The following is a 72089-nucleotide window of genomic DNA, read 5'->3' as shown; positions in this document are numbered from 1 at the left end:
CAGTGCAGGAAGGAATTTGTTCTTCAAAACATTTTCGTAGGATGCACCTGTTACCGTAGTGCCCTTTGGAACGCAATGGGTAAGGATTACGCCCTCGCTGTCCCAGAACATGGACACCATCATTTTTTCAGCACTGGCGGTTACCCGAAATTTTTTTGATGGCGGTGAATCTGTGTGCTTCCATTGAGCTGACTGGTGCTTTGTTTCTGGATTGAAAAATGGCATCCACGTCTCATCCATTGTCACAACCGACGAAAAGAAAGTCCCATTCATGCTGTCGTTGCGCGTCAACATTGCTTGGCAACATACCACACGGGCAGCCATGTGGTCGTCCGTCAGCATTCGTGGCACCCACCTGGATGACACTTTTCGCATTTTCAGGTCGTCATGCAGGACTGTGTGCACAGAACCCACAGAAATGCCAACTCTGGAGGCGATCTGTTCAACAGTCATTCGGCAATCCCCCAAAACAATTCTCTCCACTTTCTCGATCATGTCGTCAGATGGGCTTGTGCGAGCCCGAGGTTGTTTCGGTTTGTTGTCACACAATGTTTTGCTTTCATTAAACTGTCGCACACACAAACGCACTTTCGACACATCCATAACTCCATCACCACATGTCTCCTTCAACTGTCGATGAATTTTAATTGGTTTCACACCACGCAAATTCAGAAAACGAACGATTGCACGCTGTTCAAGTAAGGAAAACATCGCCATTTTAGGTATTTAAAACAGTTCTCATTCTCGCCGCTGGCGGTAAAATTCCATCTGCCGTACGGTGCTGCCATCTATGGGTCGTATTGACAATGAACGCGGCCTCATTTTAAAACAATGCGCATGTTTCTATCTCTTTCCAGTCCAGAGAAAAAAATCGGAGGCCTTAGAACTTGAATGCACCTTGTAGGTTAGATTTTAACCTCCGTGGGTGGGATAGACATAACGAAGTGCTGCAATGCGGCATTTCCTGTCAAAAAGATGCTGACAGCTGTATCTGTCTCGAAAGAACGTTTCGAGTAATGTACACTCTGCCCTCAATTAATGGAATTGCCAGGCAAGGTTTCCGAAATACCCATTTATCACGAAAGTATATGGTCTCAGTGATACACCGCACTAAGGATCTCTCCAAAACACGTCATTCAGAGTACGGTTTATAATGCTACAGTGGCAATTTCGGTGTATAAAGGCTTTGCAAATGAAGCTATGAGCACATAATGGTTAATTTATGTGGCGAAAGTAGATGTTTGATGAAAGGATAAAATTTGTGTGTGAGTGAGCGAGTATTATTTAATTAATGAAAAGTAGATTTGCTCTTTCGCAGTAGCTAACTTTATTTTAAGAACGATGTATATTAATGCAGTACTGGCAGTTGGTATATTTATATTCTAGTGCTGGAAACTTCACTGCTCTTTGAACATTTGCCAAGTGGATTTGAGACTAGATGTAACAAGATTTCTGCTTTCAGTATTATTTCAGATTCAGTGCAGCTTTTAATATAGAAAGTCGACCATATTTCGGTGTCTTTTAGGGCACTTGCACGAAGCAAAGCTCCAAAATTCGATATGGAATAAATCAAAAATTTTGTGGTATTAGCCGCGCGGGATTAGCCGAGCGGTCTGGGGCGCTGCAGTCACGGACTGTGCGACTAGTCGCGGAGGAGGTTCGAGTCCTCCCTCGGGCATGGTTGTGTGTGTTTGTCCTTAGGATAATTTAGGTTATGGAGTGTGTAAGCTTAGGGACTGATGACCTTAGCAGTTAAGTCCCATAAAATTTCACACACATTTGAACATTTGTGGTATTAAGGGTAGAAGAGTGAAAACATTAGCTTTTAAATTAGTATTTAGGGCATGGTAAATGACATCTAACGTATCACAAAAAACTTTGAATCTGAATTTTTCAGAACGCGATAGAGGTCCAATCATTGGAAATATGTAATCGCCAGATGTCAAATATCAAAGTTTCACTTCTAGTTTTACTTGAGCCAAAATTGCACCTTTAACGTGAGTATCGAATTTTTTAATAGAGCTCAAATCACACCTCTAGGCAAGCACTAGAAATGTGTTTTGCTGAATTTATTTGAAGTTTTGCAGACATATGTCAGTTGACCTTCATTGATTGTCATTCAGCACACGTGCGAAAGACAAACACGAAGACTGAAATAAGATACTCTCAACACTTAAAGCACTGTAAAGTGGAAAAACATACCTAGACCACATTTGCAAACCACTTCATGCACCAGAACAACCAGCCTACCGGTATAAAAATGCCAATAAACAGTAACAATAATTTGTAGACAGTTAATGTCCACCTACCACAACCCAAAAAGATCGACTACAGTAACTTGTCACTCGAACAAATTATTTTTCGATGCTATTATCTACACCTAAAATTTACTATAATGATTTTGGCCACTTGTGGTTTCCAATAAACCTGCAATTTCAGTCCATAGATTCCGAGCTGTATCCCGGTTATGTTATTTTTCATTCTCAGAATACCACAAACTATTCCTTTGACTAAACTTTCCAACAGTGTATGTTTCGTGTCGTGTCGGCCATTGTGACCGAAATAAAAGAAACAAACTGATTTGAATTTCACCTATTGTCGGTCGAAATCTCTACGTTCGAGGTATGAGATCGTCTACATTGTGACCGCACACGTAGTGGCGTATTGATTTGAAAAGACCGGCCGTCTTTGACGATGTCGCATTCGGTGGAATCCACCGATATCGGTGCCGCTGTGACCGCAGCCATACTGCTGGCCGATCGGTGACTCGTTGCTTGCAGATCACTAAACTGATTTCACACGCAGGCATGCATTTCCTAACGAATCAGCTCACTGACAACTAATCGCCGACCTGACTCCCCGTATGCAACGTTGTGGAATAACTTGAGGAAATGTAAAACAGTAATGAATGTTCACACTGCTCTTCTTCATGATTCCTATCGGATAAATAATTGTCTAATGATGAAATTAATCACTGTTGTTTCTACCAAAGATCGACTCGTAAGCTCCACAGGCATGTGCTCGAATAAAAGCGAGAAAAGGCGCTGTCCTTAGGGCATCCTTGTGTCGTTCGATTTCGAATTGTTGGCTGCGTCGCTGTCGAGGGGTCAGCCAATGCATCCGTTGCATTAACCCTAAATTAAATCAGGCACACGTTTTGTATATGGAAGCAGGAACTTGCGGTGAAAAAATATTCGGTTCACACGAAGTTTTAAATTAAAAAAAAATAATTTATAGCAGAAAACTAAAATGTTCCTTCACACTATTCACAGTCGTTTAATGTTAAGAAAAAGCTCTCAGAGCAAGGGCCTAAGTGGGCTGAGAAGCATCATATGTTTCCCGTAACTTTCGAAAATGCGAAAAAATTCTGAAAGTTCCTTCAGCAGAATTCTAAATTGAAGTTCTGTGAAACTACCAATATTCGAAGTATTGAGCACTTTCAAAGTTAACTCCAGAACAGTTTTTTAATGTCTAGACCAAGTCGCCTAACCGGAAATTATTCAGAGCCCTCACACTGAAAATGTTTAAAACACTTCGCGGCTGTCACACGCGAAATGCTACAAATCCCAGAAAACCAGTTCGCCGGACCAAATACTTAGAAAATATTTCTGATACACACAGAAGACGACTTCCAGCCGCAAATACGTCCTGTTTATTTGCAAACTCCTCTCCAACTGATTGCCGAATGCTAAGTCTCCTACACGAAAATGGCCGCTATTACTTGTATGTTCGCACTTCTAACCCCGAATGAATATGCCGTGAGGCGTCGGCCTTGTCTTGGCCTTTTCCTCACATTTTTTAATCAACAATGATAAACAATTCAATCTTGCACTCCAACTTTAGTAAGAACAAGAAGCTTGTGTCGTTATGAGATTCAGTAGGTGCTGTAGTTATTTTTATCCTGATTACAACCTCCTTTACCCTGTTTTCAGAACTATTTTTTTCTATCCAACATTTCTACATGTGGGAGCGGTTGCTGGAGTTACGAGTGGAGGCATCTGAACTCGCGGTTGTCATGGGTCTGACACAGGCGGGCCTCCATAACATCCTTTCAGGAGGCAACCTCCGGGCGAGACACGAACTGTCTGGCGCTCACCGGACCGTGGATACGCCGCTTATAAAGTGACCTCTGGTCCCAGTTAACGCGGACGCGGTCCGCGCAATAATGCGTCCGGACAGCACGGCAATGCGAGGCGACACATCCCTGTGAGCCCGAGCGAACCTGGACTGGATGACTGCTGTCAAACATTCTGCTGGAAGTGAGCAGGCACCAGTCGCTAGTCTAAATCATATCATCTCAAGAATACTTCGCCGAGTACAGACTCAGAGCCTATCGTGCGGACGTAGACCGTTAAAATATTCCGATCCTATTTGCAGAAATCGTACAAGCAATGCGAACGGCCACCACACCGTGCGAATCGGGCCAGCCAGCCAGTACTTTATGCAGAAGGTGCTGATTGGTTGCTCCAAAACTAACACTCTGGTGGGAGGAGTAGGTTCACTACAATTTGTCATAACCGGAGGAGCTTATCTGACGGCCCCAACGGTTGCCCGCGAGGGAGAGTCGTGAGCACTGTTCCAAGTTTAGATGGAAAGCCAGAGAGGCGAGGACTAGACCGTCTTATTCTGGGACAACGAGTGACTTGGTTATTCGTGTTTCGAGTCTTGAAATTTTTCTTTCGGAATGGCTTCCACATCTACATCTACATTTATACTCCGCAAGCCACCCAACGGTGTGTGGCGGAGGGCACTTTACGTGCCACTGTCATTACCTCCCTTTCCTGTTCCAGTCGCGTATGGTTCGCGGGAAGAACGAATGCCGGAAAGCCTCTGTGCGCGCCCGAATCTCTCTAATTTTACATTCGTGATCTCCTCGGGAGGTATAAGTAGGGGGAAGCAATATATCCGATACCTCATCCAGAAACGCACCCTCTCAAAAGCTGGACAGAAAGCTACACCGCAATGCAGAGCGCCTCTCTTGCACAGTCTGCCACTTGAGTTTGTTAAACATCTCCGTAACGCTATCACGCTTACCAAATTACCCTGTGACGAAACGCGCCGCTCTTCTTTGGATCTTTTCTATCTCCTCCGTCAACCCGATCTGGTACGGATCCCACACTGATGAGCAATACTCAAGTATAGGTCGAACGAGTATTTTGTAAGCCACCTCCTTCGTTGATGGACTACATTTACGAAGGACTGTCCCAATGAATCTCAACCTGGTACCCGCCTTACCAGCAATTAATTTTATATGATCATTCCACTTCAAATCGTTCCGCACGCATACTCCCAGATATTTTACAGCAGTAACTGCGACCAGTGTTTGTTCCGCTATCATATAATCATACAATAAAGGATCCTTCTTTCTATGTATTCGCAATACATTACATTTGTCTATGTTAAGGGTCAGTTGCCACTCCCTGCACCAAGTGCCTATCCGCTGCAGATCTTCCTGCATTTCGCTACAATTTTCTAATGCTGCAACTTCTCTGTATACTACAGCATGATCCGCGAAAAGCCGCATGGAACTTCCGACACTATCTACTAGATCATTTATATATATTGTGAAAAGCAATGGTCCCATAACACTCCCCTGTGGCACGCCAGAGGTTACTTTAACGTCTGTAGACGTCTCTCCATTGAGAACAACATGCTGTGTTCTGTAAGACCTTAACTTTTCCCGGCGAATCGAATGTTGAAATAACTTACGGGTTTGCTGCCGGGTGACGACGTCGAACACCGCCGATATTTCGACAGGAGCACACCCTGCCATTCTCTAGGCACAAATGCAGTTGTGGCATGTCATATATTGGTCAGACAATCAGAACTGTTGAAGACCGGTATATTGAATATAAGCGTCACACACGCTTACAACAGCCGAGCAAATCCGGTATTGCAGAACATTGCCTTGACACCGGTCATCCTATGGAATACAACAACACGGAGATTCTGGCTTGCACGTCCAGCTATTGGGATAGTGTTATTAAGGAAGCTGTTGAAATCAGACTATCAAGTAACCTTATTAACAGAGATGGTGGATTTTGTTTAAATGCTGCTTGGAATCCGGCTCTGTCTCTCATCAAAAAACAGAGGGACAGAATTACCTGTTGTTGATTAATAGTAACCATCGATATTTCTGATGTTGGTTATCTTTGGTTGTGTTGACACTTGTTCTGTGTGGGGTGTCTTCCTTGTTTCTCCTCTGTGAACCGAGGTATTGAATTTGCTTGCACATTTCTTTTTCCTTGCATTTGTGCCTTGAGAATGGCAGGGTGTGCTCCTGTCGAAATATCGGCGGTGTTCGACGACGTCACCCGGCAGCAAACCCGTAAGTTATTTTAACATGCTGTGTTCTGTTTGCTAAAAACTCTTCAATCCAGCGACACAGCTGGTCTGATATTCCGTAGGCTATTACTTTGTTTATCAGGTGACAGTGCGGAACTGTATCGAACGCCTTCCGGAAGTCAAGGAAAATAGCATCTACCTGGGAGCCTGTGTCTAATATTTTCTGCGTCTCGCTGTTTCCGGAATCCATGTTGATTCCTACAGAGCAGATTCTGGGTTTCCAGAAACGACATGATACGCGAGCAAAAAACATGTTCTAAAATTCTACAACAGATCGACGTCAGAGATACAGGTCTATAGTTTTGCGCATCTGCTCGACGACCCTTCTTGAAGACTGAGACTACCTGTGCTCTTTTCCAATCATTTGGAACCTTCCGTTCCTCTAGAGAGCTGCGGTACACTGCTGTTAGACCTATGTGTAGAATCGAACTGGTATCCCGTCAGGTTCAGTGGACTTTCCTCTGTTGAGTGATTCCAGTTTCTTTTCTGTTCCGTGGACACTTATTTCGATGTCAGCCATTTTTTCGTTTGTGCGAGGGTTTAGAGAAGGAACTGCAGTGCGGTCTTCCTTTGTGGAACTGCTTTCGAAAAAGGTGTTTAATATTTCAGCGTTACACGTGTCATCCTCTGTTTCAATGCCATCATCATCCCGGAGTGTCTGAATATGCTGTTTCGAGCCACTTACTGATTTAACGTAAGACCAGAACTTCCTAGGGTTTTCTGTCAAGTCGGTACATGGAAGTTTACTTTCGAATTCACTGAACGCTTCACGCATAGCCTTCCTTACGCTAACTTTGACATCGTTTAGCTTCTGTTTGTCTGAGAGGTTTTGGCTGCGTTTAAACTTGCAGTGAAGCTCTCTTTGCTTTCGCAGTAGTTTCCTAACATTGTTGTTGAACCACGGTGGGTTTTTCCCGTCCCTCACAGTTTTACTCAACACATACCTGTCTAAAACGCATTTTAAGACTACCTTGAACTTTTTCCATAAACACTCAACATTGTCAGTATCGGAACAGAAATTTTCGGTTTGATCTGTTAGGTAGTCTGAAATCTGCCTTCTATTACTCTTGCTAAACAGATAAACCTTCCTCCCTTTTTTTATATTCCTGTTTACTCCCATATTCAGGGATGCTGCAACGGCCTTATGATCACTGTTTCCCTGTTCTGCGCTTACAGAGTCGAAAAGTTCGGGTCTGTTTGTTATCAGTAGGTCCAAGATGTTATCTCCACGGGACGGTTCTCTGTTTAATTTCTCGAGGTAATTTTCGGATAGTGCACTCAGTATAATGTCACTCGATGCTCTGTCCCTACCACCCGTCCTAAACATCTGAGTGTCCCAGTCTATATCTGGTAAATTGAAATCTCCACCTAAGACTATAACATGCTGAGAAAATGTATGTGAAATGTATTCCAGATTTTCTCTCAGTTGTTCTGCCACTAATGCTGCTGAGTCGGGAGGTTGGTAAAAGGAACCAATTATTAACCTAGCTCGGTTGTTGAGTGTAACCTCCGCCCATAATAATTCACAGGAACTATCCACTTCTACTTCACTACAGGATAAACTACTACTAACAGCGACAAACACGCCACCAACGGTTGCATGCAATCCATCCTTTCTAAACACTGTCTGTGCCTTTGTAAAAATTTCGGCAGAATTTATCTCTGGCTTCAGCCAGATTTCCTTACCTATAACGATTTCAGCTTCGGTGCTTTCTATCAACGCTTGAAGTTACGGTACTTTACCAATGCAGCTACGACAGTTTACAATTACAATACCGATTGCCGCTTGGTCCCCGCAGGTCCTGACTTTGCCCCGCACCCTTCGAGGCTGTTGCCCTTTCTGTACTTGCCCGAGGCCATCTAACCTAAAAAAACCGCCCAGTCCACGCCACACAACCCCTGCTACCCGTGTAGCCGCCTGCTGTAGTGGACTCCTGACCTATCCAGCGGAACCCGAAACCCCACCACCCTATGGCGCAAGTCGAGGAATCTGCAGCCCACCCGGTCGCAGAACCGTCTCAGCCTCTGATTCAGACCCTCCACTCGGCTCTGTACCAAAGGTCCGCAGTCAGTCCTGTCGATGGTGAGCTCTGTTTTCTCATAGGATAGAGCACGGATTCTGCAAGCACTTGCGCTGTAAAGACAATGCTGTTCACACTTACTGCTACACCCCGGCGGAGCTCAGAGCTGCACCATCGGCCATTCCTCAGGGAGTCCAACGGTGGTAAGACGGCATCGCAGTGCGATGGATAGTCAGAAGTGTGCAATAATTAGGAGACGTATCTTTCTGTCAGAACGGTCACATTCATGGGGTTTCCTAGTATCTATGCAGCGTGAAATTTCAGAGTCGCTACACGAGCTTTCTTGTCCTATTTATCTTCTTGTGACAGTAACAGGTCGAATAGTCACTCATGTTATAAATTAATGATGAAGATAGCTGCGAAATCACTGATGCTAAATGTAGGTGTCCCTCTTTCCCATAAAATCCCAATTGTGGGTTCTGTCCTCCGTTTCCTTTTTTACTCAACTGCGAATTTATAAATTTTAATGTTGTGTCATTTTTTAATGACCGACATTTGGATATTAATTGTCCAGTGACTTCCACTTTTGGAAAGCCTGTATTAATCTGTATTAATTTATTTTGTTTCGCTGACAAATCATTAATTTCATTTAGTGTCTTATTGAAGACATTATGTCTTGCCAGATCTATGAATTTCATTTTGTAGTTGTAAAAAGTACCTTTTTACTTGGATTGCAATGGGTTCTTTCACCACAAGGTAGCGTTTACGGCCACGACTAAATCTAGTAGGATAACAGGCGTTTCGCTCATTCGCACTGTTGGTTCCCCAAGATGATCGCTAGCTTCATGGGGGCTCCCTGCAGCAGTATTTTTGTTCTGAACCTCAGTGGTGTAAGTAATAATTACAAAATGACAAGGCCCGCTGTAGCTTTAAACGGGATCGGAGGAAATGAATCATTCCTCTCCTACATAATATATTTTGTCCTATTAAAACGCATAGCGTGAGCATAGCTGTGTAGTACCATACGTTTCTTATTTTTGGGTATCTAATTTTCAAGCTCTGTGTATGAACAATACGATGCCGATGCCATCCTCTGAAGGAAGTTGACTGCGTTGATGTACTTGACACTTACTATTCAGATGTAAAGGATGCTCAGCGTATGAGAGATGAGACCTGTAATGTTCGGATACAGTATTACTAGTGTCCTGCTGGACACAGTCAAGTCGTTTAGATATCTGGCCACAACACAGCAAAGCGTTATGAAATGGAACGAGCAGGTGAGAACTGTGGTAGGGAAGACGAATGGTCGACTTCGGTTTATTGGGGGAATTTTAGGAAAGAGTGGTTCGCCTGTTAAGGAGACCGCATATAGGACGCTGGTGCGACCTATTCTTGGGTTCCGCTCGAGCGTTTGGGATCAGTACCAGATCGGATTGAAGGAAGAGGAAGCAATTCAGAGGCAGGCTCCTAGATTTGTTACTGGTAGGTTCGAACAACACGCAATTGTTGTGGGGGTGCTACGGGAACTCAAATCGGAATCCCTGGAGGGAAGACGATGTACTTTTCGGGAAAGACTATTGAGAAAATTTAGAGAACCGCCATTTAAAGCTGACTGCCGAACGATTCCACTGCCTCCAACATACATAGCGCGTAAGGATCACGTAGATAAGATACGAGAAACTGGGGCTCATACGGAGGCGTATGGACAGTCGTTTTTCCCTCGCTCTGTTTGCGAGTGGAACAGGAAGAGAAATAACAAGTAGTGATACAGGGTACCCTCTGCCACGTATCGTACGGTGGCTTGCGGATTATCTATGTAGTTGTAGATGTTGATGTAGATGAAGAGAGGATTCTAATGCTTAATCGCTACCACGGTGACGAAACACATGAGACAGTCAATAAGCAAGCTGTTGTGCTAGCAGGTCACAATGCAAGTGCTAGCAATGAGGTTACTGAGGCATGAAGGGAGGAACTTAATGGTATGACTTTGGAATCATAAAGTGCAGGAGAAGACGAGAGTATTGGTTATCACTAGGTGTGAATGTTTAGTAGAGGCAGCCAGCCACAACTGCTGCACCCATAGCAAGGGAAGAAAAGAAGCCTGATGAGGATAAGGCTCTAGTCAAATAGTTCAAATGGCTCTGAGCACTATGGGACTTAACATCTGAGGTCATCAGTCGCCTAGAACTTAGAACTACTTAAGCCTAACTAACCTAAGGACATCACACACATCCATGCCCGAGGCAGGATTCGGACCTGCGACCGTAGCGTTGGCGCGGTTCCAGACTGAAGCGCCTAGAGCCGCTCGGCCACTGTGGCCGGCTAAGGCTCTAATCTTGCTACTTATTAACCAAAGTAAGGAAAGGGGTAAGAAGATATAGGAACGATTCATGAAACAGGATAAGAAAGATGAGGTAGATGATGAAAGGTAACAGAGTTTAGAGGAACGATTCTCGAAACAGGTGAAGGAATCGGAGGAAAAGGACAAAAAATTTGAGAAACAGCTAGAGAAAATTGTCAAGGAGGTAAAAGCGACGTTAGGGAAGTGTGATGATAGGAAGATAACAGAGAATATTGTTGTGAGGATAAGCCGCATTAAAGCGAGTGTAGCAGGAGCCCTGGGAGCAGAAGCTAGCATAACGGAAGCTGAATATGGGGTGCCATCAGTACTGGAAGTCACTGCAGGATCGGGACAGGTTCGTTCTGTGAACATCCAGGGAACAGTAGAGCCCCAGAGGCCAAGCGGATCTTGCTTTCAACATCGGCTTGTATTTGGCCACATGAACCAGCCGTCGGACTACAAATTTTTCTTGCAGGTACATAAGTTACGACCCTTTATGGAAGATAACAGTACTCTAACTCCCAAACGTTGTAGTCAACAATTCAAGCGTTGCTTTTCACCCACGTGGTCAGCACGACATGGCTGGTTTTTGCGTACAACTACTTCGACACAGAACAATTAAACAGGCTCCGTCCTATTAATCGGCAATGTTCGTTGTCTGCGGAATTTAGAGATATGCTTCTAGTGATATACTGGTCAATAGGGCACAAGTCGGCATAAAACATGAGCGTATGTTCGGCCGAAACTTGGTAAACTCTGTGATGCGCAGTACGATGAAATTATTCGAGCGTATGTTTCAGAAAAATCAGTTCTTAGACGCGCTGTTCAGCGTCACAGAGTTGGTACAGGTCTGCTACAAGAAACTGCCTTTGAACTACCAACAGACACTTGTGGGCAGATTGTTGTAACTGCGACCAGGACGGTCGCGGGGTAGCAATGACAGGAAGCGCGGCAGGACCCGCGGAGAGGCCCGCGAACAATAACACAACGGAAGAGGACGGACACGGCCAACGAAGGACAGAACGAACACAACAAGACCAAGCAACAGAGTCACAAGGAAACAATCACGTCCACTCGTACACGAACCAGGAAGTAAGCACTCTAGCGCAAAGCGAGGTGTAAACCGACGTAAGCGAGATTAGACTGACTGGCTGAGCTTTTTTTTTTCCTTTATTGATATTTTAAACCTGTTTACTGGCAGACCAGCAGCAGCATACTACACCGCTCTTTGGCCATAGAGAAACACAAAAGAGACAAATGAAGACAATTAGAGAAAAACATGGTGGACAGATAAACGGAGACAAACACTTTTAAAAAGACATGGAGCCGTCTCACGGGCGTAGAGTCCAAGAGAAAATATGTTCAGACACTTGGACACATACATAGACGAAAATTATCACACGCAAACGTAGGTACACAAAACGAATAACACTGAGCCACTTAAGCACAAACGACGGCACACACAGAAACACGAGGCGTTGATCTCTGGCGCGCGAATGTTCACTATAAGCGTGTACGAGTCCGGGGACCTGCTAAGAGAGGAGGAGGGGAGGTGGGAGAGGGAGCGGGGAGAGCAGAGATGCCGCGGGCAGGGGAGATAGGGGGGAGGGAGGAAGGGGGAGAGAAAGTCCAGGGGAAGAGGGGTGGAGGAAGGGGGATGGGAGGAAAAGGAGATAGAAGGGAGGGAGGGTGCCCAAAGGAAAAGACACAGGATGTGGGAGAGGAGGATCAAAGTTGGTAGGAGGAGTAGATGGAGAGGTGGAGGACATCATCAGGGAGGGGGAGCTGGCGGAAGCCACCTTGGGAGAGGGTAAGGAGGGTGGAGAGATGGAGACCGGGTGGGACGTGGGAATACAGGTGCGGCAGCGGGTGGGGGTGGGAGAGGATGGGCGAGACAAGCGGGTGAGGAGGATCGAGTCTACGGGAGGTGTACAGGATCTGTATCCTTTCAAGGAAAAGGAGGAGGTGGGGGAACGGAATGAGATCGTACAGGATCCGCATGGGGGAGGGGAGAAGGATGCGATAGGCGAGGTGGAGAGCATGGCGTTCAAGGATTTGAAGGGATTTATAAAAGGTAGGGGGAGCGGAGATCCAGGTGGGATGGGCGTAACAAAGGATAGGGCGGATGAGGGATTTATAGGTGTGGAGTATGGTGGAAGGGTCCAGACCCCACGAACGGCCGGAAAGGAGCTTGAGGAGACGGAGGTGGGAGCGTGCCTTGGCTTGGATTGTCCGGAGATGGGGGGTCCAGGAGAGGCGATGGTCGAGGGTGACGCCAAGGTACTTAAGGGTGGGGGTGAGGGCGATAGGACGGCCATAGATGGTGAGATAGAAATCAAGGAGGCGGAAGGAAGGGGTGGTTTTGCCTACAATGATCGCCTGGGTTTTGGGGGGATTGACCTTGAGCAACCACTGGTTGCATCAGGCGGTGAACCGGTCAAGATGGGATTGGAGAAGGTGTTGGGCTGGCTGAGCTTTTATTGATTTTCAATTCCCCCGAAGGGGGCGGGCTGGCAGCAGCTTACTACGCTGCTCTACAGCCTACAGACTTTTTTTAAATAAAGGAAGAAGAAAGAAACAGGCGATAAAATGGTGATTTAAAGTGTAAAATGGCGTAAAAATGCGGAAAGTTAAAACAGAAAGCAAAAGGGGTTGGCAATGTAGATAAAATACACAGGAATCAGACAAGTAACATAGTGGACACACAATTAAAAAACATGGCGACAGTCTGGTTTCTGTTCGCAAGAGATAAAAGGCACACCCAGCGACAGTATGATGGCCGTTCGCAACAAGTCCCAAAAAACACAACACGGAACACTCACTGTAAAACACGCACTGTAGAACACTCACTGTAGAACACTGCACGAAAGTGGCAGCACAAAGATGACACTCCCGAGCCAAAGGCAGATGGGGGGGGGGGACCTGTAGGAGGGGGAAAAACAAGGGGGGAGGAGAGGAAAAAACGAAAAGGGGGGGGACCAAGGAGGGAGAGGACTAATAAAGGGGGAGAAGGGCAGACGCGAGAGGGAATGAGAGGAGGCAGAGGAGGGAAATGTAAAAGGACGCGGGGGAGAGAAGGGGACGAAGAGAGGGGAGGTGGCTGGCTGAGCGAGAGGCTGGCGCTTAAGTACGCTATCGGGGGCGCCGCTATTGGCCGCTGGGACCACGTGTTCCACTGTGGCGCCCTCACACTAAAGCGGGCCAGGAGGCGCGCGCCGCCACAGCTTTCGGCGCGATGGTGCAGAGACCTCTAGGGGTCTTTGACGTCCATGACGTCTGGCGCGGATTCAAATTCCGCGGCGCGCGTAACCAAACAGATGTTCTGGCAGTGAGGAAACTTTTACAACCCTGCTACAAGCCCTGTAATATATCTACAGCGATAATGACGTAGGAAACTGGGGAAGGGAAAACGAGCGCCCTGTAGGCGAGCCTCAGAGAAACTATTGTAAGTGGCCGAGCGGTTCTAGGCGCTTCAATCTGGAACCGCGCGACCGCAACGGTCGCAGGTTCGAATTCTGCCTCGGGCATGGATGTGTGTGATGTCCTTAGCTTAGTTAGGTTAAAGTAGTTCTAGGGGACTGATGACCTCAGATGTTAAATCCAATAGTGCTCAGAGCCATTTTTTTTGAGCTTAACTATTGAAGAGAAGAAATGAGCGGTTCTGTTGTCATGATCGAAAAATAACCACAATGATAATCACCCTCTCAGAAGGAATGAAAGCAGAGGCAAAAGAAAAGCAAGAACGGTAGCAGTGGTGGAGCAGCAAGAGACAGGCTTCATACTTATCGATATGGGCCACGGCACTGGGAAAATAAGAAGTTTGTTGACAAAAAAATGAATAGGATGACCACCATTGGAGATATTGTGAAGAGATGGTAGGGGAAGTTCAAGTAGTAGGAATGCAAGTGTTGTTTAGCTTCAGACAATAACAGTCGGCTAAGACACAGAGTTACTAACATGATGAGTGCTGGTGGAGATGGGTGAATAGCATGAAATGTATTTTTATGATTACAAACAGTAGTTATGTCCTAGGGATGGTGTGTTACTGATTATTGGAGTTGGACGTCATATACACTGAAACGAACTTGTGTCGCCCCAAAATGAGAGATGCTTAAAAACTAAACTGTTTCAAGAAATAGTGAGATGGCAATGTCCAGTGTTAAATAAAATATTAGGTTAATTATGGCTATGATTTTTGTATTTGTTTTCCTTCTTCCTTTGTTCCTGGGAACCCTTTCTTCATCTGGTATCTTGTTCAATTTGCGACGGAACCTAGCAGTTTCTGCTAGTGTAGTTGGTTTTCTAAACAGCATTCCATACGAGCAAACCAGATGCGTCAACAGTTAGTTGCGTCTACAACTACTTGTACTTCAATACTTGGGCTATGCTCAACTCTGTTTATAAAGAATAACTTGATGTAGTCATAGGATCTAGCCGCGCACATATGCTTTCATGCAGCACAGTTAATTCGCTGTAAATAATAACCTGTAGCTGTGATCCTGCAGTCAAATAGCCTACGTATTGGCTAGAATTGCGAGTTAGTAAACTACACCAAATTACAAAACAACAGTTAAATGAATAATTTAATAACATGGGTTCTATCCTAATGTCTGTAACTGACGTAGATGATAGAGAATTATGTTGACTAATATTTATTCACGAAAGAACATCTCAAATAAACGGGAAGCGCTCGTACGATAATTATTTTAAATACAGACAGAAAGTACCCTTATCAAATCCAGTAACGTTACGTTGTCAGCATTAGGAGAATGGTAGCGAAATCCTCAAACCACACAGTCATCAATGATACATGAAAACTAAGTCCACTTCATAATCATATTACACGAAATATTCACGATCTCGGAACAGTTCAGAGTTCAACATGATGATTTAAAAAATACACACACTCTGTCTCTCCTCAGTTCCACAATACAAGCGAAAATGTGAGAGTCCTACTCTGGGACATATTCAGACCTCTCGAAGTATAATGTCTCTTGAGAAATTAACGTATGATAGCACCCATTTGTAGCCATGGAATCTATCACCCACTACATCAAAAACCACACTATACTAAATGCAGATCTTCCTTCTTCCAGAACGAACATCCAAGTTTCCAGAATGACTCCCTTGAACTCTTCATTTGAAAAGTCTCTGTCTCCACTTGACTCCCATAGTTTTCCACTACTGTCTGCTTTTCCACTGGCTGAACGCTGTCCCCACTAAAAATGCATCGTTCTTAAGTTCAACAGGCATGATTTGACTCTACTTGACCATTTCCCAGACTAAACTAATGTATTATAGCTATATTCAAATAAAGAAATGTTATAAATATTCGACCACACTCAGATCATTCACAATTAAATAACTACACCAGTATGACAATATCTGAAGTATTCATGCCTTACTTATTTGTTGTGTAATTGCGGATGATATGATGTTCTGACAAACATTTTCATAATAAAATGGATATAAAGGACGTCATAAGTCAATAAATAAAATAGATACAGATAAGTAGCTTTCTGAGATGATAGCTATTGAGCAATGCTATCGTCTGGTATATTGTTTGTTGAAATCGCATGGAGCGTTTAAGAGGCTTTAATTCAGAGGTTCGTACTGAAAATTTTTCTTCACTGTGAAATGTTAAATTCTGTGTTTTAAAGGTACTGAAAATGTTGTTGTGTCACTGCATGCACCTCATTTTTCTGAGACCATATATGTATTCAGATTTGCTTTAATACTTGATGGTAAACTATTACAGGTTCCAGCACTGTAAGAAACCATCTTTCAGCCTGTATGACTCTCTGCCATTTTTGGTGGATCTCCTGAACAAAGGCTATGTCAGCAACAGCCATCCAAATTCCCAGTTTTGGGATTTACGTATTTCTGGTGATGCCGCTCGTCTTTTTACGTAGAAGGAAGGAGGGAAAGAAGATTGGGTTTAACGTCTCGTCGACATCGAGGTCATTGGAGATGGAACACAGACTTAAACTGTATCAAGGATGGAGAAGGAAATTCGTCGTGGCCTTTCAAAGGAACCATCACGACATTTGTCTGCAACCATTTAAGGAAATCACAGAAAATATAAATCTAAATGGACAGGTTCGGGTTTGACCTTCATCCTCCCGAATGCGAGTTCCAGTGTGCTAACCACTGCTCCAACTCGCTCGGTTTTGTATCTGGAGTTGTCCGTACTGGATATTTAGTTGGACCTGCTGTGGCGGGCCCTGAGTGTTGAGCCATACAAAAAGTTCATTTTAGCTCATACCAATACAGCGAAGCTGATAAGCTCGCCTACGTACACGTAACATTACAAATTATTGTTTAGTTGTACATTGTGATTAGATGTCCATAAACAAAGAGCTCAGCTGTGTCAGTTGCCGAGTGAGAATCGATCGGCATTTCTGCTCAGTGTTTAAGTGAAGAAACTATTTCTTGCTACCAATACAGAGAATACGGCGAACATGGTGTTTGCAAATTACACTTTGTAATCAAAAGTGTCCGGACACCTGGCTGAAAATAACTTACAAGTTCGTGGCGCCCTCCATCGGTAATGCTGGAATTCAATACGGTGTTGACCCACCCTTAGCCTTGATGACAGCTTCCACTCTCGCAGGCATTCGTTCAATCAGGTGCCGGAAGGTTTCTTGGAGAATGGCAGCCCATTCTTCACGGAGTGCTGGGCTGAGGAACTGTGAGACCTGGCACGAAGTCGGCGTTCCAAAACATCCCAAAGGTGTTCTATAGGAATCAGATGAGCACCCTGTGCAGGCTAGTCCATTACAGGGATGTTATTGTCGTGTAACCACTCTGCCACAGCCCGTGTATTATGAACAGGTGCTCGATTGTGTTGAAAGATTCAATCGCCATCCCCGAATTGCTCTTTAACAGCGGGAAGCAAGAAGGTGCTTAAAACATCAATGTAGGCCTGTGCTGTGATAGTGCCACACAAAACAACAAGAGGTGCAAGCCCCTCCATGAAAAACGCGACCACACTGTGACATCACAGCCTCCGAATTTTACTGTTGGCACTACACAAACTGGCAGATAATATTCACCGGGCATTCGCCATACCCACACCCTGCCATCGGATCGCCACATTGTGTACCGTGATACATCACTCCACACAACGTTTTTCCACTGTTCAGTCGTCCAATATTTATTACGCTCCTAACACCAAGCGAGGCGTCGTTTAGCATTTACCGGCGTGATGTGTGGCTTATGAGCAGCCGCTCGACCATGGAATCCAAGTTTTCTCACCTCCCACCTAACTGTCATAGTACTTGCAGTGGATCCTGATGCAGTTTGAAATTCCTGTGTGATGGTCTGGATAGATGTCTGCCTATTACATATTACGACCCTGTCGGCTGTCTCTGTTGTGAGTTAACGAGCATTGCGCTCTCATTTAAATTTATTCCCGAAAGTGTTAGCCTTCAGGAATTGTGAAACGAACCCCGTCGTCCAGGACCGTGTGCCACAAAGGGCGCAGATTCACCACGAGATGGGGAAACTCACAGGTGTCTATTGTCTACTGATACCTAAGCCCTGTAGTGTGCGAATGAGACTGACGAGAACTTACGTCATAGGGAAACCAAGTAGAAAGCGTTTGTGGCCAGGGAGACATAGCAGTGTTAAATATGGCTGACCTAAGATCTGACATAAAGGGAAACATTTATGGAAACTATTTAATTCAGTAGTAATGCAGGGAATGAAGTTACAGTAATTTTAATCTACCATCCTTCATAAATTTTCATGTTGATCCCAATAAAAGTTGAATATTGATCATATCCATAATAGTTTAGGATTTACTGTTAAAGTGAAATTCACAAGTTTTGTAACAAAGACCTGAATGCTAAAATCTGAACGCTTAGACGATCTTAACGATCAACATTTGATATTGAAGCACATCATTAAAATGACAAATGTTGTAAATATCAAATCTGTAACTTTATTTGTTTAAAAAATATAGTAAATTTAAATTATCAGTATTTTCAGTTAAACATCAGATCATCATTTCCTCCACACAAAACACATTGAACGATGACAGCATGACACCTTACCGAATCATTACGTTACAGAATATTTGATGTAAAGTTTAGTGCATAATAGTTACTTTTGTTCTTTATTTATTTATCAGAAAGCATATTGGTGCAAGGCTACTGGCTGTGACATTCAAAGTTAAGTAGGAAATTTGTAAGTAGGCTGTTTAGGTTTTTTATTGGTAACGCCACGTATGAAAATCACTGGCTGTGCTGTGTGCAGTCTGTGGCTGGTTTGCATTGTTGTTTGCTATTGTAGTGTTGGGCAGCTGGATGTTAACAACGCGTAGCGTTGCGCAGTTGGAGGTGAGCCCCCAGCAGTGGTAGATGTGGGGAGAGAGATGGCGGAGTTTTGAGAACGGATGATCTGGACGTGTGTTCATCAGAGACGGTAAATTTGTAATACTGGATGTCATGAAGTGATATATATATTATGACTTTTGAACACTATTAAGGTAAATACATTGTTTGTTCTCTATCAAAATCATTCATTTGCTAACTATGCCTATCAGTAGTTAGTGCCTTCAGTAGTTAGAATCTTTTATTTAGCTGACAGTAGTGGCGCTCGCTGTATTGCAGTAGTTTGAGTAACGAAGATTTTTGTGAGGTAAGTGATTCATGAAAGGTATAGGTTATTGTTAGTCAGGGCCATTCTTTTGTAGGGATTTTTCAAAGTCAGATTGCGTTGCGCTAAAAATATTGTGTGTCAGTTTAGTATTGATCAGAATAAGTAAAGAGAGTAATGTCTGAGTACGTTCAGTTTTGCTCAGCTGTTTGAAAAGCAAATAATGTAAGAGGTTTATCAGCACAGTAATTCATTAATTTTTCTAAGGGGACGTTTCAAATTGTATTGGTTTTATGTAACGGAATTTAACGTTTATTATGTAATGGATATTATTGTTACTTTATTTAGAACGTGAAAGTGGTCAAGCTTTGATTATTTAAATATGTTAAAATGTAAAAAATGTAGAATAAGCTGTAGCCAATCAAATGGACGGCTTCAGGAAAGGGAACTGCCCTGGTCAGTTGAGCGAGGATATTCGGCGCGCGGGAAACACGGCCGGGGGCGGGCAGAGGTACAGTGCTGGTGCAGACGGGAAAGAGGACAGTTCGGCTGGACACACCAAAGCGTAAGAGTTCGGATTGAGACGCGAAAGCGGACAATTGGTATTAAGGCAGTTAGGAAGTGAAACGACTTAGAAAATTTCCATCATTTGTTCTGAGTCTTATCACAGATATTATTGTACAGCATTTAAGTGCATTATGGTCACTTTGAAAAAAATTTTGTTCTTGTCTAATTGTTTTTTCTTATGGTGTTTCATGTACGCTGCAAGCAACTCCGAGTCAGTCATGTAATAATATTTAAATAAATACTGAATATTTACACTGAGATAAATATTAGCAGAAATAAGGCACTGTGGAATTACAGACATGCTGAAGTCCTTAACTTGTACTTACAAATATTTTGTCACGCAATTTTGTAACATTTAAAAAACTACTGAAGATTTTCAAAGGAAGTGTATACATCTGTGCAGGATACATTTAATTAGTACCTTTGTCAATTTGTCTAAGGTCTACAGTATATTGCTTCATCACTGCTACTATTTTATTGTATGTACATTGAGGAGAAGGAGTAATTTACAATGATGATGACGCACAGTGCAGTCTTTTTGTGCGAGTTCTGAAGCTTTGTTCAAAAACTGCAGTTGTTAGCCTGCCCCTCAAACAGGTGAGCCGCCGCGCATATGGTGTGAACACTAACTTTTCTTACAAATATCGAGGTGGAGTATTGGACTTGCGTTTTGCGTTGGGATTGTGATTGATCGAACTATGTCAAATGGATATGCGCTCTAGTGTAATAGTAATTCTAACTACGATCACTTTCGCTATTAGTTTTCTTTCTAAATAACCATTAAGCTAACTAAATCGCAACCGTATGGCCTACATCATTTATGGGTCGTTAATTTAGTTCCCGATATTATTATTACTGTTATTATATGTTACATTAATTTTGTTTCATACAATTTCAAAAACTTGACATCAGCCAGACAATTTAACCGAAGGGTCACAAGTGTCTAATTTATGGCATGTAATGCGACACATGCGGTTCAACCCCTAGACGCGTTTGAGCCAAGGCATTTCGACGAAGAGGAACCGCATGTGAGCTCGAACATCTTTGGGATGTTAGCTCACACTGTCAGTCAACTGACGAGGTCGGCCTGTACGCTTTCGTGTTGTACGTGTCTCTTTGTGTTTCCACTTCACTATCACATCGCATACAGTGGACCTAGGGATGTTTAGGAGTGTGGAAATATCGCGTACAGACGTAGGACACAAGTGACACCCAATCACCTGACCACGTTCATAGTCCGTGAGTTCGGCAGAGAACCTCATTCTGCTCTCTCACGATGTCTAATGACTACTGAGGTCGCTGATATGGAGTACCTGGCAGTAGATGGCAGTACAATGCACCTAATATAAAAACATAGTTGTAGCTCCTGTGCTAATTATTGTACACTATTAGCGCGTAGCAACTGCGCGAATGTAGGTCGTTTTCACAAAAGTAGCTCGAACACAAGTGACGGAGTGAGATTAGATATGGAAATGCAAGTAAACAACGCTCCGCGACGACAAGGAAGTCAACACCTCGGAGTCTCAGCGGAGAGCGCGCACGTCATTAACGACAAAGGCTGGCTTGCCGGCTAACCTGGATGTGGTTTTTAGGCTGTTTCCCATATCCCACTTGGTGAATACTGGGCTATTACACACGTCCCGCCTCAGATACACGTTACGCAAACAGATGGGCTATACTGATTCAGCCCTGGGGTTGAATAAGACACTGATGACCTAGACGTTTAGTCTCCTTAAACAGATTATGAGCAGTACTGGCTCAAATGGTTCAAATGGCTCTGAGCACTATGGGACTCAACTGCTGTGGTCATAAGTCCCCTAGAACTTAGAACTACTTAAACCTAACTAACCTAAGGACAGCACACAACACCCAGCCATCACGAGGCAGAGAAAATCCCTGACCCCGCCGGGAATCGAACCCGGGAACCCGGACGTGGGAAGCGAGAACGCTACCGCACGACCACGAGATGCGGGCATGAGCAGTACTAACGGCAGTACTATGCGAGAGCACACTACAGCAAAGATGTATGTTGAATGTTGCGCCCAATTACACTATCTAAGTATAAAATGCTGGAACCACTGTTGTCACAAAGTTGCTCATTTTTGCAGTAATTTGGAAAGAAGAGTTCAGCTATAACAATGGTAAGGGATAGTCTACGACAAACGGAATTACTGCAAGTAAAACATAAGTGTTGCGTTTCTATCATATTAGAGTAAATCGAGAAATGGTAGCTCTATCTTTAATTTCAGATTCTCGCTAATGGCATCTTTCCCAGGACGAGTGCTTATAAACAGTGATAAGTGCCAAAGGTAATTATGCTTGCAGTGTTCGTGCCAGGAAAATGGTTCTCAGGGATGATTTCTACGAAGATAACTGTGATATGGGTAAATACGACTCACATAAAGATCCTGAATACCCAAATGCACTTCGAAAGTTGTTGCTAATCACGTAAATAAGAACGTATAGTTAAGCAAGTAAATAATGTTAGGTTGCATCTCTTACCATAGTTGACGTGAATTTACGTGTCAGTTTGATGGCAGAAATGTTAAAGGTCATCCTCAACGTTATTTACATACTGTAATAGGGCTACAAGAAAATTAAATTACATTGTGCTGCATCGTACAATAATTTTTGAGGTTGTTATAATTTATTGCTGCAAAAATTGTTAATGCAATCTTTGTATGACAAACTGAAACAATTTTGACTCTTACGTTTGTATTTTTGTAAAGTTTCGCAGTAATGTTCCGTTAATTCTCCCAGCAAGTAAACAGTTACCCGCAAGTAAACAATCTAATGGGTCCATTGCCAAATTTTTAAGAGTAACGTTTTGAACAGAAATATGTCTTTACTGTAAATATATTTGAAAACAATGACTTATCTGAATAAAAAAAACACATTGTATATTCATCTTATTTACCAGATTTAATTGCAACTTCATTGCGCCGTTTTAACACGTCTTCGTCTGCCTAGTCCCAAACCTAACATTCTTATTACTTCTAACCGGGTGCATATCCAGGGATCGCTTCTCGGACAGCGAGCAGTCACACTATTGACAGGCTCCTCTCTCCCCCCCCCCTCTCCCCCCTTCCTCCCACGCCGTCCCCACACAAGCGATTTCAATAACAGGGAAGCTATACAAGCCTCCACCTTGACAGGTACAGATGGAATCAAGTTGAGAATCATAAAAATGAGTAGCCTGCACCACGTTCCTCTGCCGTCCCGAACCCTCCACACAAGCGCAGCAAACAAAAGTCTGTCGCAAATAGACTTCACTACTAAAGGTTGGAGAAGTGCTTTTTGCGTTCGTTTTCCCTTATGAATCGGGCTATCCGTAATTTTAATGAATTTCGAGAATAGCTCTTACCTGCGTGTGTAAGGTGGTGCACTTTAGCTAAGCCTGCATCACCTACGTTTTCCGTATTACGAAGAAATTCGCGCTGCAGCAACACAAGAGAAGGCATTCTTTCTTTTCTTAGCACGACGGTACGCTATCTCATTTCGGTAGCCTTTGTACCGGGACCTGACACGCAACAACTCACTGTGATGGTGTTTGCCAGTGCATTATACTTTAAGGACCAAAACATTTTACGTATAAGGAAGATCTATTTAATGATATTTAATAAACGAATGTTCAGATAGTACGTGAACCTATGCAACATTTCTCCCCTCTTCTTCGGCTAGTATTAGGAGACGCGACCGTCACTAAGACTTCGCGCTTGTACCTTAAGTCCAGAAGACTGAGCTGGGAGCAGCGTCGATGCAGTGTATTTGAGACACATTTCTGAACGATGTTGCTCCAGTCTTAAGGTACTTTTACATGGGCAATAATTTACAAATACAAGTGCTTTATTCGTCTTTGAGCAACTTCACATTAAATTGGTGTCGTCGAAATCTTAAAAAAGAAAAAAATGCTTAAACAAACGTCACTAAGTACAAGAAAATAATACTAGGTATGTAACTGCATATTTAGAAAGACAGCAATAACAGTGACCAATTACATTACAGAGTAATTACAAGATAAATGCACTAAATAGTTAGGTGAATGACAAAGACAATAGATCATGTTTAATTATTAATTGCGTATTGTTTATTGTTTATTCATGTAAGAAATGTAGGTCAGTTTTCAGATACTCGAGGAACTCTTGCGGGAGTAAACGCACTGACTTTTCATCCATTTTGTAATACTAACTTTAAATTTATTAGCTAGCACTGTGTATTCAGGCAGCCTTTTGCAAAAGACAAGGTCAAGAGATTTGTATCTCCTATGAGTCTTGGTGTGACCGAATCATCACGATTTTGCGTAAATCCGATTTGTGCTTTTATGTGGCGACAAACTACATACAGTCGCACCAAGTTCCTTATTCACTACTTGCTGTAAGACTGATACTTTGTGAAAAGTTGCTCTTATAATTGTTTGTTGTATGAATTAATATCGTCTACGTGCACCAAGTGCGGTCAAAACTTTTATACTGAACTACGAAACCCACTGTTCCGTGTCATCGGCCACTACGAGCGAAGTCGGGCACTGTACCTCTCGTCTGCTGGCCTTTGGCACACGACCTTCGCTGTGAAACAGACCGTAACACTTGTCTTCGAAAAGTTATCAGCAAAGATACAAGGTTTCCCCTGTCACTCAGTGGAGTATTTGAAACGTTATTACTTGGGCGAATAACGATATTACACTGCCCAGTCACATGACTGTTGGGACAAAAACCAAAATAACCAACTTTTGCAGCACGAAACGTGCAGGAAGAGAGTTAGTAAAGTTGTGGAAGGTGCCGACAGGGATAAGGAGCCATGCCGACAACAGTTCCGTAGCCAGCTGCGATACGATTCTCGGTTGTGGATCCACGGCGCGAACTGCCCAATCGAGATGGTCCCACAGATTGTGGGTTTAAGTCCAGATAATTTAGTGGCTAGGGGATAACGATAAACTCATCCTAGTGCTTTTTGAACCACATAAATACACTACGAGCAATGTGATACGTTACATTATCCTGCTGTTAGATGCCATCGTGCCGAGTAAACACAATCTGCATGTAAGAGAGGATTTAATATCCTAGGGTGATTTGGATTTCCAGCCTAGCCCCAGTATCCATTGCGAGCGGTACTCGGCTTCCAGACACCGCCAAGGCTGTGGCAAGTACCTGAGGTGGAGCATCCCTTTCATACACCCCATCACGGTCATTGCAGCCAGTGGCTCGCTAGTCTCTGAAGCTTGAGCATAGCACAATTGAATAGCAGAGCATTTTGACCTTGTCTGATTACGTTTTGTGACTTAGATTTTCCCTTTCATTGTGGTATATGTGTAAACAACTTGGCTACGTCTTCGGCTTGTATTTGTTATTCGTTCACCTCGTCAATTTCACTATCATTCACCTGTGGACCCATCTGTTATCGTCCGTAAGTCTCCACATTACCACCAGTGCAAGTTGTTATCAACTGTGTTTCTGCCTATGCAAAGTAGGATAGAAAACTGGCGACAAGAACTTTCTCACCGTGTAACTATCCCAGTGTGGCACGGATCCCGAGTTTCTCAAGTTGTGGCAGCAACAGTTGCAGCTGCTGCAGCAGTAACTGCAACAACGACAGCAACAGCAACTACGGAGACAGCAACAAGAAGACAAGCAGTGGGAATTACCAAAAACAGAAGACACAGCTGTTACAGCTACTGCAAAACCAACAGCAGTTGGCGGTTGCGGTTGGCTCGCCTCCTCCTCCACGCTTCGTTTGCTTCGACGAGGCACATAAGAGTTAGGACGTCTATTTACGTCGTTTTTTTGTTCACTGCAAGACAAGTCAAATATCTGGCCGTGGGCGCCAGTGTGTACCCTTAGTGTCCTCTAGTAGTAAACAGTACAAATTGGTGCAAAAATTACACTTACTCTCGGATCTTAGTTGTCTGACTTTTTGCTATATCTGTGGTTTGCTGACTGTCTATTACATCCAACAAACTCACGTCGTTGCAGCTAGGCGCCTGTTCAACAAATGTGTTAAGCAACATAAAAAATCCTACGGAGCACAGGCTGCTAGCCGGCCGGGGTGGCCGAGCGGTTCTAGGCGCTACAGTCTGGAACCGCGCGACCGCTACGGTCGCAGGTTCGAATCCTGCCTCGGGCATGGATGTGTGTGATGTCCTTAGGTTAGTTAGGTTTAAGTAGTTCTAAGTTCTAGGGGACTGTTTGTCACACAGTTTGACTTTTCCTGTAACCAGTGTGACACGTCATATGCGGACTCCTTAATCCGTGTTGTTACTCGTATTATTCATCTCACTCCAAATTGAGACGTCAGCGCGAAAGCTTTAGAGGCGCCTGATCCTATCCCGAGTGATGTGTTAAAAACTGCCAAAGTTCATGACACATACCTGCGCACTGGCTCCATTCAGCTGAAGTCTCGTCAGCGCAAAGTGATGATGTGCAATTGCCGCTGCTGTGTCAGATCATTGTCCAAGCTAAGTCTGAAAATGTCGCTCGGCAACTAACCTTGCTTGTAGTCAACTATTGAACGACATGTAACATTGTTGGTTTAGACGCTTTTGCGCTTTTTGGTTTTCAAATTCAGTACCAGGTTAACATGGTTTCACCTGCGATCCCATTCACGGCACTTGTCGCATTCTGTGTGCATTTTAAGCGGCTGTGTCACCCTGCGCTAATTAGTGCAACAGGGTTCTAGGCCCACATTTCCTTAAAGCAATCGGCAAAACCTAATTTTCGTAGTGCTCGTCCGGTGCCTTTGGCCATGTATGAGCAAGTCAAATCAGAACTAGACAGGTTGTAAAATGCGTGTGTTCCTTTACCGTTTTCGTACTGTCGGTGGGCTACGCCCATACTCGTTATTCAGAAAGTAATGGATCATTAACCACTGATGGTTTTAAGTCTACCGATAATGCTCATGCAAATGTCGATTTGTATTCACTTTCTCGACAGGAGAAATTGTTGGCTAAATGGGCAGGGGCCAATATTATTCGAAGCTAGATCTTCCTGACGCCTACTTTCAGCTGTCAGTAGATGGTCAGACGAAACAGATGTTAGTGATTAAGACGCCGTTCGGAATGCATCGTTATAATAGGTTTCCACTTGGGGTTGCAAGTGCTCCCGCGATATTTAAGAAATATCTTGAGAAACTCATCCAAGGTATCGCCAATAGTTTTAATTATTTAGACATTATTTAGTTACAGGGGCCGCACGGTAGCAGCACCTGCGCAGTCTCCAGTCGTACGATCGACTTCGAGCGAATAGTCTGCACTGTCACCTCGACAAATGTACCTTCTTTGCACCAAATGTCAAGTACTTGGGCCACATGTTGAATGGAGATGGGCAGGATCGTGTGGCTGCCGTCGTGACTTCCTGACTCCTAAGACCCTCGAAGAACACTGTCGTCCCTAGGCAAGGTAAATTATTCCACCAAGTTTATTCCAAATGCGCCATATATTTCCTATCCGATCAATCAGTTGTATAAAAAATGACTACATTTTTATGGTCAGAGGTGGTCGAGAAGGCTTTCATGCAACTTTTAAAGTGCCTTAGGGCAGCCCCTGATCTAGCAACACTCTAGTGCGGCATGCATTTGGTCGTGGCTACTGACGCATCGTACTGTGTCGTTGATGCCATACTGCCCCACAAATACGCCGACGGTACGGAAGAGAGCACTGAATTTGCGTCTGAAACATTAAAAGTGGCGCAGAGAAATTATTCACAAACTGGAAGGGACACGTTGGATATCATTTATGGGGTCTAGAAGTTTCACATATTCCTCTATGGTGTAAGGTTTCACCTGATCGCGAATCACAAGACTCTTATTTCATTGTTTGTCCCCCCGGTGCAGCGGCTGTTTCTCAGTAACTATACATATGAGATACATTATCAGCCCACCATGCAACAGTCCAACGCTGAGCGCTTTCTCGATTGCCGTTTGGCCAGACGCCGAATTTGATAAACATGAGGCACTGTGTTTTCCTTAGACGCAAATCACAGACAGATTTCCTATTACGGGCAGTGACGTAGAGACAGAAACGGCTCGTCATCCGCTTCTCCACAGGGTTTTGTCTGCTGTACAGCAGGCCAGAGCATTTTCCTAACGTCACCTACCCAGAATGGTGTACTTATTTTACCTTGTAACACAGTTTTAATGTCACTGAAGGGGTCATTTAGTTGGGTACAGATGACGCCGAATGTCAGATATTAGTTCCTCTCATGCTCTACAGTTAAAGAATGCCGGCAACAGCGTGACGTCATGTTTATTGACCTGGAGTTGACGTTGTCATTGAACGCATTGTCTGGAACTGCCTTGCCTGGTCGCACGACCAGCCAATCCCAGCACAGCAGCTGAACCCTTTGGTGCAGCCTGACTAGCCCTCGCCGAGGGTACATGTTGATGCCACTGGTCCATTCTGGGGAGAGATGCGATTGTTGTTCTCGATACACCCTCTGACTTTCCATATGTCACACTGATGGCTACAGCTATTACAGCAGCTACTATCAGTGCACTGTCCATCATATTCGTAATAGAGGTTTCCTGGTTTCCAATAACAACCCTCAGTTCGTGGCATCTGCATTTTAGGATCTTTTCCGGCGCACTGGCATTGAGCACCTGCAATGTTACGAGTGTGTGGGCGAATTATTTATCCACTTAGGCCTGGTATTGAGGAGAGATGAATTGGTTGCACAGCTGAATACTAGCAGGCCCAGGGCACAGGGCGCGCTGTGGGCAGATCGTTACCAGTCGGTCAGGTGCAGAGATGAGAAGTGTCACTGGAAACGGGTAAAGCCAATCGCTGACAATTTGGACAGCTGCTGTTCAAATGGCTTTTATGCAGGAGACAATGCTCCAGAAATGAAAGCTGAAAGATGGCTAAGTTACAGCATTTTGAGAGTCGACAATAACTCACGTCAAATATTAATGCAAATCTGAATATAATTGCGATCTCAGAAAAACGTGGTTCATCTAATGAAACAACAAAATTTCACTATCTTTAAAACAATAGAAGCTAATATTTCACAGTGAATAAACATTTACACAATGAAAATCTGAATTAAAAATTTTAAATTGCCTCATGCGATTTGAACAAACGATATCTCAGATGACAGCACTGCACTATAGCTATCATCCCTGAGAGCCAAATATCTGTACCTACTTTATTTATTGATTAATGACGTCTTTTACATCTTTTTCATTACGCAAATGTTTGTCACGACATCGTATTCTCCACATTTACACAGCACATGAACATACCATCAATACCTCATATTGTCATATTTGTGTAGTTATTTGATGAGCAGTTTGTCATTTTACCAGTAACATTATTTAAATGTTGATTGCATGTGCTCTTAAAAACTGTGCTAATTTAAAAGTGGTCAATCGCATGTGTTATCAGTGATCGCAATTGAAAGGAGAACCAAGAGCCGCTTTATCAAGAAGGCATAAATACTTGTTTAAACAATATTTAAGGACAGCCTTTGGTCATTTATCAAGAGCACACTTATGCAAGAATGTTGGCTTATCATTTATTTATGAACCTGCTATTACTTATATTTAATGTAAATGACCTGAGTGTAACCAAATGTTTATGATATTTCTTTATTTAAACATTGTTTTAACGTTTTAATCCGGGAAGTGGTCAAAGAACAGTGAAATCATGTCTGTAGCACATAAGAGCTATATATTTTTGGTGGAGATGGCCTTCAGCCCATGGAAAAGCAGCCAGTGGGAAAACACTACAGGAGTCAGAGCTCAAGGGAGAAATTCGGGACACTTTATGTCGAGTTCTTGAAGAAAGCAGATCTGCCTATAGTAACATCGGTGATTCGATCACGGATGTGTTTGATTCTGGGTGGGGAACGGCCGCTGCCATACTTCTGAAGGGACTTTATAATTGGAGAGATCTGAATGTGCTCCAGAGTAGGACTCTAACTTTTCCGCTTGTAATGCGAAACTCCGCGTTGACACAGTATTAGTTGTTATTCTTTGTATTGTGAGTGTTAATTTGTAAATCATCATGTTGAACAATGAAGTGTATTTGATCACGAAATGGACGCAGTTTCAGCGTATCTTCGATGACTGTTTAGTTTGGGGATTTTACTACCATTCTCGTAAAGCTCCCAGCTTTACTGCATTTGTTAAGAGTATTTTCTGTCTGTATTTTATTTGAACGTCCTAAGACCATTTCCCGTTTATTTGAGATATCTTTTCTTGAATAAACATTATTAAACATAATTTTCTGTCGCTTACATCAGTTGCAGACGTTATAATAGAATCCTTGTTATTAAATTATTCATTTAACTTTGTTTTGTATTTCTGTATATTTTATTAACTCGAAATTTTAGCCAATGAGTAGTCTATTTGACTGCAGGATTAAAGCTATAGGTTATTATTTGCAGCGAATTAGCTCTGGGCCATGAAAACAGACGTCTGTAGGTCGACTCTATGATTTCATTGTGGTATTCTTTTTAAACACAGCAGTGCATAGCTCAAGTAGCTAAGGTACGAGTAATATAAGGGAAAGTCGTATCTGGTTTCCTCAAATGTGATAGTGTTTAGAAGAGCTGCTACTCGGCAGCAGTACGGTTGGGCACTGGCGCACAACTGACCATCGCCCTTTTGTTTCCCAAGTCTATTCTGGAAGCTGTGCTGATGGACAGGACATTAAAGACGCAGATGCAGAAGCTAGTGATGATAATGTGACTTCAAGGAATCACTCCCCATCTTTCTCGCTAATTACCGATGCACATCCGTGCCCCATGATTGGTCATAGGTCGGCTGAAATTTTGCATGGGTGCAGACCCCACACATATACGAAATGTTACACCAGTATCATTGGGCCCACCATCCATAAACACAGACATAATACTGCGTGGGTGACGCCATTGGTTTTGTACGTTCAGCTGAAACACTGGGTGGACCCAAGGTGTCGTGTCGTCGTCATGAGGTATAGGGTGAGGTACTTCCATCTTTTACGTCCGCCATCCCCGACGTCTTCCCTTACCATCAGCAGAGGTTGAACATCATTGGCCTGCGGTGCCCATATAGACCGACCGATTGGTCGCATCTCCGCCCCTTCTTGCACCCACTCTCCTACAGGTTGGCCCAAGTTGCGCCCCAGTCTCCGTCGATCAATCAGGATTCTCGCTGGTTTTGCCGCCTCCCACCCCAGCTGATCGAGATAGGATCATCCTCTGCGGCAAGCACGTGAGGTGATGCAACCCTCTGACGACTATTTATTGTTTGCATCCAGTTTCTCGCTAGTCTCTGAAGCCTTAGTGTTACACCATTGCATATCAGAGTATTTTTTCCTTGCCTGATTACGTTTTGAGATTTGCATATTCTCTTGGATTGTGTTATATCTTAAGACGACTTGTGTTAACGAACTGTGCCTTCCAGAACGAAGGGATCATCCAGGGAAAGCCACGAAAAATCCCCAGCGCTCCCTCCTGGTTACAGGGTGTTTGGTTTCAGGCGTTTCACGCTGTACACGCTAATGGTCATCTGTCGCATAGAGCATAAAAGGTGATTCATACGAAAGTCTACCTGTCGCCACCCGGTACACGTCCAGTTGCCGTACTGACGTGTAAATTCTAGCCTTCATTGCCGATGAGCAGCAGTCAGAGTGCGTGCGTGAACCAGGCACCTGATGCCAAGCTCCATATGTAGCAACGTTCACTGAATCGTCATTGAGGATACACTATTGGTTGCCACTTGGTTCATCTGGGTGTGGATTGCTCACCAGTTGCACATCTTTATGGCCACACACATCTCTTCAGCCATCGTTTATGGCTCATGGTGCACAATAGTTTAAACAGCCCCAGGCCATACTTTAACCATGGCAGCATGTGAACAGTTTACAAAATTAGCCATTTTGGGAAAGCAAATGATCATGCTGTTTTTGGCGTCAGACAAATCTCTCCGTTTTCGGGTTACGACAATGGCTGCACTGTTTTATGTGTCCCCTCAACACGTTTTATGTACCCTACAATGCCACTGTCGCCACCTGTTTCATTATAATTAGTAAGTGCAAGCTTTCAGAATTGCTTTTATCTGTTGCTAAATGCAAATACTGTAATAGTAAAAAGGTCCATACGTTTAGTCAGAACATAAGTAAAAGAAGAAGCTTATCCAGCAAAACTGTAGTGGAATGTTAAGTGTGTAAAGTAACGAAACGTGTAACAACATCTCTTGCAACATGCACAAAATATAGTGGAGTGAGTATTCGCCTTGCTTATGCCATGAGGTGTATTGGGAAAGGAAGAAATCAGTCTAGATATTTTGGGCTATGATGTATCTCCCACCAGGTGATCACATTAATGTGACTGGACCATATGTTATAACTTCCTTTCTAATTCGATCCATGTGTGCTCTGAGTGTATGGTTTTTGAACAATAAAGGCCGTAGACTGCTAATTCCTAAGCAACTGTTGGATGTAGGGGCTCGATCGTATATTTCACCCACTATTACAAAAGTATCATCTTAAGGTGGCCTAGAAGTCATGACAGTCCAAAAAATGGAAATTTATTTTCATTTAATAAAATTTTTTGATTCTTCGTGAGTCTAAAAATGTATAGGTTATGTATAGTACCTCACTGTTTTCGTGTTTACATGTCTTTCTAAAGCAGATGCGGCGCGTGAATGTCGAGCTGTCACATTACTGTCAATCATAAAACAGTGCCTCCAGCGTCTCGTTATTTAATTTTGCCCCGCTATTTCCATAGCAGTTGGTTCGTGTAATAAATATCCTTTGAGATCATATCGACTGTACTATGAGTAGGGATTTAATGTAATCGATCTTTATGTCGACGCAAGGGGATTACTTGAGTTTACTTACGTTTTTCGCATGTGTTCGTGTTGTAAACATGTTGTAACTGCGTATTTCAACTATTTTGGGTCGTAAACTGAAAAAAGGAAGAACTTCAGCTGCAGTCGTAAATTTTACGGCAATCAAAACAACCATGTTATTGGAAATCGTAAAAATGAAATTGTTGCGCCACAGCAAAGTGAGGTCAGGCCTAAAAGCTCGCCAGACAGTACTTCAAATCGCAAGTTGAAACATACCGAAAACGAACAATATGTTAGTGTTGTAAATAGTAAAAATAACAGTTTCATTATAATTAGTAAGTGCAAGCTTTCAGAATTGCTTTTATCTGTTGCTAAATGCAAATACTGTAATAGTAAAAAGGTCCATACGTTTAGTCAGAACATAAGTAAAAGAAGAAGCTTATCCAGCAAAACTGTAGTGGAATGTTAAGTGTGTAAAGTAACGAAACGTGTAACAACATCTCTTGCAACATGCACAAAATATAGTGGAGTGAGTATTCGCCTTGCTTATGCCATGAGGTGTATTGGGAAAGGAAGAAATCAGTCTAGATATTTTGGGCTATGATGTATCTCCCACCACCACTTGTGAAATATGAGAAGTATTATAAACGTTTGCATAATATCCTGACAGAAGTCAGTGAAGCATTTATGCAGAGGGCAAAAACTGTAGGTATTTGTCAGTCTGCTGATACTTCCTGGCAGAAGAGAGAGGCCATACATCACCGAACAGAGTTGTCACAGTTACTCCTGTAGGTACAGACAAGGTATTGGACTATGACAAAGCACTCCCAATATTGTGCCAATAAAATAAATCAACACAAATATGACAAAACTTTGAAGGTTTTAGTTTTGGTATGGAAAACAATGGGGCAGTCTCCAGTTCTAGTAGGTCACTTACTAGACATGGTATGTGATACACTCACTACATTAGTGATGGTGACTTTAAAGGCTTCAATAGTGTTGTGGCTGCTAAACCATATAGCGAATCTGAAATTTGAAAAATATATGGAATGTGTAGGACATTGCGCAGGAGAGAATGGGGGCATGACTTAGGAAACTCTGCAGGGACGTGACAGGAAAAAAACTTTCTGATGGCAAAGCAACTGGTTGATAAGGCAGAATCATCAAATCAGAAATAGAAAGCTTCACAGATTATTATAGCCTAGCAATCAGGACAAGCAGCGGAAATGTCAGTGAGATGAGAAAAGCAATTTGGGCAACGCCGTTTCACAGAATATCCACTGATGCATCCACAGCATGGCCACTGTCCAAAAGGAAACACTTAATGGGCAAGTGCAATGATGTGAAGCAAATGGACAAAAAAATACACATGAACACGCGACGACAGAAACTGTTATGGTAGAACTAAAGCCAATATACAGAGATCTCTCAGATTCTAAACTCCTGGATAAAAGTTGACATAGCAAAAAACAGAATCCAAACGAAAGCTTCAATAGGTGCATTTGGGAGCACTCGCTAAAAGTTGTTTGTTTGGCATGTCAGCTTTTCATGTTGATGTGATGGACGCCATAACATGCTTTAATGATGGAGTTACAAGCAGATTAAAAACCATAAGCAATACAACGTAGTGCGACCGCTACGGTCGCAGGTTCGAGTCCTGCCTCGGGCATGGGTGTGTATGATGTCCTTAGGTTGGTTAGGTTTAAGTAGTTCTAAGTTCTAGGGGACTGATGACCTCAAACGTTAAGTCCCATAGTGCTCAGAGCCACTTGAACCATTTGAACCAATACATCGTATCAAACTGGGGACAACATGAAAATTTGGCTGCTACACGTGGACAGGCAATGTGTTGCTGAAGCTGCAAAAGTTGCTGAAAGCATGACAAAGGAGCCCAGGATAATTAAGAAAAGAAAGAAAACTAATGAAGATGAAAAGGATACTCAGAATCAACAAGATTGTGGAGTTGGAATACTGTGGCACGTTATCGCTGATATGCAAATATTTAGTTTCAGTTTCCTGTAGTCAACGTTTTTGCATACTACGGTATCATTTTCTCATCCAATAATGAAGCTACAAGAAGAAAACTTTGCAAAAATAATAATATACTGGTTGCCTACACAGTGAATCACATTGTTCAACAATGTATTAAATGTAACTCTTCAGGCTTTCCCGGCTATCTAATGACATCTTGGGTTGTCGGGTGTTCTGCCGGATATCAGCGTCGTACTTGCACGATATTTCGGTCACGTAGCTCGTAACCTTCATGCCACCCTAATATCGAGTTCACCATGGAACTGGAGAAGAATGGCCAGCTGCCATTTCTGGATGTACTAGTCCAGAGGAAAGGAGATGGATCAATTGGCCACAGTGTGTACCGAAAACCAACACACACTGATTTATATCTGCAGGCCAGCAGCTGTCACCACCCTGCACAGAAGAATGGGGTTCTGAAGACTTTGTTCCACAGAGCACGGGCCCTGTCAGACCAAGAGAATCTACCTATAGAGATAGAACGTCTCAAAACAGTTTTCTCCAAGAATGGATACATGGACAGACAAATTGAGAGGGCACTCCAACCAGCCACTATACCACAGGTTCCTGAAGAAGACCAAGATGAAGCAAAGAAGGTGGCATATCTGCCCTATGCTGGCTCTATTTCTGCCAGAATCAGTAGGATCCTCCATAAACACAATATCAAGTGTGTTTTCTGTCCATCCAACAAGATCGGGGGACTGCTGGGGAGTGTCAAAGACGACCTGGGGTTACGAAAACCAGGGATTTACAATATACCTTGTCAATGTGGCATGTCCTACATTGGCCAGACGACAAGAACTGTGGAGATCAGGTGCAAGGAACATCAGAGGCACATTAGATTAAGACAGGTGACTAAGTCAGCTATTGCTGAACACTGTCTAGAACTAGATCATGCCATGAAGTATGAGGATACCAAGATTCTAGCACAAACACCTAGATTTTGGGACAGTGTTATAAGAGAATCGATAAAAATTAAAATGGCTGACGATCTTATGAACCGTGACACAGGGCACCAGCTAAGCAGAGCCTGGGATCCGGCTCTGGAATTGTTAAAGGAGCAACGGGGCCAGTTGCAACACTACACAAACAGAAGAACCAGAGACATGGAGATGGAAAACGAGCCCCTGACGGACTGCCAGGCGCACCAGACCGAAGATGGAACACCCAGAAGTGGGACTGGTGGGCGCGGACCGCAGAGGGAACATCCAGAGCCGCAGCGGACGAAAAACGGAGCGGCTCGCGTGGATCTGCACGGAGATAACTTGTCCTCCGATGTGTGATGGAGTTCGCAGCAGTTATTGCTTTGCCTCCCATGCATGCTGATGTAATGCGTCTTCATATGTGGAATGTCTTCTTGGGTGTCTCCTCAGCACAGTTCTGCAGAGCTAGCTATGCAGCGAGCAGGTGTGGCCAGCGGGTGGCGACGCTGCGCGACAGTTTGCGGCCCAGCGTCCGGATTTGGGCGTTGTGCGACCGGCCAGCACGTTCGTAAAAGGTGCGGGCGGTCGTCTGGAAGAGGTCACGGAGCAGAGGTACTTCCGCGACGTCATGAAGATGAGCGGTGGGGAAATCGTAAGGCAGGTGTAAGGCCAGCCGAAGGATGCGATTCGGCAGTGTCTCCAGCTTCTTCAGGTTCGTGTCGGCGGCGTTCCCCCAGACGACGGCGGCGTGTTGGAGTACAGGGCGGAGCAGCGCCTTGTACAGGGTGATGCCCAGCCGTGGTGGTAGTTGGGAAACGGGGTTCAGCACCGGGTACAGGATGCGGAGCCTTTTCCGCACTTTGGCCTTCAAAAAATGGTTCAAATGGCTCTGAGCACTATGGGACTCAACTGCTGAGGTCATTAGTCCCCTAGAACTTAGAACTAGTTAAACCTAACTAACCTAAGGACATCACAAACATCCATGCCTGAGGCAGGATTCGAACCTGCGACCGTAGTGGTCTTGCGGTTACAGACTGCAGCGCCTTTAACCGCACGGCCACTTCGGTTTGGCCTTCACTTCGCGGATGTGCGGAACCCACGTGAGTCGGCGGTCGATGGTGACGCCGAGGTAATGCGCCGTTGGACGCCACGGGACAGGGCTTCCACCGACGGTGAGCGGTAGCAGACCTGCAGGAACTAGTCGCCTGGTGACGATCAGGAACTGGGTCTTGGCACCATTGAATTGGAGACGCCACTTGACTGCCCAGGCTGCCAGGGTGTCAACAGCGAGCTGCAGACGGCGGCGCATGACGGCGGCATTGAGGCTCCCCGTATAGAGAGCCGTGTCATCCGCGTACAGGGCGAGCCGCACACGGTCGATCTTCGGCGCATCAGACGTGTACAGCGAGTACAGGAGTGGCCCCAAGACCGAGCCTTGTGGCACGCCGTCGTTGATGCGGCGGACGGAGGACAAGCCCTGCGCGGCCCGCACATGGAAGGTCCTATTGGCAAGATAGGAAGCGATGAGACGTACGTGCGACGTCGGGACCCCAAGTTCAAAAAGTTTGAACAAGAGGCCGCGGTGCCACACACTGTCGAAAGCACGCGACACGTCCAGGAACACCGCACCGAAGAACTCGCGCTGCTCGAGGCCGACGAACGCATCTTCCACTAGCCGAAGGAGTTGGTGAACGGCCGAGTGGCCCCTGCGAAATCCGAACTGCTCTTCGGGCAGGAGGCCTTCCTCGTCGACGAGGCGCTGCAGCCGCCTGATGTACACCCTTTCAAAGACCTTGGAGACGGCCGGCAGTAAACTAATAGGTCTGTAGTTCGCAGGCTGACGCAGATCCTTCCCCATCTTCGGAATCGCCACGATCTCTGCATGCTTCCAGGACTGAGGAAAACTGCAGGACCGGAGGATGACATTAAAGACGTCGGCGAGATGAGTGACAGCCACGGGCGGCAACTTCTGGAGTAGGGCGTTGGAAACTTCGTCTGGGCCCGCAGCTTTCCTGGGGTTTAGGGCACGCAGGATGGACGACACCTCCTCCGCCGTTGTCTCTTCAATGACGTCATCGTCGTCGCGTGCCTCCAAGTAGCGTGGGAGCCGGTCAGCAACCAGGTCGTCGTGGACAGCGTCAGTCGGGTCTTCGATCGGCGTAAACGCAGCCTCAAAGACGTCTGCGAGGGCATCAGCCTTCGCAGCTGGTTCGCAGACAGCCTGACCATGGACCAGCAGCGGAGGGATACGTTGCGTGCGGCGTAGGAATCGCTTCGTCGTCTGCCAGGCCGTGCCGTCGTCAAGACAAAGGGTGGCGACCTTGTTATTCCAGTCGCGATTGCGGTGGTTGTCAATGGCGGCCCGGATGTCCCGACGCATCCTGTTCAGGAGGCGCTTGGTGTCGGCATTTCTTGTCCTCTGCCACTCCCGGTAGACCCGGTTCTTCTCAGTGATGGCTGCAAGGTTGTCCGGCGGCAGCTGTCGGGAGTAGTCAGGCGGAGGGCGGGGTCGGGGCAACGGAGCGGCAACGCTCCAACAGGTCGTGGTGAGCGGGCGCGAACCGCAGGGTGAACGCTTGGTACCACAGACCGTAGATGAAATCCCCAGGAGCGGGTTTGGTGGGCGCGGACCGCAGAGGGAACACCTAGAACCGCAGCGGACGGAAAACGGAGCAGCAACGCTCCAGCAGGTCGCAGGGAATGGGCACGAACCACAGAGGAAGCGCCTGCAGCCGTTGGTGGAGGGGGAAGGCCATAGGCATAAATACTGGACCAGGTCCACTCGAGGAGCAGTCTCAGGTCGCACCTGATGAAGGTTACGAGCTACGTGACCGAAATATCGTGCAAGTACGACGCTGATATCCGGCAGAACACCCGACAACCCGAGATGTCAATGTATTAAATATTTTAAGCTGAAGCATGTCACATGTTCTTAAATTATCAGAAGAAAAAATTGACTTCTAAAAGCATTTTTTTTTAAATACAGAAAACAACAAATTGGTAAATATGCCTGGTTTACTGTTTCACCAAGTTAACAGTTCAAAGAATAAAATTTATTTTGACCTTTTATTTTGAATTGTGTGGCGGTTGTTGTTGTTGTTGTCTTCAGTCCTGAGACTGGTTTGATGCAGCTCTCCATGCTACTCTATCCTGTGCAAGCTCCTTCATCTCCCAGTACCTACTGCAGCCTACATCCTTCTGAATCTGCTGAATGTATTCATCTCTTGGTCTCCCTCTATGATTTTTACCCTCCACGCTGCCCTCCAATGCTAAATTTGTGATCCCTTGATGCCTCAGGACATGTCCTACCAACCGATCCCTTCTTCTACTCAAGTTGTGCCACAAACTTCTCTTCTCCCCAATCCTATTCAATACCTCCTCATTAGTTATGTGATCTACCCACCTAATCTTCAGCATTCTTCTGTAGCACCACATTTCGAAAGCTTCTATTCTCTTCTTGTCCAAACTATTTAGCGTCCATCTTTCACTTCCATACATGGCTACACTCCATACAAATACTTTCAGAAACTACTTCCTAACACTTAAATCTGTATTCGATGTTAACAAATTTCTCTTCTTCAGAAACGCTTTCCTTGCAATTGCCAGTCTACATTTTATATCCTCTCTACTTCGAACGTCACCAGTTATTTTCCTCCCCAAATAGCAAAACTCCTTTACTACTTTAAGTGTCTCATTTCCTAATCTAATTCCCTCAGCATCACCCGACTTAATTCGACTACATTCCATTATCCTTGTTTTGCTTTTGTTGATGTTCATCTTATATCCTCCTTTCAAGACACTGTCCATTCCGTTCAACTGCTCTTCCAAGTCCTTTGCTGTCTCTGACGGAATTACAATGTCATCGGCGAACCTCAAAGTTTTTATATCTTCTCCCTGGACTTTAATACCTACTCCAAATTTTTTCTTTTGTTTCCTTTACTGCTTGCTCAATATACAGATTGAATAACATCTGGGACAGGCTACAACCCTGTCTCATTCCCTTCCCAACCGCTGCTTCCCTTTGATGCCCCTCGACTCTTATAGCTGCCATCTGGTTTCTATACGAATTGTAAATAGCTTTTCGCTCCCTGTATTTTACCCCTGCCACCTGAAAAATTTGAAAGAGAGTATTCCAGTCAACATTGTCAAAAGCTTTCTCTAAGTCTACAAATGCTAGTTTTCCTTTCCTTAATCTTTCTTCTAAGATAAGTCGTAGGGTCAGTATTGCCTCACGTGTTCCAACATTTCTACAGAATCCAAACTGATCTTCCCCGAGGTCAGCTTCTACAAGTTTTCCATTCGTCTGTAAAGAATTCGCGTTAGTATTTTGCAGCTGTGACTTATTAAACTGATAGTTCGGTAACTTTCACATCTGTCAACACCTGCTTTCTTTGGGATTGGAATTATTATATTCTTCTTGAAGTCTGAGGGTATTTCGCCTGTCTCATACATCTTGCTCACCAGATGGTAGAGTTTTGTCAGGACTGGCTCTCCCAAGGCCCTCTATAGTTCTAATGGAATGTTGTCTACTTCCGGGGCCCTGTTTCAACTCAGGTCTTTCAGTGCTCTGTCAAACTCTTCACGCCGTATCGTATCTCCCATTTCATCTTCATCTACATCCTCTTCCATTTCCATAATATTGTCCTCAAGTATATCGCCCTTGTATAGACCCTCTATATACTCCTTCCACCTTTCTGCTTTCCCTTCTTTGCTTAGAACTGGGTTTCCATCTGAGCTCTTGATATTCATACAAGTGGCTCTCTTTTCTCCAAAGATCTCTTTAATTTTCCTGTAGGCAGTATCTATCTTACTCCTAGTGAGATAAGCCTCTACATCCTTACATTTGTCCTCTAGCCATGCCTGCTTAGCCATTTTGCACTTCCTGTCGATCTCATTTTTGAGACGTTTGTATTCCTTTTTGCTTTCTTCATTTACTGCATTTTTATATTTTCTCCTTTCATCAATTAAATTCAATATTTCTTCTGTTACCCAAAGATTTCTACTAGCCCTCGTCTTTTTACCTACTTGATCCTCTGCTGCCTTCACTACTTCATCACTCAGAGCTACCCATTCTTCTTCTACTGTATTTCTTTGCCACATTCCTGTCAATTGTTCCCTTATGCTCTTCCTGAAACTCTGTACAACCTCTGGTTTAGTCAGTTTATCCAGGTCCCATCTCCTTAAATTCCCACCTTTTTGCAGTTTCTTCAGTTTTAATCTACAGTTCATAACCAGTAGATTGTGGTCAGAGTCCACATCTGCCCCTGGAAATGTCTTACAATTTAAAACCTGGTTCCTAAATCTCTGTCTTACCATTATATAATCTATCTGATACCTTTTAGTATCTCCAGAATTGTTCCATGTATACAACCTTCTTTTATGATTCTTGAACCAAGTGTTAGCTATGATTAAGTTATGCTCTGCGCAAAATTCTACCAGACGGCTTCCTCTTTCATTTCTTACCCCCAATCCATATTCACCTACTATGTTTCCTTCTCTCCCTTTTCCTACGCTCGAATTCCAGTCACCCACGACTATTAAATTTTCGTCTCCCTTCACTACCTGAATAATTTCTTTTATCTCATCATACATTTCTTCAATTTCTTCGTCATCTGCAGAGCTAGTTGGCATATAAACTTGTACTACTGCAGTAGGCATGGGCTTCGTGTCTATCTTGTCCACAATAATACGTTCACTATGCTGTTTGTAGTAGCTTAACCGCAGTCCTATTTTTTTTATTCATTATTAAACCTACCCCTGCATTACCCCTATTTGATTTTGTATTTATAACCCTGTATTCACCTGACCATAAGTCTTGTTCCTCCTGCCACCAAACTTCACTAATTCCCACTATATCTAACTTTAACCTATCCATTTCCCTTTTTAAATTTTCTAACCTGCATGCCCGATTAAGGGATCTGACATTCCACGCTCCGATCCGTAGAACGCCAGTTTTCTTTCTCCTAATAACGACGCCCTCTTGAGTAGTCCCCGCCCGGAGATCCGAATGGGGGACTGTTTTACCTCCGGAATATTTTACCCAAGAGGACGCCATCATCATTTAACCATACACTGAAGCTGCATGCCCTGGGGAAAAATTACGGCTGTAGTTTCCGCTTGCTTTCAGCCGTTCGCAGTACCAGCACAGCAAGGCCGTTTTGGTTAGTGTTCAAGGCCAGATCAGTCAATCATCCAGACTGTTGCTCCTGCAACTACTGAAAAGGCTGCTGCCCCTCTTCAGGAACCATACGTTTGTCTGGCCTCTCAACAGATACCCCTCTGTTGTGGTTCCACCTACGGTACGGCCATCTGTATCGTTGAGGCACGGAAGCCTCCCCACCAACGGCTAGGTCCATGGTTCATGGGGGGGGGGGGGGGGGGGGTGGAGGTACTGCGCACATAAAATGAAAATTACATGTAATTCAGTATGTAAGATAACAAAAAAATATTAACTCCACCATCCATCCCACATTTTCAAAATTCTTGTCACGTAGAGACCAAATATACTAATTATATGGTTAAATTTTCATTTCAATATCTATTAAAGTTTTTGAGTCATTAAATTTCAAAATACTGGTAAAAACTACTGGCTATGATGTCCATGTCCTCTTTAACTTAGCACTATCGATCTTCGGTATCGTTTTGAAACCGTGATTACATCTGCCACTTGAACATCTTCTTGTTGCGGGCACAGAAAAAGAGTTGTTTGTAATTCATCTTTTAAAGCCCCTGATAGGTTTATGTCTAGGGTCTTGCGGTCGCCAAGCTTTGAAGAAGATAATTTAATTTTTATTAATTCTGAAATTTACTGTGAATTTAATGAGCAGCTTTGTAAATTGTGCTTTGTACTTATGCAAGATGGACGTAAGCAATTTTGATTTGAATTCCAAGTTCAGGCATCGATTTTAAAACTTCTATGTAAGCGACTGTTGAACATTATTACTTGAATTACGAGCTTCCTTTCAGTGAAAATTACGTCAGCAAAGGGAAAAGCTAAGACGATCAACGCACAAGACTTAGGTTTTAAACCATTTAAATAAACTGATAAGCAAAACTTGTACTTTGAAATGCTGAAGTTTGAGAAATTGTGGGTACGACTCTGAAGATCGTAAAGTTGACAAAAGTTATTAATTACATTAGAATGACAAAGGACTGAGGATAGAACAGTGATGGAATGTTCAGTTTAAAGTCATCTCACTGTTACAGATGAACTATAATTTGCAAGTTAATTGAATATTCACACTTGGCGCATTATGACTGTTACTTTGTATGTAAATCTCTACTAAACAAAATGAAAGTACTGTCTGGCCGTGGTTGTGTCGTCGAAAGTGTGGTGAACGATTATCTCACATGGCTTCTTGACGTCTCTGATAAATTAACATTAGCCAACCAACATGACGCTTCCCAGAGCCATTGTTCCTTCGGCAGCCATGACTCCCGCAATTGCTTAGTGTCATAAGTAGAGCACAAAAATTTTACATCGCCATCGCTTCTACACAATTCACCGCCTTTCCACTGTCTGCCTTCCCTCTGCTACTCTGTAGGTCACCTGGGAGCGCACCAACCTAATCGTGGCAATATTTTTACTTTTAACCATGTTGTTGTTGTCTTCAGTCCTGAGACTGGTTTGATGCAGCTCTCCATGCTACTCTATCCTGTGCAAGCTTCTTCATCTCCCAGTACTTACTGCATCCTGCACCCTTCTGAATCTGCTTAGTGTATTCATCTCTTGGTCTCCCTCTACGATTTTTACCCTCCACGCTGCCCTCCAATGCTAAATTTGTGATCCCTTGATGCCTCAGAACATGTCGTACCAACCGGTCCCTTCTTCTTGCCAAGTTGTGCCACAAGCTCTTCTTCTCCCCAATTCTATTCAATACCTCCTCATTAGTTATGTGATCTACCCATCTAATCTTCAGCATTCTGTAGCACCACATTTCGAAAGCTTCTATTCTCTTCTTGTCCAAACTATTTATCGTCCAAGTTTCACTTCCATACATGGCTACAGTCCATACAAATACTTTCAGAAACTACTTCCTCACACTTAAATCTATACTCGATGTTAACAAATTTCTCTCCTTCAGAAACGCTTTCCTTGCCATTGCCAGTCTACGTTTTATATCCTCTCTTCTTCGACCATCATCAGTTATTTTGCTCCCCAAATAGCAAAACTCCTTTACTACTTTAAGTGTCTCATTTCCTAATCTCATTCCCTCAGCATCACCAGACTTAATTCGACTACATTCCATTATCCTCGTTTTGCTTTTGTTAATGTTCATCTTATATCCTCCTTTCAAGACACTGTCCATTCCGTTCAACTGCTCTTCCAAGTCCTTTGCTGTCTCTGACGGAATTACAATGTCATCGGCGAACCTCAACGTTTTTATTTTTCTCCCTGGACTTTAATACCTACTCCGAATTTTTCTGTTGTTTCCTTTACTACTTGCTCAATATACAGATTGAATAACATCTGGGACAGGCTACAACCCTGTCTCACTCCCCTCCTAATCACTGCTTCCCTTTCATGCCCCTCGACTCTTATAACTGCCATCTGGTTTCTGTACAAATTGTAAATAGCCTTTCGCTCCCTGTATTTTACCCCTGCCACCTTAAGAATTTGAAAGAGAGTATTCCAGTCAACATTGTCAAAAGCTTTCTCTAAGCCTACAAATGCTAGAAATGCAGGTTTGCCTTTCCTTAATCTATTTTCTAAAATAAGTCGTGGGGTCAGTATTGCCTGACGTGTTCCCATATTTCTACGGAATCCAAACTGATCTTCGCCTAGGTCGGCTTCTACCAGCTTTTCCATTCGCATGTAAAGAATTCGCGTTAGTATTTTGCAGCTGTGAATTATTAAACTGATAGTTCGGTAATTTTCACATCTGTCGACACCTGCTTTCTTTGGGATTGGAATTATTATATTCTTCTTGAAGTCTGAGGGTATTTCGCCTGTCTCATACATCTTGCTCACTAGATGGTAGAATTTTGTCAGGACTGGCTCTCCCAAGGCTGTCAGTAGTTCCAATGGAATGTTGTCTCCTCCCGGGGCCTTGTTTCGACTCAGGTCTTTCAGTGCTCTGTCAGACTCTTCACGCCGTATCGTATCTCCCATTTCATCTTCATCTACATCCTCTTCCATTTCCATAATATTGTCCTCAAGTACATCGCCCTTGTATAGACCCTCTATATACTCCTTCCATCTTTCTGCTTTCCCTTCTTTGCTTAGAACTGGGTTTCCATCTGAGCTCTTGATATTCATACAAGTGGCTCTCTTTTCTCCAAAGGTCTCTTTAATTTTCCTGTAGGCAGTATCTATCTTACCCCTAGTGAGATAAGCCTCTACATCCTTACATTTGTCCTCTAGTCATGCCTGCTTAGCCATTTTGCACTTCCTGTCGATCTCATTTTTGAGACGTTTGTATTCCCTTTTGCCTGCTTCATTTACTACGTTTTTATGTTTTCTCCTTTCATCAATTAAATTCAATATTTCTTCTATTACCCAAGGATTTCTACTAGCCCTCGTCCTACTTGTTCCTCTGCTGCCTTCACTACTTCATCCCTCTGAGCTGCCCATTCTTTTTAACCATATCATTATTTAAATTCTTGGAGTACTGCTATTATTTTTAGTTATAGAAATAACCATTACACATTTTTATATTTTCAAATGTGCACTTAAAAGCAAATAATTTTATAAATTACTAGGATATCGCCGTTCCTAAGATACAAATATAGTTTCAAGAGTGATCAATCCATATTTATGTCCACAACAATTCTGAAAAATTTATTATTTAATGTGTTTAGGTATAGGTTTTCCTTTACATTTTACAGCTTAGCATATGGCGTATTAATTGTGTGACCACTTCTTCTGTTATAGTAATCGGTTGACCTCTTTACGTCACACTTACTTAGGTTTCCCTTAACAAAGACATTCAGTTACAAATGTAACTGCTGAGTACTGTCGTTATAATTACTTGTCTGAAATAATCTCTATATCATACAGATTAGCTGAAGCCTGCAACGCATTTGATAGCTTCGTATTTGTATTTAAACACTAGCTTCGAGCCTACAGAAATACCCTATAGCTGTATTTAGTAACTCAGACGGGAGTGGAAGAATGCAAAATATGCATACAATAGAACTTGTGGTCGAAATAGTGTTGCTGTCAACATTGCTGCAATACGAGGTAACATCGCTTATGGATTAGGTTGCTGCACGCAGTTTCAGAAGTATGACCGAGGTGTTGGTGTTGTCCGCCGAGGGTGGAGAATTGTTCGGATGGGTGGATCATATCTACCTTTGCCCTCGTCCCTCTCAATCTCAGCACTGCTTCCCCTTTCTCACGTCCACAGTGGTGCAGTGCCAAGTCAAATAATATGTCGCTGAAATTCGGTAGTTGGTATGCATCTGTAGATGCAATCGATTTTTTTATTGTCTACAGGAATGCAGAGGTGGAAAAATGGGAGAATCTTCACTTGCATAAATACGATATGTGCATCAATGACCAGAGAAAATAGAATCTGCTATAAAATAATGACCGCAATCCGAAGAAATGCATTCTGCCTGCTACCGTAATAGTACAAGATTTGCAATAATCACCAATAACTGTATTCTACGTTGGTTCTCAAGACTTCTAAAGTTTTTTGAAGATTCATCATGACTGTGCGTGTCTTCTTGGACAGCAACTTGTCAAATCTCATGTTTATAATTATGGCCTTCGTATACATTATTTTTCACATCTCATAACTCTGGTCAGAGATATAATCCATTATCTCACTGTATCCGTTAGCCACAGTAAAACGTTAACACAAACATTCGATTGTTATTTCCAACTACCTGAATGAATTTTTCGACCCTTTGCACCAAAGTGTTGCAAACATCTGATACCAAGAGGCATATCGATGAGATGGTCATGTTAAAGAGATGTATCAAATAGCTTTATGAATCAACTACCACCCAGTCTTCTTGTGGGTTGCAAAAACAGGAGAGCTGCACTCACTGCCAATAGATCGCTTTCGTCCATTTCACTGCTATGCCTGTGTAAACACATCTGACCCGACAATGAACTTCCGAAAACATTTCTGGGAAACTGTGGCAGGAATGAAGTCAAACAAGTGGCTGCAATTCTAGGGGCCAGCAATGTCGGCGTATAAAATTGCCGGGCCATATTAGCAGAAATGTGAAATTCCTGTGGGACATGTAAACTCAAGGGATTGGCAGAGGGTGATAAGTGGGCGAGTGCGTCGCTGGCAGCTGCGAGGTAAGTTCAGAATTGACAGCTCTAGCGGCGCTCGTAACGTAACTGTATCGATTGTAGCGTCACCTTGACCTACCTCGTGCGTCGTGCGCTCGTGAGCTCACCCTGTTTTCCTCGTCGGTGATTCCATCTCCCGTACCCACACACCCTGCCACTCATGTTGTCTTTCTGGTAACATTCGAGGAAGTTCTACAGATTGCAAACAATCAACTAATCTCCAGCCTTGATCAGTGTTTCACGAGACAAAGTCGCTACCCACAACATGGCAGACGGTATTAATAGTAACCTCAGACTTATGACAGATTATGAAGTGTTCCGTAACTAAGGCTGCACAAATTTGCAGTTAAATCACAATAAAATTTCAAAGTGGTAAAAAGTTTGGTAACTGCCTTTTAGTAGGGCGGCAAGGAGAGCTCTGGTCAGGAATTCGCTGAAATCATCTTCATCACTTCCTCTTGTTTGCAGTGTCATATTACAGCTGAGACAATTATACATGCTATTTTTCGCTGACAGCAGCATCAGCACTTCCTTATCTCCAAGGCCATTCTGGCAACCACATGCCAAGGCCAAGGAGGAGAGGGGGATGTCAGAGCCCCCACATTCCCTGCCTAGAGGTGACAGATAGCAACTTAACTGACAGAAATAACCAATTACTGAGAAGTAGTAGTTACTGTAATAAGACACTCATCTGTTACTAGCAGGTAGTTTAATAACGGTCAATAGGGCATGGCACCAACTGCTCACTGAAGAGCATAATATGCTTTCGTCTCATTTGAGATCTGATCAAGGATAAATTAACAGAGCAGAAGGAAGGACATCTGTAAGGTATTCTATAGCTCATGGAAATAAGTGTCAGACTGCTCAGCATCAGTTTATTGAAATGTATGCTTAGATTTCGTACAATCTAACTACGTAGAGTGACCAAAAGGAATTCATGTAACTGTGGTAATGACCATAAGTAGGTGACTATAAGTATTTTTCTGTGTCAGTTATACTACTCACTCACAGTGAAATACACTCCTGGAAATGGAAAAAAGAACACATTGACACCGGTGTGTCAGACCCACCATACTTGCTCCGGACACTGCGAGAGGGCTGTACAAGCAATGATCACACGCACGGCACAGCGGAAACACCAGGAACCGCGGTGTTGGCCGTCGAATGGCGCTAGCTGCGCAGCATTTGTGCACCGCCGCCGTCAGTGTCAGCCAGTTTTCCGTGGAATACGGAGCTCCATCGCAGTCTTTAACACTGGTAGCATGCCGCGACAGCGTGGACGTGAACCGTATGTGCAGTTGACGGACTTTGAGCGAGGGCATATACTGGGCATGCGGGAGGCCGGGTGGACGTACCGCCGAATTGCTCAACACGTGGGGCGTGAGGTCTCCACAGTACATCGATGTTGTCGCCAGTGGTCGGCGGAAGGTGCACGTGCCCGTCGACCTGGGACCGGACCGCAGCGACGCACGGATGCACGCCAAGACCGTAGGATCCTACGCAGTGCCGTAGGGGACCGCACCGCCAATTCCCAGCAAATTAGGGACACTGTTGCTCCTGGGGTATCGGCGAGGACCATTCGCAACCGTCTCCATGAAGCTGGGCTACGGTCCCGCACACCGTTAGGCCGTCTTCCGCTCACGCCCCAACATCGTGCAGCCCGCCTCCAGTGGTGTCGCGACAGGCGTGAATGGAGGGACGAATGGAGACGTGTCGTCTTCAGCGATGAGAGTCGCTTCTGCCTTGGTGCCAATGATGGTCGTATGCGTGTTTGGCGCCGTGCAGGTGAGCGCCACAATCAGGACTGCATACGACCGAGGCACACAGGGCCAACACCCGGCATCATGGTGTGGGGAGCGTTCTCCTACACTGGCCGTACACCACTGGTGATCGTCGAGGGGACACTGAATAGTGCACGGTACATCCAAACCGTCATCGAACCCATCGTTCTACCATTCCTAGACCGGCAAGGGAACTTGCTGTTCCAACAGGACAATGCATGTCCGCATGTATCCCGTGCCACCCAACGTGCTCTAGAAGGTGTAAGTAAACTACCCTGGCCAGCAAGATCTCCGGATCTGTCCCCCATTGAGCATGTTTGGGACTGGATGAAGCGTCGTCTCACGCGGTCTGCACGTCCAGCACGAACGCTGGTCCAACTGAGGCGCCAGGTGGAAATGGCATGGCAAGCCGTTCCACAGGACTACATCCAGCATCTCTACGATCGTCTCCATGGGAGAATAGCAGCCTGCATTGCTGCGAAAGGTGGATATACACTGTACTAGTGCCGACATTGTGCATGCTCTGTTGCCTGTGTCTATGTGCCTGTGGTTCTGTCAGTGTGATCATGTGATGTATCTGACCCCAGGAATGTGTCAATAAAGTTTCCCCTTCCTGGGACAATGAATTCACGGTGTTCTTATTTCAATTTCCAGGAGTGTATATCTTCCCGTGAGAGCTCTGACTCCCCTTATTTTATTATGGTTACCGTTTCTCCCCATGTAGGTCTGCGTCAACAAAATATTTTCGCATTCGGAGAAGAAAGATGGTAATTGAAATTTTGTGAAAAGATTCCGCCGCACCGAAAAACTCCTTTGTTTACATGATGTCCACCACAAATCCTGCATCATTTCTGTGACACTCTCTCCCTTGTTTTGCGATAGTACAAAACGTGCTGCCTTTCTTTGAACTTTCTCAATGATCTCGGTTAATCCTATCTGGTAAGGATCCCACACGGCGCAGCACTATTCTAAAAGACGACGGACAAGCGTAATGGAGGGTGTCTCTTTAGTAGGTCTGTTACATTTTCTAAGTGTCCTGCCAATAAAATGCAGTCTTTGTTTAGTCTTCCCCACAATATTTTCTACGTGTTCCTTCCAATTTTGCCGGCAGTTGTGGCCGAGCGGTTCTAGGCACTTCAGTCTGGAACCGCGCGACTGCTGCGGTCGCAGGTTCGAATCCTGCCTCGGGCATGGATGTGTTTGATGTCCTTAGGTTAGTTAGGTTTAAGTAGTTCTAAGTCCTAGGGGACTGATGACCTCAGATGTTGAGTCCCATAGTGCTCAGAGCCATTTAAACCATTTAAACCTTCCAATTTAAGTTGGTCGTAATTGTAATTCCTAGCTATTTAGTTGAATTTACGGTCTTTGGATTTGACTCGGTTATCGTGTAACAGAATTTAAACGGATTCCTTTAGCACTCATGTAGATGATCTCCCACTTTTCGTTATTTAGGTTCAATTTGCCAATTTTCGCTCCATAGAGATATTTTTTCTAAATCGTTTTGCAATTTTTTTAACTTCTCATGACCTTACTTGTCGATAAACGACAGCGTCATCTGCAGACAACCTAAGACGGCTGCTCAGACTGGCTCCCAAACTGCTTATAAAGATAAGGAACAGCAAAAGGGTTGTAGCACTACCTTGGAAAAACCCAGAAATTTCTTCTGTTTTACTCGATGACTTTCCGTCAACTTTAACTACTAGGAACTGTGACCTCTCTGACAGGAAATCACGAATCCAGCCCTCAGGAAATCCAGAAATACGGAATCAATTTGAAATCCCTTGTCAATAGCACTCAACACTTCGTGTGAGTATAGAGCTAGTTGTGTTTCACAAGAAAGATGCTTTCTAAATCCGTGTTGACTGTATGTCAATACACCGTTTTCTTCAAGATAATTCATAATGTTCGAACACAACATATGTTCCAAAATCCTGTTGCATATCGACGTTAATGATATGGTCCTGCAATTTAGTGGATTGCTCCTACTACCTTTCTTGAATACTATTGTGGCCTGTGCAACTTTCCAGCCACTGGGTACAGATCTATCGTCGAGCGAAAGATTAGATATGATTGTTAAGTATGGAGCTAATGTATCAGCATTCTCTGAAAGGAACGTAACTGGTATACAATCTGGACCGGTAGACTTGCTTTTGTTAAATGATTTAAGTTGCTTCACTACTCCGAGGATATCTACACCTATGTTACTCATATTGTCAGCTGTTCTTGATTCGAATTCTAGAATATTTACTTTGTCATGTTTGGTGAAGGAATTTCGAAAGGATGTGTTTAGTAACTCCGCTTTGGCAGCATTATCACCGATGGTATTTCCATTGCTATCGTGCAGAGAAGGCAGTGCTTATGTCTGGCCGCTGGCATACTTCACATACGACCAGAATCTCGTTGGATTTTCTGCCAGGTTTCGAGACAAAGTTTCGTTCTGGAAACTACACTATCTGATCAAAAGTATTCGGACACCCCCAAAAACATACGTTATTATATTAGGTGCATTGTGCTGGCATCTAATGCCAGGTACTCTATATGAGCGACCTCAGTAGTCACTAGAGCAGAATTGGGCGCTCCGCGGAACTCACGGACTTCGAACGTGGTCAGGTGATTGGGTGTCACTTGTGTCATATGTCTGTGCGCGGGATTTCCACACTCATAAACATCCCTCGGTCCACTGTTTCCGATGTTATAGTGAAGTGGAAACGTGAAGGGACACATACAGCACAAAAGCTTACAGGCCGACCTCGTCTGATGACTGACAGAGACAGCCGACAGTTGAAGAGGGTCGCAATGTGTAATAGGCAGACATCTGTCCAGATCATCACACAGGAATTCCAAACTACATCAGGATCAACTGCAAGTACTACGATAGTTAAGAGGGAGGTGAAAAAACTTGGATTTCATGGTTGAGCGGCTGCTCATAAGCCACACATCACGCCGGTAAGTGCCATAAGACGCCTCGCTTGGTGTAAGGAGCGTAAACATTGGACGATTGAACAGTGGGAAAACGTTGTGTTGAGTGACGAATCGAGGTACACAAGGTGGCGATCCGATGGCAGGGTGTGGGTTTGGCAAATGCCCAGTGAACGTCATGTGCCAGCGTGTGTAGTGCCAACAAAAAAATTAGGAGGCGGTGGTGTTATGGTGTGGTGGTGTTTTTCATGGAGGGGGCTTGCACCCTTTGTTGTTTTGCGTGGCACTATCACAGCACAGGCCTATATTGATGTTTCTATCAGCGCTTGGAGCTCTGATACTTTCCCAACACAGCTACGACAATTTACAACTGTTATACCAATGGTTTCTGTATCTACGTTCTTCCTGTGTTCGATCTGCAGCCTTTGTGACTGAAGCCCTTTTTGTGTTTTTCCGATACCCTCTAACCTAAAAAACCGCTCAGCCCACTCCACATAGCCTCTGCTGGTTCAGACCCTCCACTCGGCTCTGTACCAAAGGTCCGCAACTTGCATGTATCAGTATTACCTCAATAGACGTACAGTAGGATGTTGTTAAAAAAACGATACAGCAATTGTTTGTAAGGTATTTGTTAGCAGACATTGCATGGTGTGATTGGTGGAGAGTACAGTGAAGTCCATTGTAAATACTGTTTGTTAGGGTTTAAAACACCTGAACAGTCCTGCACAGGGTGAAACATACGATCCATTCTGGAGCTGTATTTCGCAGTTCCACAGCTGGTAATACAACGATCTTTAGCTAAGGACACTTTATGAGAAACACACATTCACAGACACTATTGAGAACAGACATTTGAAGGTCACCGCAGAAGGATTCTACCGCCGGCAACATTTATTTAGCTTAAGACCGCGCTATTAAAGTCGTGATCACATTTGAGCTATCTGGTGAGTGTAATCCGACTGCTGGAAAAAAGTTACTAGCCATGCAAAGAGACTCTCATGATCAATTTAATTAATTAGCCTATCCGTTTGATATCAATGACATGCGGTCTGGTGGGTAGAAGCGGTGACTAGGGTACAACAGAAATGGTTCAAATGGCTCTGAGCACTATGGGACTCAACTGCTGAGGTCATTAGTCCCCTAGAACTTAGAACTAGTTAAACCTAACTAACCTAAGGACATCACAAACATCCATGCCCGAGGCAGGATTCGAACCTGCGACCGTAGCGGTCTTGCGGTTCCAGACTGCAGCGCCTTTAACCGCACGGCCACTTCGGCCGGCGGTACAACAGATATGATTATCGTTTTGGAGCGGTAAACAGGTGTTTTCTGCATTGTGGTATCTTTCCACGATATTTTAATCTCTCACCTGCACAGGGCGAGACAACCACCGTAACAAAATCACCGAATTTATAAAGTCATACGTAATATAAACCTGATATTGACAAGTTCTCTGTGCTGTTACCCTAAGAGACTTTATATGTGGCGAGCCATTTGGTTACTTTAAGGGAGTCCGAAAGTGAGGAGCGTCCTGTGATAGATCTTTGCATTCCATCATGAGCCAAATATGAGTTTAACATTCTAGTCCGGTGATGCATGACGTAACAGGAAAGAAAAGATTTTTCGTACCCGATGAGAAAATGCTGAGATAATGTAGCCTATGCCATACTGTTACTGGATTTTCACAAGTAGCGATACTTTAGCGATGTGAGAACGTGTGTGTGAATCGATTTCTTCTTCCTACGAAAATAACTCGCATGAAAGGGAGAAATCTATATCAACGTTGCCCGCGCCTGCCATACGATGTGCCAGTCGGTCCCGTAACGACAGCCTCCCAGCCATAACTGCACGAAATTTACAAGAATTTCCGAACTCCAGGCCTGTACCTATTCGTGGCGCAGCATACCTCCTCCCTACCGAGAAGATTTGTCCCGAATCTTTAACATCGAGCTCCCACTCAACTACCTTCACTCTCATGATTTACATATTGAGGACAATCTCCCGAATTCACAATACAAGACTTTACTACTACCATATATCCCTTATCATATCATTATACACTAATTAAGAGCTCAATACTAACTGCTTCTCCGACCAATGCCGGTCAACCATTCTGCTGGTAATTGGTGTGTTGGCACGTCCACAGTCTGTGCCCTCTTGCGTCTTGTCCGCAGCTCGTGGTCGTGCGGTAGCGTTCTCGCTTCCCACGCCCGGGTTCCCGGGTTCGATTCCCGGAGGGGTCAGGGATTTTCTCTGCCTCGTGATGACTGGGCGTTGTGTGCTGTCATTAGGTTAGTTAGGTTTAAGTAGTTCTAAGTTCTAGGGGACTGATGACCATAGATGTTAAGTCCCATAGTGCTCAGAGCCATTTGAACTATCTTGCGTCTTACCCGGAAATACAGTACGCAAAAGCGTGCTAGAAACACGCCGCAACTGGTGGCCGATACGCTCACCACTAGTACATTCTGCTCCTGTTCTTCCCGTAAATGGTGTACATGCTGCCACATTTGTTCCATCAAAATTCATCCTTGCTGGAGCTCTATTAATCTTTCCAATGGCTGCAAAAGCTCTGGATTGAGTGTGTAATTTAAATATGTTAAATTTTGATCGAGTAATACCCTCAGAAATCCATCTGGGTAACACAACGTATTCCGCGACAGTGCCATAGCAGCTGAGCTTGTAGGCGTAGCCGGAAGACGAAAATCGGTACCAGCTACCTCGCAAGTCGTGCTATTAATAATCATTCCGCTTTCCCGAAGCCCGAGTTTTTTCAACCCTACCGGTCTGCCTCCTTCACAGCAATTCAGCCACACAGCTTCTGCCGTGAATACGGAGTCTAAACAAAGAATATCCAGCCCCTGGAAACACGTTTGACTGGCAGAAGCTCCTTCCCACAAGTCGTCCCATTTACTTCCCCAGAAACGAACTCGCTTCACATGTCCGCATATCAGTCCGTACTTGGCCACCTGAACAGATCACAGATTACTCTATCACCCCCTCCCTCTTTCCGAGAACGAACAATCCACAAAAGAAATCAATATTAATAATAACGACATGAAGAATTAATAAAAACAACAAATATCCTTACGGCGAATTATACTTACTCTCTGATATACTAAACCGAAATAAAAAAAACCAACAAAATACAATTTACTTACGCGGCCTTAACCTATACGGCACATCACGCACCTTACGTTGCTCGCCAATTCCAGGTTCCTTCTTTTTAATCTTTGTATCTTTCATCTCTTGGTTGTTTGCCGATAATTGCGGTATCCTCTCTACCGTTCCTTTAAAGGGTTTTATGCGAATGACGTGTATAACAGACGTTTTTATGGGGAATTGTATCTTCGCGTTGGTCAGTGAGGTCATTTCCACGACCTGTTATCGTCCCTGGTATTTTGTTAAAAATTTCTTCGTTTTCCCTTCGATGATAGGGACTAATGTCCGCTACCCATTGACCATTGACCCACGCGGTATTGTAGTAATTTTCCCATGCGTCTGTTTGGTTGTTCCTGTCGTTATAGCGCCTTCGGGTTTGCCTTTTGCACATTCCTCCAAACTTCCCTAATTCTTCTGGCAAACTTCCTCACTGACTCATCATCCGTCCTAATTTAGGACTCAAAAAAAAAAAAAAAAAAAAAAAATGGCTCTGAGCTCTATGGGACTTAGCATCTGTGGTCATCAGTCACCTACAACTTAGAACTACTTAAACCTAACTAACCTAAGGACATCACACACATCCATGCCCGAGGCAGGATTCGAACCTGCGACCGTAGCAGTCACGCGGTTCCAGACTGAGCGCCTAGAACCGCTAGACCACCGCGGCCGGCTAGGACTCAAAACCTCAAATGGCGACAAGCCTGTTGCAGTATGAACCTTCGAATTATAGACACGCTGTACATATGGTAAATAGTTGTACCAAATTGTCGTGTGTGGAACCTACATAATAGCCCACCATCTTTGCAATCGTCTTGTGCACGCGCTCCATTGTCCCAGTGGTCTGCAGATGAAACGGCCTCGTCCGTAACTTCCTTATGCGCAATATGTGGCATAGCTACTTCATTAAATCAGAGACAAAATTCGTATCTTGGTCCGTAATCATGGTCTCAGACACCCCAAACTTTAACAGCTGTTTACTAACGCCTGCGCTACAGTAATAGCCCGTTGATCCGGCTTCGGTACCAATGCTAAAAATCGAGAAAAATGATCGATGATCGTGAGAACGTATCTATTTTCTGCAGGTGTATTACTAAATAGCCCGAGGACATCCAACACCAACACAGAAAATGGACTTGACGCCACTGGTAACCTTTGCAATGGCACTTTGTGATGCGTAATGTCGGCCCACTACGCGCATGGCACACAGTCCTTAACATACTGCTCTACGTCACGCTTCCCGTTCCTTGACCAAAACTGCTCTTGTACACGTCTGACAGTCGCACGTCACCCACCATGGCCTGACAACATATGGTCATTAGCTTGCTGCAAAATGTCCTTCCGAAAATCCTCTGGAATCATAACAAGTGGTCCATACCTCGTTATTCTACACAATAAACACTCATGCATAAAGAAATAGGCTGTTACCTACATGCCTGGCACTCGTCCCTTGCCTGTGCCTGCTGTCATTCTTCAACGCTCTTCCCTAGCCTGCTTAACATTGCTACCCCACAGCTTAACGAATCTCCATTTGGGTGTGATCTCCCTGGCTTATGGGTTACCTCGTACTCGAATTCACTAAGCTTAAGCCCCGGCCGAGTTAATCTATTAGACGTATCTTTCAAACCAAGGAACCATCTCAGTGCTACGAGATGTGTCACGACCTTAAACTTACTACCGTACAGAGAGTACAGAGAACACCGAAAATATGTAATACCACAAACGACAAAGGATAAACTCTTTCTCGAAATCTGGAAAAACCAATAATAGATCTGAAACTAATATTTCTTTCAATTTTTCAAATGCTTCCTGACGTTCCTGCGACCAATGGAATTTCGTTCCCTTCGTCAGTAGCTTGTCCAAGAGTCCTGTTATTTTCACAAAGTCTTTCACGAATCCCATTAACAACCACTGAAAAGATGCCGGTGCGTTCTTTAGTCAGAATGGCATGCGATTTAATGAAAATGTCCTGTTGGGACGGTAAATACTGTATCCACACCTGAAGTCCATGGTTGTAAAGAACCGACACTGAACCAGATTATCCAAAGTTTCCGTGACGTTTGGAGTTGGATACGCATTCGACATGGTTCTTGCGTTTGGATACCTGTAGTCACAGCAAAATTTGTATTTCTGTGTCCAGTCCGCCGACTTTTTTGGCACTATGACAATATTTGCACTTTAGGGACTATCACTTGGTTCTATGATCCCATCCCGTAGTTGTTGTTCAATAAATTCTTCTACCAATTGTTATAACAAATTCTCAATAGTCATTCGATCACTGCCCTTCAAATGATCTACTTTCCTCCGTAGCATTTCCTTATCGACAATTAGCTTGTGGCTTTCCTCTAGGCTCGACATACCGAAGTCCTCATCTTCCATGACTTCCAGAGTGGCTAGTCAACCCTCCGCCCTCCCCCCCCCCCCCCGCCCCCCTCACCACCAAAGTTATGTGTTTCCCATTAATGTCACTGGCATGCGCTAAACTCCTGTGGATAAAACAATGGGAACTGTCTAACTCTTCACTGCGTAAGGGCGGTTCAACCACATGTAATGTTTCCCTCGGCAATTCGGTATCCACTACTGAAACCCACCCTATCTTTCCCACACCTGCTGGTATTTTATCCTACTGATCGATCTTTACTGGAAACGTACGCAGTTCAGTTGGTGTCACCGCCATGATAGGTGAACCTTGCGCCATTGTTTCAGTTGCAACTGTTTCGCCCAGTTGAAACAAAGTCTCACTAAGTTCCGCTGTGCGTTGCAAAAGATCTATCTTAGTGTGACGTTTGTCGAGAAAGTCTAGTTCGAGAATCACCGATAACCTTCGCCTATGCATGGCAACACCTCCGTGTGTTTGCTAAACTTAGTTTTCCCGACTGAAAGCTCCAGTACTATACCCAATGATCCCACAATATTATCGCAATCCCCACGTAACCAATACCGTGATGGCCCCAGTCTCCTCATTCCCACGAGGTCAAGGCAGATAACGGACACATTTTCACCCGCATCCACCAAAAATCTCTGTTTTTTGCCACCCACTAAGCCCACTAAGCTACATTCCATCTGTTCACTAACTTGTGTCGTGTTACGGTGCATCGGAACTGAACTTCCGACGGTTGAAGCGAACCCGTTTGCCGGGATCCTTTGCCGGTGCTTGCCACTCTCTCTACCTCTACTCTCAAATGCCCAGTGGCCCACTATGCCACACGCATAGTACTCCAATTGCTTACACTGCTTCCTTACATGCCCCTCGAGACCGCATCTATAACACTTGACTTCAGAAGCGAACATGTGGTGGTCCACTCTCTGCTTTTTGGCCATATCCACCTCCTCTACAAGTGTTGCGATCCTAAGAGCTGAATCTAAGTAGTCGAGATTCTCCATCCGTACCCTCCGTGACATTTCGGCGGGTATACCACGCAACACAAATCCACAACTCTATTCTCTGCCTCCTGTAACAGTACTCTATTATCTTCTGCATTCTGGGTCTGTACATATGTCTTCACGGATTCTATCTCAGAACGCTTCCACAGACTCGTTGCGCTGCATCGGCGACGTACTTAGTTTCTCCCGAAGAAATCGTGCGCTGTTCTATTTTTGGGACCGATGGCACAATCGCGCGGCCCATTCCTGGAACGTATTTGCTTTACTTAATGTCTCATGGTAGACAACATATGTATGGCGTTCCCCACCAAACTCATATTAGCAACATACAGATCTACTTCATCTGACCAGCCATGTGCTTCCGCAGCGTCCCTAATATCCTTAACGAAAACAGTCACATCCTCTGTTGCCTTGCACGAGAAGGGATTAATCAGTGCGACCACTGCCGGGTCATATGAACCAGAAGGCGCTCTCAGTCCAGACTTGCGTTCCCGAGACTCCGATTCGACTGATCATTACTCTCTTTACGAGCCACTCTCCTTTATGCTCTCGGACTGCTCTGTTAACGCTTGCACTTGCCGGGTTAAAGAAGCAACTGCATCTGCGGTAGTAGCACGTGTTTTCACTATTTTGCACTCCCTTCTTCCACCTCAGTGCAACCAATTTTTTTAAACGAGACAAAACACAAACTCCCATTCAACTCTACAAAAAAAAAAAAAAATTAAACAAAATCTAATTCTTCCGGTGAAGCATCGCCATCTGCTCTCAGTAAGACTACTAGACAGATGACCAATACGCCTACACACAGAACAAACAGCTGCGACAGCTCTGGTACACGGTGACTCTGGCAAATTGTAAAAATGGGCTCCTCACTGGCACTAAATTATCACGTCCACCATTACCTCTATACAAACCATTACCTCTAAACTTCACAAAAGTAGCTCTAAGCATCTTGTATCATGGCTCACACAACTAACTCTGACAATGAGAGCAAACATACAAAATGATATAAACGAAACTTACGCTCACCGCACCACATTGATCCGAGCTGGTATCTACGGCAACTGCCACTACCCCACTCACCACTCACCAAAACCGACTCCCCACCCAAAACGTAGAGCTGGACGTAGACGAACACTTTTCGGCACAACGTCTTGTGTTGGAAAGCGAAACATCCACTTTCTGACACTAAATTTTTATAACCGCCCGAGCTCAGGAATTGTAGTGTGTCAGAACGACCGAGGAGTATTGTTTGGGAGAGAGGGATGACTCACGCTGAACCATGCAGAGAAACACAGGCAAGTGTGTCATTGATTTTATTACATCGAAGATGCACAGCGAGTCTTCTGCTGAACTCGGCGATGGCGCCGCACACCGAGTCAATGCAGGAATCTGCAACGTAGGCGCCTGATCGACCAGCCTTGCGGACGTAGCGCTCCTCTTCACGCCACGGCTAGGTGGCCGCTGCGTGAGTTAGCTGTGCCCGATAGCCCGGAACATAGCTGACTGTTCCCTCAAACGCGACTCGTGAACTCCATGTAGAGCGTCGAAGGGAAGAAGCCGACGCCGCCGTTGCCGTGAGCATTAGCAGCCGCGGCCGTCCGCCCGGGGCAGCCCGTTCAGTACCCGCAGGCAGCTCTGCAGCCAGGAGGCCGCGAGTTCAGACCTCGACCCCGCTCCCTCGGACGGCAGCTTGCAATTCGCCAGACGATATTACCCAGAGCGCAGAGGCCAGCAGTCCTCTGGCTTCTCGTACCAGTGCAGCTCCAAGGAGCGACGCCCCCAGCCACAGCAATGACGCGTCCTTGCAGCGGAGGCTGGAGGTAGCTTCAGCAGGCCGGTTGGTCGCCGATATCCATCACCAAAAGGTCGTCTTGGTTGCCCTGCAACTTAACAATCGTCATTTTCTCCGGTTCCACACGCCGACAAAATGGAAACACGACTGCCCTCTTTGAGCCTCGGGGCTCGCTTATTTATACGTCTCTTCCCTATGCCTCTGACTTCGTTACTCTGGAGGGGACAAGTGGAGTGCTCTTTGATAATTACAACGTCAGCTTTCCTCATCCCGCTTCACCCCCTACACACAGATCACTAGGTGCTGCTTTAATTGCAAAACATGGTTTCTTCGCAGCACACGGTGTTCTGTGCTGTCCTATTTCCTTCACATTTGTATACAGTGCCTGCCGAGCCGTGGCTTCTAGCCTGCGAATGGTCTCATAACCTGTCTCGCACAATCGGTTGCAAAATATCAGCATTGCCCGTACTGCCATCTGATGTGCCACTTGTTCGCTTAACTACAGTAGTTGAGCAACAGGGGTGCTAAACCTCGTTGCATTGTTGTCAAAGATGACTGATTCAAGATGGCGGCCATAGATATGGCAATGTTCCAGTGACGTCATGGCCGAAAGTTCATATTTTGGAGGGAAAATAGGTCAGCTGGACTACCTGCACCAACCTAATCCCTCCCATCACCTACTATCCTTCCCTGCCCCCCTCCCCTTCCCTCCCCACTATCTGGAAATTGATGAGAAAAGGACTCAGTCAGTGCTGGACTGTTGGATAGGATGGATGTAAATATTTATTTTGTATGCATTGCTCCCCTCTGCTCCCCTCCCCCATCAGGAAATTGATGGGAAAATGACTCAGTCTGCGCTGGGCTGCTGAATAGGATGGATGAAAGTATATGTTGTTTATTTAAATGATTTGAGTTGGCCGGCCGAAGTGGCCGTGCGGTTCAAGGCGCTGCAGTCTGGAACCGCAAGACCGCTACGGTCGCAGGTTCGAATCCTGCCTCGGGCATGGATGTTTGTGATGTCCTTAGGTTAGTTAGGTTTAACTAGTTCTAAGTTCTAGGGGACTAATGACCTCAGCAGTTGAGTCCCATAGTGCTCAGAGCCATTTGAACCATTTTTTTTGATTTGAGTTGTCACAGGTAGTAGCTCCATCCAGTATGTTCACCATGAGGTCCGGAGTGCAACTGACCTAGTTCACAACATCGCTACCAGAGGGCGCTGTCGTCCCTCCCCTCCTGTGACGTAATCCAAAATGGCGGTCTGGGTAAAATGGCAGGAACAGGACGCAGTCTGTGTCTAGCTGCTGTACTGGGAGTATGGATGTAATTGTGTACTTTGTTCAATGGACGAGATGTCTGTGCTGGAGAAGATGAGCTATATTAGCCTCTGAGGACTGTGTTGATGGTTCAAATGGCTCTGAGCGCTATGGGACTTAACTTCTGAGGTCATCAGTCCCCTAGAACTTAGAACTACTTAAATCTAACTAACCTAAGGACATCACACACAGCCCAGCCCGAGGCAGGATTCGAACCTGCGACCGCAGCGGTCGCGCGGTTCCAGACTGTAGCGCCTAAAACCGCTCGGCCACTCCGGCCGGAGGACTGTGTTGACAGCAATGATAATTGGTGAAGTGAATACGCCTCATGAAATAATGAAGATGGGGCTAAGTTATGTTGCAACTCATGCTGATAAAAGCAGGTGCTGTAACTGTAGATCATTATATAAAAGTCCAGTCACTCAGTCTTCCAGAGCGCAAGAGGCAAGACGTTCACCCCAGAGTCTCCACGCCCCACTGGAAGAGAGGCAACGTGCTGGCTTACGGCATGGCCAGGGAGTGCACCGGCTTATGGCACGGTCACGTGGAAGCTGCTAAGCACTCCCTGTCACTTTGTAAATACCCGTGGACTTCCTCCTTCCCGTCCCCAGCGCAGGGGTACCCATTGTCATTTAACAGGAACTGCCTCAGGAGTTATTACATCTCGTGTTGCGGAATATTGTCACATACGTAACTTGAAGATATCATGGGAGCTAAATGCACCACTGCACAGAGAGAGAGAGAGAGAGACAGAGAGAGATTTGCAGATGAAGCGAGAATATTTAAAGAATTAAACGTTTTTTTCCGAAGAATACCTCCTCCGCCACACTCGAACGCGGACTCTAAAAGAAAAAGATCGCGACAGAGTTGTGAAACCGTCCCAGAGACACCTCGTGTGCTTTTGTGGGAAATACACTTGTCTTTGAGCACGAGCTTCTTCAGGAGTTACTAAATCCAACTGAATACATTTGTAAATACACTTTCAAAAAGAACGCTGCACAGTCATTTGTCGCAGTTTTGCGATGCATACCACACTCTTTGAACACAGACTCTAAAAAAATTTTGTGACACACTTGTGAAACCATCCCTCAGACGCTTCACACGCTTTTGTGGGAAATTCTCTTATTGTTGAGCATGAGCTGCTTCAGGAGTTACTAAATCCAACTGAATATGTCTCTAAATGCATTTTAAAAAAGATCGCTGCACAGTAGTTTGCTTTAATTCTCTCCCGCATTTCGGCGTATTTCTCCCTCAATTTATACGTATTTTCCGTCAATTTTTTCGTAATTTTGTGTCACTTATGCCGCCGCCATCATGACATCACTTCGCGCCACGTATTCTAAAACTGCTTGTAGACGTGGTAATATAGTCATCAACAAGTAGCGAAAATGCACTATTTTTCTGGTCGGACTGTATAGAATAGCACTCCAATCGAATGCAGTTGCAGTGCATTTGCTCTATTTTCTGTATGTCTGTGTATCACGGATGGATCTAGGAGGAAGGCCAAGTGGCTTCAGGTCTGCTGCCGTCTTCACGTGGTCACAAAGAAGTAAAGCAGAGATACTTCTCGAGAGACAGGATGTGTGCCTAGGTATACTGCCACCCGAGCGCGCGCCCTGACTGGTGTCGCGTGGCCCGGCAAAAGACGCGTGTTGCAGGCCGGCAGATGGCGGGATGCTATGTGTCCTTGTATTACGAACTGGGGTGACTGCAATATACAGGGCTATTACAAATGATTGAAGCGATTTCATAAATTCACTGTAGCTCCATTCATTGATATATGGTCACGACACACTACAGATACGTAGAAAAACTCATTAAGTTTTGTTCGGCTGAAGCCGCACTTCAGGTTTCTGCCGTCAGAGCGCAGTGAGACAAAATGGCGACAGGAGCCTAGAAAGCGTATGTCGTGCTTGAAATGCACTCACATCAGTCAGTCATAACAGTGCAACGACACTTCAGGACGAAGTTCAACAAAGATCCACCAACTGCTAACTCCATTCAGCGATGGTATGCGCAGTTTAAAGCTTCTGGATGCCGCTGTAAGGGGAAATCAACGGGTCGGCCTGCAGTGAGCGAAGAAACGGTTGAACGCGTGCGGGCAAGTTTCACTCGTAGCCCGCGGAAAATTGGCTCATGCCAGAACTGGAGACCGACAGCGCCGACTTCATCTTTCAACAGGATGGTGCTCCACCGCGCTTCCATCATGATGTTTGGCATTTCTTAAACAGGAGATTGGAAAACCGATGGATCGGTCGTGGTGGAGATCACGATCAGCAATTCATGTCATGGCCTCCACGCTCTCCCGACTTAACCCCATGCGATTTCTTTCTGTGGGGTTATGTGAAAGATTCAGTGTTTAAACCTCCTCTACCAAGGAATGTGCCAGAACTGCGAGCTCGCATCAACGATGCTTTCGAACTCATTGATGGGGACATGCTGCGCCGAGTGTGGGAGGAACTTGATTATCGGCTTGATGTTTGCCGAATCACTAAAGGGGCACATATCGAACATTTGTGAATGCCTAAAAAAACTTTTTGAGTTTTTGTATGTGTGTGCAAAGCATTGTGGAAATATCTCAAATAATAAAGTTATTGTAGAGCTGTGAAATCGCTTCAATCATTTGTAATAACCCTGTACAACTACAGAATGAACCCCGTGTTTGACTCTGTGCAGGACTGATTAGGTATTTTAAACTCTAACAAACAGTATTTATAATGTGCTTGTCTGTACTCTCCGCCAATCACAACCTTGCAGAGTCACATAGCAAACAGTTGATATATGGCAACATTCTACTGTATTTCTATTGACATAACGGCGATACACGCGAGTTGTCTGCTGTCTTTGATGCTTTCCTGGACAAAAGAGAGCCATCTGCCTCTAAACTTATTTGCATCTGCGTTGAAGGATGAAAGAAAGTGGACGGAGTGGTAGGTTGAGAAGAAGTTGTAATGAGGTATGATTTAATTTTAGACTGATGATGCATTCTAGAGAGGGAGGAAGATGTTGCTGCAGGTCATTTAACCATTTTTTCCATTGTTCTGGAAAAGCTGGAAATTTGTGGTAAGGTCTTACGGGACCAAACTACTTAGGTCATCGTTCCCTAAACCTACACACCACTTAATCTAACTTTAACTTACACTGTGGACAATACACACACTCATGCCCGAGTAAGGACTCGAACCTCCAACGGGGGGAGCCGCACGGACCGTGACAAGGCGCCTCAGACTGCGTGGCTACCCCACAAGGCTCCATTGTTCTGTTGGGTGCATCAGTTGTGTGGCATAACCTGCGTTCGACTCATGTACAACTGCGTGTTCTGTGTGTGACTTAGAGCACCATCTACTCGCGATCGTTAATAGCAAAACTCTCAGTCATCAGTGATGATGAGACATCTCCATCCTGTTTCGGCACTTTCCTCTAAACGAACGAAATTTATGCGACGTTCTCCATTCCCCTGCCGCATCTTCTGTTTAAAATCGAGTCTTCAGTTTCATAACTATAGTGATTCTATGTTAGTGGCAGGTGTTTGTGAGGTACTGCAATCGTCATGTATACATCTACTTGATATGTTATTTCACATGTCAAACGCCTCTGATATGCACTGGTCTGTTTCCTTGTAAGAGGCAGTCTCCATTACTAAACATCATTTTGTAGAAGTGACGCGAGCATAGCATAATTTGTGAACCGTGACTGGATGTGAACAGTGGGTGCTATACAAATTGCAAAGCTATACTGTGCATGTACTACAAAGAGTCGATGTTTTAATGAAGTAGTTTTTTTCATATCCCAGGTTATCACCATAGTTTATCGTAGAGAAACCTGTAAGGAGAATGTATGTCATGTGCTGGAAACATATTTCTTACACTGGAATATTAACACTGTTGCATTCCACAAAAAAATAATAGGTCAGAAACCGCACTGCATGTTTCAAGTGCAGAATCATGTAGCCTTAGGAGTGCATGTGTTTATGTTCTCTCTTACCAATACCTTCTTACAAGGGAACCTCCCCATCGCACCCCCCTCAGATTTAGTTATAAATTGACGCAGTGGATAGGCCTTGAAAAACTGAACACAGATCAATGGAGAAAACAGGAAGAAGTTGTGTGAAACTATGAAAAAATAAGCAAAATATACAAACTGAGTAGTCCATGTGCAAGATCGGAAACTTCAAGGGTAATGTGATCTGAGGAGCGCCGTGGTCCCGTGGTTGGAGTGAGCAGCTGCCGAACGAGATGTCCTTGGTTCGAGTCCTCCCTCGAGTGAAAATTTTACTTTTTTTATTTTCGCAAAGTTACGATCTGTCCGTTCATTCATTGACGTCTCTGTTCACTGTAATAAGTTTAGTGTCTGTGTTTTGCGACCGCACCGCAAAACCGTGCGATTAGTAGACGAAAGGACGTGCCTCTCCAATAGGAACCGAAAACATTTGATCGCAAGGTCATAGGTCAACCGATTCCTCCATAGGAAAACACGTCTGATATATTCTATACGACACTGGTGACGGCATGTGCGTCACATGACAGGAATATGTTGTCGACCCACCTAACTTGCACACTTGGCGAATGGGTAAAAAGATTCTTCTACCTTGCCCGATTTAGGTTTTCTTGTGGATGTGATAATCACTCCCAAAAAAGTGATGAAAACATAAGAGTTTGTCACATAAACTGCAACAAATGAATGCAACAGTTTCACAGTCGCACAGTTTTCCCTGTGTTCTGTCAAAACATATGTTTTTTACGTTTTCAAATGTTTCCGTGTGTAGACCGTCAAATCCTGCATATGTCCAAGCAAATCTAAACATGTCCTGGAATTTTGGAGAGCGAAGTTGATTATGTGTGAGTGCCTGAACTTTAATAATTGTCTGAAAATAAAAAATTAAACTTTTCGCTCGAGGGAAGATCTGAACCAAAGACCTCTCGTTCCGCAGTTGCTGACGCTAACCACGGGACCACGGCGCTCGCAAGTTGACCCTCTCCTAGATGTTGCTAACCTTGCGCATGGCCTACTCAGTTTGTATATTTTGCTTATTTTTTTCATAGTTCCACACAACTTCTTCCTGTTTTCTCGATTGATCTGTGTTGAGTTTTTCAAGGCCTATCCCTGTGCCAACTTATAACTAAATCTGAGGGGGGTGCGATGGGGAGGTTCCCTTGTTAGTACTGACCCCAGACACTAGAACAATACTGTAGAATTGATAGCGCAGCTGATCTGCGTAAAAGGCTTCAAACGCTGACCATCTGGAGCTCCATCATGCATAAAAATCACCCATTTCTCCGTCTTCTTGACCGTGTGCTATTACATCACAACACTTTCATATCTACTACTATACACCGACAAGGACTGCTAGCCTGCTCAACATGCGTGCGTCTCGAGAAATGTTGTGCACTTGGGTGGGTACCGTGAGGAAGACTAGTGCACAACAGCAGTTACGGACTCGGTTCGCTCTATTGCTTCACAAGATGACGGATGTAGTGGTCTACTTCTGGTCAGCTGCAGATTAAATCGGTGACACTGCTGCAGGAAGGATTGATCAAAGACAATGCAAGGAGGTCTTTCAACCTCTAACTTTATCCTAAGAATGCGAAAATGCTCTGTGACCTCCATTTGCATAGGTAAAGATCACAAATAATGCGCTATGATCGAAGTTCAATGTTCGAGGGTTAACAATGAGTGGACATACTGCAAAGTCATCTATCTACTTTCACAATCAAGTGTATGGTCATCGCAAAGTAGCGATGATACAGAAATTGGTAAACATGGTGCTCTATCATTGGTTGGTGTAGAAATTACGGTAAAATTTCTATACTTGATCGCACTATTAACTGTGATGCTTATTATTACAGTACATCAACGGTGTCTTTCCCATTCCATCTGTCCACTGGTACACTTTTAATTACCACATAATGATATGGAGAAAGATATGGAGAAAGAGCCTCGGTGGAGGGGCAACCCCTTCGAGGGATGGCTAGCACTAAAACAGTGATAATGTGCATGATTGCAATACGAGGAATAAATCGAAATGGAACACCAAGCGATCAGCTATCCCATCACTGTGAAAGATTAGTTTAAATGTAGAGGCCCTAAATCACCTTTGGACAGCTGTTTTGGAACGCTCTACAATGCCATAAAACTGTGTGTGTGTGTTTTGTGGGAGCAACAGCAACGACATAATTTACACTGTGCGATGTCTAGTTTTTTGTGAGAGCCAATGGCTTGAAACATGTTAATGTCAGTATAGAACCTGACTCAGATCTCGAAGTCGTGGTGGAAGAAACAAAATGTATGGCAGTGTTCGTACATACTGTGTCATATGCTGCTTGGACATGTTACAGCAGAAAAAAACAATGCTTCAAACAACGGCACAGGTACACAGGGACCTTCTCTTGTGACATAGTCTAGACTGTGGAATATGGTCCTCCTCCTACAGTACAGACACGTCACTTTATGCTAGTCTGTGCAATACCTATATATTTAATGGGGGTCAGCGTGTATGTTCGATGCCAGCACATAGATGGTATTTGTTTTTGATATATAAATATTGAGTCCTCTGTTGGACGAAGTTACAGAGCTTCTGTATTTCGTAGTTTTTTATTCTCTTTTGGGTGGTACATGATAGAGAGAATGTTTGGGTGACAGACATGGATGCACCATGAGAGATGCAAATCTCCTTCAGACTGCAGTACCTGTATGTACTTTGGAGACGCATGGCAATGTGGTAGCAAAATCCTCCTCCTTCACCCAGTTCCCGTAGCTGCTTTCACTGCCTTTTATACTACCTCGTATTGCAGGAGCACGCTTTGTTTGGCGCTGACCTTACACGTCGTACACAGTTGGCGGAACTACAACAACATGTTCCCATTTCCACTAAGTGATCAAAACACAGCTACGTCAGATTAACTCAGCTCATCCTCTTTCTGCACAGTTGCAGAAGGTGGCAGATGTAGCGCTCTTCCACTTCTGCTCAGTTCCGATTTAAATTGGAACGATCACATGCACAAAACTGCAAGGATGGTGGAGCAGATTCTGAGGAACAGTTATATGATGCATAGAGACTATATAAAATCATGGTGGAATTTTACTGTAGCACATAGGTTCGAAAAGGATGAGTCGTTTCGAGATATAAGAGTGCCACGAATATGATTTACCAGTAGCCGTAATCATTAAAAAACATCTCCATAGGATCCAACACAGGTTGTGGTTAAATGGAAATACTTGATTCAAAATCGCAGATAGCATTTCTACCACATAGCATAACACTATAGATCTGAAAAGCCAGTATATTTTGTACATTTCTTACGACTCGATTTTTTTAAAAGTGATTCGTCACATAGCATGCCATTTACTGTATGTGATCATTCTCAATCAACCATCGCCTACAGCCACAAAACCTCTGTCATGGTATCGAGATAGAATGTGTTACAAATACTGGAAAAATATCTAGCGGCGGTATGAGGGAGACGCAAATACCGGCTTCATACCACACTCCTTAGACGAATCACTAGCTAAATTTTATTACGAGCTGTGTAAGCAACGTGTACCCACACTGTTGGTCTGTTAATGCACACTCCGGCGATCACCGTCTATATTCAGTATGGCGGTATTTATGTGGAAAACCCCTTCATTCGGAGATAATGCCATACCTCGATTTATAAGGCTTGTATATTTTTAACATGGGTATTGTTAGCAATACGTGTGTGCGCCTGTAGAACCAAAACCGCTTGTGACAGTAACATAGCCGTTGTGATCGTGTTTTTAACATCAGGTGGGTTGTAAGACGATTACGTTTCTCTTTCTAAGGCACAGTGATACTACCCTCAAAAAAAACTTCTGAGAAACATCCATCTATTGTGGATTTTCACTCAGTGCTGTTTGGTGTCACCACCATGTACTTAGTCGTATTTATTTATTTAATCGTGTCTGAGCTGCATCTATAATTAATTAATAGGCTATTACACTAGGTTACAAATGCAACTAAATAATAGTTATACATTCATATATGGGGCCAGCAAGGATGGACTGGTCAGCAGGTATGTCATCGTTTGTTTTCCTCCAGATTGGCAGGGCTCTTCTTCGGCGTATTCCCACTTGAACGGGTTATCCTCTGATCTTCCCATTTGACACCTAAGTCTATTTAGACTATTCCAGACTCTCCATTCCAACTGTGATCCAGCAGCAAGTTTTTCTTTAATGTTCCAACTTTTCAGGCTGCCTTTATCCAATTTCTGTTTCCACATTGATTCTCTGATTGACTTTCGTTTAGTGGACGTTCAACTTTTATGAAATCTTTCCTAGATTTAAGTCTTGCCACTGCTGGCGGATAAGCGTACAGGGAATATCTTCTATCTTCGCACTTCCTGCTTCCTTCGGCCATCGCCAACGTTTGCCGTCCAGAACACATATAAAGGAGATCACAGGTTGTAAGCTTCAGGCATCCCGTAATTAATCGACATGAGTCATTCACTGCTGTATCTAGATTCTGGGCATGTGTCCATCTTCTCCATACGGGGCATGCATATTCAGCTGAAGCAGAGGACAATGCCAGGGATGATGCATGTAGAATTTCAAGATTTGCTCCCCAGTGTGAATCGTTAAGTTCCGTGTGTTAACTTCCGTCCTACTTTTTTCTACATGTTTCTTGTACGACAACGTTCGACCTAACGTGACTCCAAGATAAACTGGGTTTGGGCAGTGTTTAAGTTTAACTGAGTTCCATTCCAGTTGTAATTCCCTGTTTGCTTCCTTATTGTTCAGATGAAATAAACAACTCTGCGTCTTGGCTGGATTCGGTCAAAACAGGTTCCCGTTGTAATATTCAGTTAGTACTTCTAAGGTATCTGTTAGGTTTCTCTCAATCTGTTTGACTGATCTGGATTGGCAGGCAATGGTTACATCATCAGCACAGATAAAACTTCTTGTGGTTGGTCCAACTGGTTGGTCATTTGTATACAGATTGAAAAGTAAAGGGGACATAACACTACCTTGTGGGAGCCCATTCTTCTGGTTCCTCCAGCGACTTCTTTGCTCTTGAAATGCCTCATAGTATCTTCTATTGGAGATCAGTGATCTCACAACTTCAGGAAGATGGTAGTTTCCCGTCACTTTGAAAATTTTTCCCAGGAGGATTTTGTGGTTTATCGTGTCGTATGCTGTTGACAAGTAGACAACCAACACACCAGTTTTTTCTCCCTTCTCAAAACCGTCCTCTATGTATTGTGTTAGGCAGAGGACCTGACCAGTGCAAGACTTATCAGGAATGCATGATACATTTGCTATGATCAGCGGGCTTATAAAGCATGTGTGTTTTCCGACATGTGCAAAGAAAATGACTATGTTCTGTCATAAGGAAGGTATGGATTTGACATGGAAAACTACTATAGCCATAACCTGAGTGAACGATTTTTTTACTTGGAAAATTAAGTCGAGTCATAAGAATGGTACAGATATTGATATTTCCAGAGCCACAGCCGTCAGGAGGAGGCATTTCCGATACTTCGCTCATTGTTGAACGTCAGCAGAATGAGGCTGCAATCGTAAGATTTTACTGTAGGTACAGTGATAAAATATATGTGGCTGCTTTCCTAGGACGATTCTTTTTGGGGTGTGGGGAGCTCGGCGGCAGTGGCCTGTCACCCCAACGATTGACGCTTCCGGCTTATGGTGGGAGGCGTCTGGACTGCAGAAGCCAGGAATGTAGCTGACCTAACCCTGTCGCCCTCTAGACGGATGGATAACAGAGTAGTATATGTTGGGCAGCCTTTGTGATTGCGTGTCTTCTCCATGGAAATTTGAGAAGATTCAATATCGACATGTGTTTGCTCTGGACCATTATTCCCTCCCATGTAAACTGTCCAGTTGACTGCTTCTACATATTTCCAATCTTTATTTTGCTGACAGAACATCGATTGTGGCGTGCGTTATGTGCATCTAGATGGTGAACGACAGATGGAAGAGGCGTTTGTTGGTTCTCTAGATATGACAAACACCTTAGTTGACTTTATAAAGGAGAAGGATGATTTGGAATCTATTATATCACCGACATCAGTATTCGCGAGTGGAACTACCAGTTTCCTCTATTTTTTCTCGTTTTCACGTAAAAATCTTCGCAGACGAGATAGTTTCTGGTTACTCGGTGAATTGCAGCACATTCCACCTCGCCGCACCTCGCCGAAGTTTCGGGTTTCTAGAGGAATCATTTTCACTCTTTATCTTCGGAATGATACTGTGTAAGCGATCGGTAGATTACTGCTATGTGCTTGACATCGAAAAATATCGCGTAAATGGTATGATACCATGTGAAAATGCATGTGTTCTTGTGATCCCAGAGTATGTAGATGGATGTAGGAAGCAAGCAGGTCAGGGCCGGGAAGATTAATGCCTTTGTGCAGAGACGAACCAGCCCAGTCTTGTACAACAGTTCGAAGAGTGACTGAGGTCAACTGAGGGCGCTCTGGTAGAACGTCGGGAAAGCGTGTGTGCCAGGGCAGTTGACTCGTGACCGTTGGCTGCACTGGATGACCTACCGATCTCGAGGGAAATATCTAGTGCTGCGAGGTCTATATACCTTATGCTGTCTGTCTTCGCAGTCTGGTGGTCGATAGCAATATGCAGGCTGCAGAAGTGATGATTTTGTATGGTGCGGGGTACGAACTGTGGTGGTGGTGGTGGTTAGTGTTTAACGTCCCGTCGACAACGAGGTCATTAGAGACGGAGCGCACGCTCGGGTTAGGGAAGGATTGAGAAGGAAATCGGCCGTGCCCTTTCAAAGGAACCATCCCGGCATTTGCCTGAAACGATTTAGGGAAATCACGGAAAACCTAAATCAGGATGGCCGGAGACGGGATTGAACCGTCGTCCTCCCGAATGCGAGTCCAGTGGTACGAACTGTGTTTACTA

This window comes from Schistocerca nitens, chromosome 3 (assembly GCF_023898315.1).
Source record: "Schistocerca nitens isolate TAMUIC-IGC-003100 chromosome 3, iqSchNite1.1, whole genome shotgun sequence".
In the NCBI taxonomy this organism is placed as follows: domain Eukaryota; kingdom Metazoa; phylum Arthropoda; class Insecta; order Orthoptera; family Acrididae; genus Schistocerca; species Schistocerca nitens.
This window is presented reverse-complemented; position numbering follows the sequence as displayed.